The 72,089-nt window shown below is 32.5% G+C and overlaps 2 protein-coding genes and 1 long non-coding RNA gene across 3 annotated transcripts; all 3 read right to left on the bottom strand.

Annotated features, from left to right (window-relative positions):
• Window positions 1-16,871: 16,871 nt before the first annotated feature.
• Window positions 16,872-39,594, bottom strand: LOC127705648 (uncharacterized). Its single transcript, XM_052209975.1, has 6 exons — window positions 39,550-39,594; window positions 38,136-38,371; window positions 37,239-37,340; window positions 36,482-36,541; window positions 35,610-35,941; window positions 16,872-16,876 (listed from the first exon to the last, which is right to left on the bottom strand). Exons 1-6 carry the CDS (start codon window positions 39,592-39,594, stop codon window positions 16,872-16,874), a joined length of 780 nt encoding a protein of 259 aa, XP_052065935.1.
• On the bottom strand, window positions 35,942-37,301 carry LOC127704494 (uncharacterized). The gene is made up of 3 exons (XR_007983305.1): window positions 37,239-37,301; window positions 36,482-36,541; window positions 35,942-35,988 (listed from the first exon to the last, which is right to left on the bottom strand). It is a non-coding gene; the product is annotated as an uncharacterized LOC127704494 (long non-coding RNA).
• Window positions 39,595-41,009: 1,415 nt separating the features above from the next.
• LOC127704475 (uncharacterized) lies at window positions 41,010-42,905 on the bottom strand. Its single transcript, XM_052208578.1, has one exon. It carries the CDS (start codon window positions 42,898-42,900, stop codon window positions 41,209-41,211), a length of 1,692 nt encoding a protein of 563 aa, XP_052064538.1. The 5' UTR covers window positions 42,901-42,905; the 3' UTR covers window positions 41,010-41,208.
• Between the last annotated feature and the right edge of the window lie 29,184 nt (window positions 42,906-72,089).

Raw genomic sequence — 72,089 nt, 5'->3', positions numbered from 1 at the left:
TATCCGAACGTTCAAGTTAGCATTCTCTATATATTGTAAGCTTGAGTAAACAGATTTGTCATATCCACGAGGAACATTTGCAAAAATACCACTTCAGAACACGATATATATGTTCTGTTAATAATGGACGCGCCTAACAAACATGTGTGTTACCAAACTTTTGAAGTTCTAGTACATTTAGCAGTACATGGATAGTTACGGAATTAAACAAAACAATGCAGATTACGTGCATACCGGAAACAATTATCCATTTTCAACATCAAATACCACAGCAATAAAAATGTTCAATTTTTTTTTTTTTTAAAATAACAAAATGAAATAATAATAATAAAAATAATAACCCTACTAATACATGCAAATACACTCAACATAGATACCAGGATTGACATTTGATTTTTGCGCCAGACGCGCGTTTTGTCTACAAAAGACTCACTAGTGACGCTCGAATAAGAAAAAAGTTAAAAAAGTCAAATAAAGTACGAAGTTGAAGAGCATTGAGGACCAAAAAATCCTAAAAGTTTTGCCAAATACAGCTAAGGCAATCTACCATTGAGGTAGAAAAGCCTTAGTATTTTAAAAATGTAAAGTTTTGTAAACAGTTAATTTATAATTATGACCATATCAATGATAATTCATGTCAACACAGAAGTTCTGACTACTGGGCTGGTGATACCCTCATGAAATAAAAACTCTATCAGCAGTGGCATGGACCCAGTGGTTGTAAAAAACTAAATACTGATAAGAAAGAAAAAAAAGGAGAAATATAAATCAATTGTTTTAAAAACAATTGTTAACGGTCTTTCCCCTCCGAAACATGATTGGTTGACTGATTGATTGATTGATTGATTGATTGATTGATTGATTGACTGACTTATTACACACGTGAGATAGGGTCGCTTGAAACAAGCAAACACGAAACAAATGAGATCTTGGACCCGTATTAAACACAAAAGACCGAAACATGCATGTAATGATTGGTTGGTTGGTAGGTAGGTTGGTTGGTTGGTTGGTTGGTTAAACACATGGGGCCGAACCACTCGGACAAGGCGAAAAGGAAATTGAGAGTCTAGTGCCCGTGTTTAAACACTTGGGACCTAGGCTTAAGGAATACGCGAAAAAGGAATTGAGAGCCTAGTGGCCGTGTTTAAACACTTGGGACCTAGGCTTAAGGAATACGCGAAAAGGGAATTGAGAGCCTAGTGGCCGTGTTTAAACACTTGGGACCTAGGCTTAAGGAATACGCGAAAAAGGAATTGAGAGCCTAGTGGCCGTGTTTAAACACTTGGGACCTAGGCTAAAGGAACACGCGAAAAGGGAATTGAGAGCCTAGTGGCCGTGTTTAAACACTTGGGACCTAGGCTTAAGGCATACGCGAAAAAGGAATTGAGAGCCTAGTGGCCGTGTTTAAACACGTGAGACCTAGCCTCTAGGAATACGCGAAAAAGGAATTGAGAGCCTAGTTGCCGTGTTTAAACACTTGGGACCTAGGCTTAAGGAATACGCGAAAAGGGAATTGAGAGCCTAGTGGCCGTGTTTAAACACTTGGGACCTAGGCTTAAGGAATACGCGAAAAAGGAATTCAGAGCCTAGTGGCCGTGTTTAAACACGTGATACCTAGCCTCTAGGAATACGCGAAAAAGGAATTGAGAGCCTAGTGGCCGTGTTTAAACACATGGGACCTAGGCTCTAGGAACCGCGAAAACGGGTCCTTGCAACATGTTTATTTATATTCAAATTATGACATTTGCAGGAACATGCAAGGATTTAAACACACTTACAAAAAGTATCCTTGCATTTTCCTTTATAAATGTTCTTTTTTTTTTATAAGGCTTCCCAGTACTTGTGTGCTATTTACTTATTGTGTGTGCATTGTTTTCAATTTTATAATTAAAGGACATCGGACCTTACCTGCATTGATCCTTTGTATTGAACCCTGTGCGTGTACATTTTAATTCTTTTCTATTTTATTTTAGGTAGCACGCGCCGCACCGGATGGTTGGTGTGATTGTGACGTCACCAAGCTGATTGATATACACAGAAAGACTGTTTTAAAAATTTAGTTGCAGAGGGATTGTCGTCAAGACCAGACCTGTGTATAAAGATTGTCAGCTAACGGATTTAAATTTTCTTTCATTTACAGGTCATTGATGTCGGATCATGCATGCTTTTTTCGTACATATATTTACGGGAACACAGATTTGTTTTTTAATGCATGCTTAGAAATTTAATTCTAGGATTTTATTACTATTTACGAACTTTTGAGGGATTTCTACGCCATTGATTTTAATTTCTCAATCCAGATTGGAACGTCAAGCGGACTGCACGTGATTTATACTGCTAACGGAAAATATATTTTCTCGATTTATTTGACAGGTAAACTATTGTCCGAGCGCTGACCACTGGTCGACTCATTCATTGCATGCACACAAAAATAATGCTGGTGTTATAGTATACTCTAACAAAACGTTTATCGATTAATTTTCAGAAATACATGTACGTGATTTGGAGCAGATTTTATTTTGCAGGAATAGATTTGTATTTCAGAAAGAAATGTATTCCTAAAAAAAAAGAAGGATTATCATTTTTATAATGAAATAGAAATGGAAATGGGATTTCTAATAAAAAAAGGGGGGGGCGGCTAGATGGGTAGTTGTGGGCATTGGATGATTTACAAAGATAAATTGCATGTACGCATCATGAGAGCTGTAAAGTTTGAAGCTATAATTAGTTAATTTATTCATTTTTCCATTTCAGTGGCATGAAAACCCCCAAAATACTACGCGTATCATTTCAACAAATACTCTCGACTTAAATAATGTCGTGACTAACATTTTGCTCACATTTTTTTTAAATTTTACCCCTATCTTTTTTCTGAGTAAAAGCAGTTTGAAGTGAATGTCAAAATTTAGAACATGACCTTGACCTTTGACTTTGATATAATTTTCTAAGTTGGGACCCAAGGACTTTCAATAAAGCGACTCTAGGTGTATACGGCTTACGGTTTATGAGTTTATATGTATATCACTTATATCAAATGCATAAGGGGAAATAACTCTCATATGGAGACTCCGGAGTACTTTGGTGCAAACCGACTCATCATCTTGAAGATATAGCAAGCACTTTGGTAAAATAAATTTGCCGTAATCTTTTACGGTTGCGAAGGAGTAGTGATCACAAGAAAAACAGTGTTCGGGGAGATAACTCTTACAACGTAAAGTGTACGGTTTAACAGGGTCAGTTTCAAAAGCGCAATAACTGTTCGATATCATATGAGAAAAATCTAAGCGACATCTTGCGAAACCACAATACTACGCAAGAACAAAATGTGGCGGAAGAAAAAAATAAAATCTCAGAAGAAAACCAATAGGTCTTTCCACGGAAAAGTGGAAAGACCTAATTAAGATAATAATAAAAATTATTATAGAATAATATTATAATTTTGATATTGAAAAAAAAACTATAATAAGAACAATAATATTAATTATATTATTTTAATGTGTAGAGGAGGAAGAAGAAGAACACTGCGACTATGTCTGTTCATTTGTTGACATTATATTTCTGTGAAATTAACATGTCTAGTTTGCTGATCATAGCGGCAGTTTCTATAAACAACTGTATTAATTTCAAAAGTGTTATTTGTATTATAATTTTTTATCCATGGCATATACATAGTGTTATCAATCGTGCTTTATTATTCTTCATTTAAACCCATTGTAAGCCCGGAAATAATGCTGAACAAGTTAACAGGGTCGATTCCACTGCTGGTTGAGATTTCCTCAGCGATCGTTTCCCCAGACCAGTGGTCAGCAGTTTTGTGTTAAAATGAAATTTCATTGATATGGTCATGAATTGACTTCTTAGGAAACTTAAATTGTTTCGAAATATTAGGAATTTCTACCCTTAAGAATAGACTAACGTGGCAAAACAATTTGGACTTTTTGGGTCATCAATGTTCTTCAACATCGTACTTTATTTCGCCGTGTTAACTTTTTTGTTACGAGCGTCACTGATGGCTCTTTTGTAGACAACAGGAGCGTATGGCGTACAAAGTTTTTAGCCTAATATCTATGATGAGTTTATCCATAAAACAATAAAGTAGTCAATTATTCCCAATCTAGTTGGAAACAAAACATATATCAAATGATTTTTTTATAAAGAAATTTAAATTTCCATATGCACTCGAATGTCACATGAGAACGCTTTTCAAAATGACAGATTTTAGAACAACACATTGACAAGAACCTTTGAGGAAAATTGTGTCATGTGTTTTGCTGTCAAAGTGATTTCTAACATTGAAACAAAATATTGGACTTAATCCTTAAATCACCTCTATCACACTTGCTGGATAAACTTGTTCCAACCTGACTGGGTACGTTCACAAGTAAGTCCAGAGAGGTTGTTATTATCTGGGTTTCAAAATATATATATATAGATATATATATATATAAGTGCCTATAAATAGCAACACACGACATACACATCTATGGGAGTGTAGATTAATCAGTAGCATAGTATTGCTAAATCATAGAAGTCAACAGCGAGTGGGACACCACGGCGAGAAGGAGAAGAGAAAACTGTTGGATCCACCAGCTCCACACTTTAGAACCGGATGGTCTTAACGAAAAAGACGAGAAGAGATACAGGAAAGATAAAGAATAATTTAATACACAGCATCGTCCTTTTTATCCTGTAATATTGGACGTTGCAAACTTCAACCACCAATTTTGTTAATAATCTTGAACTTCATCCAAGTTATGTATTATTTACAAGGCAGCTAAATTCATGTGCAACATGTACATTGAGCTGCAAAAGTTTCTTATCATCTACATCCGATTTTACCTGGATAGATGCACGCTTGATAAAGCTAGTTTGTCTAGCGAAAGATTGCGTTTATTTTTATCGTTTTGTAAATATTTCAAACATTCTAATATTTACATACTAAATAGTGTGTTAAAATTACATTGTTAGGCAATCATTTATATATATATATATATTTATACAAACAAGTGTAAATTGAAAACAACGTTCAAACCTATGATTGCGTTGGATAAAAACTGCAATTTTTATACGTGTGCATGCAAAACAAATTTCTTGTTAGAGGGGTCTGAATACAGCACAAACAACATTTTCCAAAAGACCAAAAAAGTGAAAAAGTATATTTTAACAAAACGCATTTGACTAACAGGTCGAACAACAAATGTTCTTAAACCCTGCTGACTGCCATTGGCGATTGCCAAATAAACGGATCACAAGGTGTAATAAATGGATCTTAACTATAAATTTAATACCAAACAGAAAACAATAAACTTGCGGCAAAGATGGTATACCGCAAACAAAGGTGCAAAGATTTTTTGTACGCTATATCCGGATTTCGACAATTAATGTCTCTTTAGTGATGTTAGGAATCGAAACGGTTATTGGAAGGCCACATAATTTACCTCAATTTAGGATAGACTCTTGAATTTTGAGGAGTCAAAATAGGATGAGCTCATCATATAAACCCGAAGGCAAATATAATACAAGCCCAAACGAAAAAATATAAACAAGTCTAAATTGAAAACAACGTTCAAACTTATGATTGCGTTGGATAAAAACCGCAATTTTTATACGTGTGCATGCAAAACAAATTTTTTGTTAGAGGGGTCTGAATACAGCACAAACAACATTTTCCAAAAGACCAAAAAAGTGAAAAAGTATATTTTAACAAAACGCATTTGACTAACAGGTCGAACAACAAATGTTCTTAAACCCTGCTGACTGCCATTGGCGATTGACAAATAAACGAATCAAAAGGTGTAATAAATGGATCTTAACTATAAATTTAATACCAAACAGAAAACAATAAACTTGCGGCAAAGATGGTATACCGCAAACAAGGGTGCAAAGATTTTTTGTACACCATATCCGGATTTCGACAATTAATGTCTCTTCAGTGATGTAAGGAATCGAAACGGTTATTGGAAGGCCACATAATTTACCTCAATTTAGGATAGACTCTTGAATTTTGAGGAGTCAAAATAGAATAAACGGATCATATAAACCCGAAGGCAAATATAATACAAGCCCAAACGAAAAAATATAAACCAAGTCTAAATTGAAAACAACGTTCAAACCTATGATTGCGTTGGATAAAAACCGCGATTTTTATACGTGTGCATGCAAAACAAATTTCTTGTTAGAGGGGTCTGAATACAGCACAAACAACATTTTCCAAAAGACCAAAAAGTGAAAAAGTATATTTTAACAAAACGCATTTGACTAACAGGTCGAACAACAAATGTTCTTAAACCCTGCTGACTGCCATTGGCGATTGCCAAACAAACGGATCACAAGGTGTAATAAATGAATATTATATGTATATAAGTTAAAGTACAAGCAAACAAACATTGAAATAGAAATAGTCGTAATAGAAAAAAATGAGACCAGATACATCAATAAAGAAAGCATATCCCAATTGGCAGCATATGTCATAGTTTTCCATAGTCACACAATTTCATTGCTAAATTCCTTACCTTCTAGATAAGAAACTCTTATGTGAAATATGACATATATGAATTTTGAAGCAAGTTGCAAAAAAAAAAGAAAAACCAAAAAAAAAGTTGGAATCCGGATTGTCTGGTAAAACATGTCCTCTAAACCAAAATTCAATGTCATCAAATATCATTTATATTTACTTATGAATTAAAAGTTCATTCGAAAAGTTATCTCAAAATTGTATTTGGAAAAAAAAAATATTTGAACAGGATCCGATAAGGTCTTTTTTTTACCTAACTTTTAAACTGAATTTTGAACATTTAATTTAAGTGTTTAGTGTATTGTCAGAAGAGAGGTAAAAGATACAAAAAAGGACATTCAAACTCATATAACGAAAAGAACCTGACAACGCAATGGCAAAAAAGAAAATGATTCAACGACAAACAACAGTATACAGAGAACGACATAGAAAACTAAAGAATGCGCCAAACGAACCCAACTAAAGACTGGGGAGATCTCAGGTGCTCCGGAAGGTAAGAAATCCTGTTTCACACGTGGCTAACGTTGTATTGGTCATGTGAGTACAAATATGACAATAAGTCTAATTCAGTAGGTCACATTCGGGGAAAAGGGGACAGGATTGTGGTCACGACAATTTGAACATATTCGTCGTCATCTATGAAACAGATATTCGAGGACGATCACCAACTCGTGATGGCGTCCGCAAAATTTAAAAAAAGGGGGGATTTCAACTTTACCAGTTGCACTACTTGGATTTACAGCCTTCTTGTGAGCAGCAACCCCCAATCAAGGAAATCATGATAGGAAATGCAAGACCTGCATAAAGTTAATTATCTGGGAAATATTGTTTTATTAATAACGGCATTTCAAATGCAGTGTAGACGTAACGAAAAAGGCTCTGCTTCGTTTTGGCGTGTGCACAGATATTATAAATATTTCCCACTGTAGGAGCAATATAATAACTTCACCTACATATGGAGTACATTTCTCAAACCATACGATTTTTAGAGCTTACAGCAGCTATACACACTATTATCAGGGTTTTGTCAAATAACATATCGCCCTTTTTTTCAAAAAGTGCATAGGACACCAAGACCTTATTGGTAAATATTCAGTGTTTGCTTCTCAAATAAAACAAGATGGTCTTGAGTTATAAATTGTATGTGCTTTAGTTGTGTATCTTTTGTTTTCTTTACAGTTTTCCCTTATTTGTTTGTGTGGTATCAAATTCTTACCAGATGCATAACTCTCGATGTGACTCAATATCTATGCATTCAGCAACTATAATTTTGGCTTTGGTTGTTCCTGACGAAGGTGGGTATTGTACTTTATCGAGAAAGTGTTTATTATATAATATATGGATTATAAACTACAAAACTTTTTTGGTGGAGTTTTGGGTCGATTTATCTGTTTGTTTGTTTGTATTTCTCAAGCAGTTGTGTTGTATACCTGTGATGCACGTTTAAACAGTTTGGCTGCTGGATCCCAACTATTCTCATATAAGCATTATACATGTTATATGTATGCTTGGGATGATTACCAAATTTGGCAATAACACGGAACTTTGAACAACTGTCAACCATACTGTTGGAGGATTTACTAGCTATACATCCATGTGTAAGTCACCATTTTCTTAGGAACATGCCTGTACCAACCCAGGAATATGACAGTTGTTTTCAAGTCGTTCCGTTGGTTAATATAACCTAACGTTTGATCTTGTTGAGGGGCCTGATTGGAAAGGGGGGGGGGGGGGGTCTCATCACGATTCACAAGTTGATTTTTTTGTCAATCACGATTCACAGAAAATATAAATTTCCATGATCACGGATCACGAAAATATAAAAAAAAAAAATCTAAAGAAAAACGGATCACGATAGCGAAAATGCGCCGATCACGAAGAACGAAAATAACCCATCAGGCCCCTCTTTGTTAGTTTGTGTGGATTATAACTTGTTTAATATATCTTGGAGTTCATTATTTTTGCAAATGTTTTTTTTTTTTATTTTTAGTGGAGAAAAACAGATATTTGAATAACTTTACATAGTTTTGGACCCAAAGTATACAGCGCATGTAAGAATTGAACACATAGTTTACCAAAACGTTCGTCTACATAAACAACACCTTTAATATAAATATTTAAATGCATGGGATAAATATTTCCCACTTACAGAATATGACTTAACATTTGTTTCTATATTGTACATGTCTTAGAAAATTTGGAAATTTCGACTATACATCTCCATAAATATTTATTATATTTCAAAAATAATTCAGTGTAAAGTTTGCATATATTTCACAATTATTCCTAAGCTTTACATAGATTTGTGGTACCTCATTTGTGTAGGTAAAAAAAAACCACTTAGCCTATGTAGTTTGAATAGATAAATTGTACCATTTTTGTATTCAAACTTACATTTTTTTTTGTCCATCTCTGAACAAGTTTTTGAGATTGCTTTCCGTTGATCTCATAAAAACGTGTTAACATACCTATTGTATCTTAATATTGATTCAGATTAATAGTTTTTACTAATATTGAACAAACAAGAATAACGAATCATTAAATTGTAAACTTGTCATTAAAAATGTCATCTCGTTTATATAAGAGCAATTTTCAAACTATTGATATTATAGGATAACACATTTTTTTTTTAAATTAACACCAAATTCCCTGAAGGAAGAAATAATTGGACGTTATATTCAATTCACAAAGAAGAGATAGGAAGCGCCTAGTAATTCTTTACCTTATTAGTAATATGATATTCCGGAAAAGTTATTTTCAAGTTACTTCAAGCCAGCACATCATATATCTTTTGAAGCTTAACACCGGTTTTGATCAATACATGATCTTTGTATTCATGTTGTACAATGTTGAGAAACATAAAGCTGTAAGGTTAATAACATTCGAAAAGTTACTTTAAATATTGTTTTAATAATTCAACACGCTATGGAAAAAATGAAACTCTATAACTATGCATGATATGGAAAATACAACTATTATACCTTCTAGACAATGTCTACAATTTATATATGCGGATATTCCATGTGCCACGCATTTCCTTTTACCACAACGGCTGTAGGATAGACACACAAAAAATACCAAATTAAATTTGGTCGATTTAATAACCAAATAAACATAAATATTCCAGTGATTAAATCAAAATACATTATTAAAAGAAAGACACAGATATGTGTACCAATGGTGAATAGAGCCTACATAACATTCCATGCACACGACACAGTCTAAAAAGATTCAGAGATTGGATGAAAACTGAAGATTATGGCGTTACAAAATTGGTCAAAGTCTTCATATTCCATGTCTGTTTTTACAGCCTATGTGACAAATGTGGTTACAGTTCGACGACATTGTATAATGATAAAAATTTTCGTTGTTTCCGTCAATACATATATTTTTCATAGATTTGTTTTCCTAGTTTCGTCTGCCATACATCTTAATTGTATATGTTTCGGACCGTATAAGTATTTGGGCCATACGCGTATGGTCGGACCATATGGATGTATACTCGTTTGTTTATTACCGGACCGGACCATATGAGTATCTAAACCATATCAGTATTTTTCGAATAAATTATTTTTTCTTTCGCAAAAACAAACAGGTCGTTCTTCGAAATAAAATCTGCACAGGTTAATAACGAAAACCTGAATGTTTAATAGTTTGTGTAAACTTTGGTTAATCTATTATTTTACATTCACTAGTGTCAATTAAATGCGCCTTTATACTTGGACATTTCTTTCTTATAAGAAACCACAGGCGTTAAAGGTCTGACGTTTTTTTTTCTATATTTCCTCGGTGTTTAAAGAGTCTTTTTTTCAGATTTTCTTTTGTAGCTTATTCTTACTTTCACTTAATTGATGTGTTCTTGTTCCTCCGCATACGATATTAGAATAACAGGAGTTTATATATGTGATGATCTATACTCCTATTTTCCCATAAGCTGAAGAGAGTGCCAGCACGTATTAACTACTGCTGTTGTAAGATCGTATGATTACCAGTAAGAACACTTTAATGCTTTTTCTTTCTTAAAACACGATTACGCAATAAAATAAAAAGAAAAGAGAGAGGTCAAGGCTCCAAGTGCCTGTGATATATTACTTAAAGTTAATTTTCCGAATCCACATATTGTGTTATGCACAGAACAATCGACAATGACCTTCATGTAAAAATGCTTTTCCTGTAATGTTATCCATTGAGTAAAATTCAATTTATTTCATAAGTCACGTAACAATAATTACCGGATGATGAAATAAGCCTATTTTTTTTAAAACCTCTTAATTTACGACACCTTGAAGTGTAACTTTGCATCGTTCATCGTTTAAATTACCAGGACCATACACATATGCTCGGACTTTATGAGTATATACGCATATGGTCCAAATACTCATATGTTCCGTCAATCCGTTCCAAATGTAATCGATTTTAGTTAGATAATATACCTCCAAAATATTTTCAAATAAAAAGAATTAAAGACAAATATAAGTAACTTGAATAACTTATAGGTATTGATATCAGAATTTTAAATGCAGCGAAAAAAGTGGATCAGTTGTAAATAAAATAAAATATAAAGATAAATAATACAACTTTAATGTGTCCACATGCAGTACCTTTAAATAAAACAAATGTTGATAAATGGTATGCACACTAGTGTCATCTAAGTAATTGTGGTTTTTCATTATAGTTGCAGAGAGTGAATCTGATTGCTTTAATCGAAAGCCTTGGGATTGTGAGAGAAAGTAAAATATCATATAGAAATAAATGGATTTAAAAATGGCCAATTTGTCCACCAAAGTTCAAATGAAAAGGATGTAAGGAATTATAAGCAACCATAAAGCCTATTGTTGTTGCTTGTATTTATAACAATTTGTGTTTATTATACCAAATCACTGATTGTGAATAAACTCATCATAGATACCAGGATTACATTTTGTATTTTCACCAGACGCGCGTTTCGTCTACAAAAGACTCTTCAGTGACGCTGGAATAAAAAAAAGTTAAAGAGGCCAAGTAAAGTACCAAGTTGAAGAGCATTGCGGACCAAAAATTCCTAAAAGTTTTGCCAAAATACAGCTAAGGTAATCTATTCCTGAGGTAGAAAAAATGTTGATATTGTTGAATTCATTCCGTAAACATTTAGTCATGTTTAACTTTATAGATTAATGAACAAATTATTGTCTTTCAAATCTCTTTTTTAATATTTGTAACTGGTACAAAAAGTACGTTCTCAACCGAAAAAGTTAAAAATATCAATATTGAACATACAAAAACATAAGCGTTTTTATACGAGTTTGGTTGCGAAATATCGTGCAAACAAGTTACCTCGCTGCATTCAGCAATTATCCCCATTCTCTGGGACCATATATAACAGTATATTTGGGATTAATTTAGTTTGATATATAATAGAAAATGCGTCAATTTCTAAATTGTCCGCCTCTCGAAAAGTTGTAAATGCAGTAAACAGTTTGGCTTTAACGATTGGGCAACTATTAGATATCCAAAAGATAACGACTTTTCCAATTTGGGACAAGGACGTAGACATGATAATACATTATATATATATATATATCATTTTTGTTGTTGTTTGGGGGGGGGGGGGGGGGGGGGTTCAACTCTCGTTTAAATGTGATTTATAAAATTGTTAAAGGTGCATGAAAGAAGGAGCACTAATAGTAAGTAAATCTATACCACAGAGTCCTTTTAAGAATATTACGCACAAAAAATATTCTAATGGATAAAATTTCAATACTTTTAAACATCGATCAAGACTTCAAAATACACTACTGACACTGTATATATAAAAATAAGACGATGTGGTATGATTGCAAATGAGACAATTATCCACAAGACACCAAATGACACCGACATAAACAACTATAGGTCATCGTACGGGTTCAACTCTCGTTTAAATGTGATTTATAAAATTGTTAAAGGTGCATGAAAGAAGGAGCACTAATAGTAAGTAAATCTATACCACAGAGTCCTTTTAAGAATATTACGCACAAAAAATATTCTAATGGATAAAATTTCAATACTTTTAAACATCGATCAAGACTTCAAAATACACTACTGACACTGTATATATAAAAATAAGACGATGTGGTATGATTGCAAATGAGACAATTATCCACAGACACCAAATGACACCGACATAAACAACTATAGGTCATCGTACGGCCTTCAACAATGAGTAAAACCCATACCGCACCATCGGCTATAAAAGTCTTCGAAAAGACAAATGTAAAACAATTCAAACGAGAAAAACTAACGGCCTGATTTATGTACAAAATAATGAACAAAAAACAATTTGGTAACGTTTTAGAATAGTTTATGTAATGATCGATAAGTTTAGCCGGATCGTATCTAAATTTCTGGGTTCGGTAAACAACATCTCCGTAAAAATTAGGATATCGATGCGCTATTCCTTGAAAAATTAGTTATCTACAGGTACAACCAAACTTCCACACCAAATCTGTATACCTTAGTAATTAGTAAATTTTTAAATTTATTTGTGGTTACGAAATTTCTGATTAATGGTTCATCAGTCATACATAGGTTACGTTCATTGAAGTCCAAAACGTCACAACAGACACGGGATAGTGAACGCGTTGTGAAAAATAAACACCGTAAGATGGCGCCAAAGGAATATCACCGTCCATAAAGGGAAAATTAAGAATAGGGAATGAAAAATCGTCTAAATTTTTAGTGTAGAGATTCCCGTGTAAAACTGAAATATCTAATTCTAGGGTAGGATAGTTATTACCGTTGATGTTTGCTTTATATAAAGTTAATATGTAGTTCCTATTTGGTAAATTTCGGCAGTATATTTAAAAGAAAATCATGATTATTTAACGAAGAAATATCGTTAAGATAACGATAAGTGTTGTTGAATTTATCAATTAAGTTCAATTTAGACGGGTCTCTACTGACTTTTGCCATAAACAGTAATTCGTAACAGTACAAGTCTGCTATTCTCATAGGAATATCTACACCTTGTCGATAAACCTTATTACCGAAACGTACATATATATATCATCAAGGAGTAAATTAACAGCCTCAAGCATCTCATCACACCTCCAGTATGTAGATCTAGCATATTAACCTTTTTCATTAAGCATGTTAAAGCAGAGGGTTTTAAATGAGTTACTGCAAATATATTTCAATTCCGAATAACCAAACGACCATTTAAAGATTGTGTGGAAGTGTAGTGTAAAGAGTTGAAAAGTAAAAACTGTCAACAGAATCAATGGGACCATCAAAAGCAAGTAATTTATCTTAAACATCCAAAGAATTTTTTACACTCCAAAATTAGTTTATTCAAATATTTTCATATGTTTTATTACGAAAGTTAATGATAAGTTATTTGATAGTAGTTAAGGACCTAGTTAAAACACTGAAAGACTAGTTGTAGAACACATACTTGAGGCCAAGATGAAACGACCTTTTACTGGTTTTTTGCATAATTTTCAGAAGAGACCTGAAGCTGTGATGTGGTTATGATATGATTGTTAACTACATGACTCTCTGTGAAGCGCACGGACTTGAATGTTGAAGAACTTAAAATTTCATTCTTACTAACGTCCGTGTAGTATTTACGGCATACCAAAACCACATGTTGGCTGCTTTGTCGGCCGATACAAACAAGAACCGCTTTGTGAGTACTCGAAGTGTGTTTCTTGTTCTAAAAAAGGCGTATTTTGTACTCTTTAAACTATTTCTAAATTATTTTCAAAATGTGATATTGGAATATCCACAACATTCATAATTTTATTCAAATAAGAATCATGAGATTTGTTATAGGATTTTTTTTCCGTTTACACTATATTTTATAATACGATGAAAGAGCGTCTTTTGTGACCCAACGACACTGTTTCCAATCTATTTTACAGTTTATTAAAGAGACGCCATAAAAAGTTTGAGAAAAGCAATGCCAAAATACACAATAGGTATTTGATCATATTCAATCTTAGCAATACTAAGCACCGCCATGTTTGTATAAAAGTAACATAAATTACGGACAACCGCTGTTCGTAGTGAAAATGTAAGTAAACAGATCCAGTAGGATGTATCATCATATATAATTATAACTGTACATACGTAGCAATGTATTTAGCGATGTTTTAATTAAGAATCAATAAAAACATTTAAAGATTTCACTAAGGTGTTGATAACCTTTAGGAATAAGTTTATTCAAAGGATCAATGAGCTCAAATGGATCGTATCTAAAATTAAAATTACACAAACAACATCATGGTATAAATTATGTTCAATTTTATATTGTTAGAAACGAAATTCCTGAATTATTATTATTATTAAGGAACCGAGGAAATATCATCGTCGAAATAGGGAGAATTAAACAATCAGGAAGGAAAACATCGTCGTTTTTGTAAAAAAAAATAATGTGTAAAGTTTCCGTGAGAAACTGAAATATCCAAATCTAGAAAAGGCTAAATACTGCTGTCAGATTTGTTAAAAGTAGATTCTTTTTGATAAATTTCCACAGAAAAAAAATTCTTGATAATAGAAATTAAAAAAAAATCATTAACTTAACTCACGTAAATGTTTTTAAATTTATCAATTAAATCCTATTTGCATACATCTTTATTTATCGAATTTGGCCATAACGTGTGCTCCCTATTAAGATAGGTACAAGTCTTCTTATAAAGAAGCGCAACTGGTACCCACATGAATGCTAACAATCTGTCGACTTACTTTATTGCCGAAACGTACGTTTATGAAGTCAAGGAGAATATTTTTAACTTAATCATATCATCATACATGCCATAGCTCCAGTAAGTATATCCAGCATATATCTCTTTTGTGAAGGTTTTCTTTTTGTGCACTTTACATTAAAATCAATGGATTGAAATCGTTTACGTCTGTTTTCAGTCACACAGTGGTTTTAAAAATCAATTTCTAGAATAATTGAAGAATATATCAACCTCGAATTTACATTGGTTGATATTATAATGAAACAGATAAGTTTCTGGTTTCTGATTATAAGTATCTTCCACTAATCTCAAGACTTTAAGATTGTGATACTATTTTTAGAAGACGGCTGATAACTATCGATTTCGATCTACTCAATTTCACGTCAAGCGTTCACTGCAATAGGTAGCTTACTTTACAACGATTTGAAACATATATTGTAAATAATTTAATTTAATAAAAAAAAAATCGGTTTACACGAAGATAGTGTAATATGAAAGTGAACCTTAAACTGAAAAAAAAACATGTTGCTAATGGGTAACTTTCTATAAAAAATATAGGAGTTTTCATTATGACTCAAAATGTATGGGATATAAAAACAAATAGGAATTGTTCGATGAAATAACTATAAAAACACATAAGTATTTTCAATGTGCACACCTTGTAAAACCTTTCATCATTATGCAACATTAAGGGCTTTTTCTTTTCCAGTTTGAAGTTACACTTATTATATCGTTCCTTTACATCTAACAAGGGCAATGACACCTTTGATATGGCAGCGGATTGCTTTAGACCGAAATAGGCAAATTTTTAACTTATTACCAACCTTTGTCAAAAGTAAAATAGCAAAAATATCGAACTCCAAAAAAAATTCAAAACGAAAAATCTATTATCAAATGGCAAAATTAAAAACTCAAACACATCAAAGGAATGAAAAACAACTGTAATATTCTTGGAACAGACATTTCCTTATGTTTCAAAGGGTGTATTAAATCTGGTTTTATAGCTAGCTTAACCTCTCATTTGTATGGTAGTCGCATAGAATTCCATTATATTGACAACAATGTGTGAGCAAAACAAACATACACAATAGATAAAATTGTCAAAAATTGTGATACCGCAGTCAACATTGTGTAATAATCTTAATCACTTGAAAACAAATAACTATTTCAACAACAATAAAATTTAAAAAAATGGCAAATAGACACTCGATAGACAAAATAATTAAGCAAAAATGAAAGATAAGAACGTAAAAATTACCATAGCACAATCACACAATGGCGGAATGTAAACTTATAGAACCACGTCAAAACTGTATTACCAAAAATGACTAAACAGTTAAGGTTAAGTATACTCAAAAACACTATAACACGTAATGAAGATGATAAACAACGTCAGTAACAGTACTTTTATAAGTATCGTTCATACACGAAAGATCATTTCTGGTATTTAGGGTTCGTGTTAATCAGTCTTTACTTAATGTTTGTCTATTCTCCGTTTCAGTTTTTGCCATTGCGTTGTCAGTTTTTCTTGACTTAATCTTCATCATTATATTAATGAGTCCAAAAAACAGTTAAAACTTGAGACAAGATATGTGTGAGATGTCACAAAATCGCCCGTGGTCAATTCTAAACTTGATTGAAACATTGTAAAGAGTTTAACCTGCAAATAAAAAGAGAATTTTGTCAATAGTGCTGCTTAAGATACTGATGCAACAACAAGAAATATATGGTTTGAATTAATTTAAGGAAATTTTCAGTTTTTAAAACTTCCGAAAAGGGGAAATTTTCTTTATCTCAACCGAAAGAGACAATCGTAGAATATAAGAAACCCACTAGTCTTGTACAGAGTGTTAATATACTTTATGAATTATTAAAGTTGAAGTATATTTTAAAGGGACCCCTCTTCAACTCATCAGTTTAAAATATGTCAGTTCAAAGCTTTTTTCTTATTTAGGAAGCTATTTTCATCCCTACATGTAAACTAGATATGTTTATTTATCACATAAAAGCAGGTTGGAATCATTGCATTCTTCCAGTTCAGCGCAGTATACTAATGATTGATTTAATGAATCTGTATATCTTTAATGAGTATATTTAGATCAGTACATTTAGTACATTTACCTTACGTATACAAATTTATCAAATCTACATTTTTAAGGTACACGTAGTGGGTTAGAAAGGGCCCATAATGGCCCCCTTTTCTGCCTTAAAGATCAAGAAAAGATTTATTGACGATTATAATAATAAATCATACCTGCAGCAAGGAATAAATAATTAATTAGTCTCTTTGTGAAGAACATACGAATTTGCATTCTTTACAAGACGTCATAAATTGCAAAACTATTGATGTTTCTCTAATCTCAATGAAAACATGTCAATTATTACGCAATTACACGTCGACAAACAGGTTCTTTTGACATTATGTTTTTTTTTTAATCAAATTCCATTTCTGAACTGCATACTTGGTGCATCCAACACTGCACTCTTTGTAATTTTGTTATACGGACGAAAAGCTAAACTTTGTTCTAATGTTATAAAAATATGACGGTATACAGTTTAGAGCATCAAAAACAATAAACCTTTGTTTACGTATTATGGTCTTCAGGTTTGTCAATACGAGGGAACAGTTTTTGGTGACAAAAAGCTGTTATACACTTATATTTTATTTTTTAAAACGAAAGTGTATCATCCTAGTCATTATTATGTAAATCACTAATTAGTATATGATCCAGTTTGTATAATGATTGATATCTACCATGTCTACCATTGTTTTTCAATATATGTTAAATATTATCAAGTGTTGAATTACAATAATTCGTTGACTGTCGTGAGGTTTATGATTGGTCTTTTATTAACAGTAGTCGTGATATCAAAAGAAGAGAATTGATATGCATTCACTTGTCTTATGATCTTGTCATTTAGAGCTTTGGGATATGATGTAGCCTACAATTGTCTAATCCAAGACAAATCACAAGTTTGACTGTAATTTTTAAATTGTCTATGTGATTGACCTGGTTGTTTTTGGACGATTTCAAGTGGTTTGAATTCTATGATTTTAACATTGCTTTTTTTTATTTTTCTCATTGTTGTTAAATCAAACTTTTGAATTTCTGAGGTCTGCGGGAGCGGTTGAGATGTTTTCGAGTTAGGTTGAAAAAAAAAACAAAAAAAACAAATGTATTGAATACAACATAATGAATCACATTATGTATGTGAAGTTAGTAATATAAATCCAATTAACTAGATATGAAAAAAAAGGTTGCAATAATTCATTGATAAATGACTTGGTACAAACAAATTTCCTGCTCTTAACTGACATGTTTCAGTGTCAATGAACATGTACAGACCTTCGTTTCGGACGCTCTATTTTGTAGAATTTACTTTTTGGATTCAAAGTTAATTTGTTGTTGTCTTGAATTTGCATGCTATATTTGCAACTATGCGTTAAGTAAACAGTCAAACAATCTTATTCCGAACCTGTGTAGAAACTTAGAAAGAGAGAATTTGTCGACCAACTTTTAACAGCCAAACAGAAAACATTGACTACTTAGCTTAAAAACAAACAGAAAAACCATGACATCTTGTAAAAATATATCAATATTCCTAATAATAGTGCAGTAGTGTATGTTCTAAGTTAACCAAAATTAAAAATAAAAATAAGACTATAAATTGTATGCCTTTGTTGCACGTTCGTAGCGCTTTTCTGGATTTACATATATCAGGAACACTAAAAGTAGCATTTTAGTCAATCTTAGCAACAAAATGAAATGCTTTTACATTGGCATTAATAGTTTAGTGGCAATTAGATCGACTTTTCATCATATTGCAAAGGAAATACCTGAATTGGCAATTAATGTGTCTTATTAAACTTCCGTTTATAGCGATTCGAATAACAAGTGAATATTCTTGTTGTTTAAAATATGTTCCTAACATTTTAAGATGATACATTTCTTATGAGTTTAAAAAACAGTTTTCGTAGCCTTTAATATTCTTATCTTCTCATACATTTCATTAATAAAAAACGACCCATAATTTCCGGCTTATTATTTATTTATTGAATTCATTGAATCATAAACAAAACAACGCTCATCAACACATCCCCATTATCCATGTTATCTATACGTATACTACATCATCGATTCAACCCAAATAGTTACTAATGAAACTATCATAATTCTCAACCACTGTAGCAGAAGAATTCAAAAGTAAACAGCAACCACTGTGCACATCAAAGATTTGTTAGTAATGTAAACAATGGTATACAGACTTACCTAAAGCTTAATTGTAAATTAGCAAAGTTGATGTCTGTTTGAAATGACCCCTTTATAACTCATCAGTTTATAACCGGTCACTTCAAAGCATATTACAGTAACTATGTAAATATGTCTTGTTAACATGAAGGCTGTTTCAGCCCTGATTTAATCAGACATCTTGTTATATTAATGATAATAAAACAAAATCAAGTTGGGTTCAGTGTATTCGTTAAGCTCAACTCAGAACTTCAAAGTCTAATAATGAAAAGAAATTCCCAGTTTTTAAAAACCTAGGTGTGTTTTTAATTAGCATATTTCAAAAAGTAAATCTTATTTTGGTTGATAAAATTTGGATTCTGTATACATACTGATCATATTTCCATCAATTGTGGTAAAATTATTTAAAGTCAACAATATCAAATTGACCGATACTGTCATTTGTTATTTTACCATCATCTGAACACAGTCTGACACAAATAAGAGTAAATCAAGTTAAGAGCTTAAATTAATTTTACATATATGTTCTCTACCCCCATATGGAGTATATTGACCCCATATATATCTTTTTTGTTCACTAGCACAATGTGTAATAAATAACACAAATAACTAAACAGTCTGAACGAAGACAAATCCGATCTTAATTGACTGCAATCCATATGTCTAAATAGTGTTGAATTAACCTCAGTGTATAAGTTTGAACAGTTTAAGTTAAAGACTAGTTAACAAGTGCACAGTTTATAATTGTTATCATTTAAGTAAATGCAAGTAGGAAGTTTTATTCATAAATGTTATCGATGAATTATGATAACATGTCAATAATGTTCAGTAAATGTCATGAAATGGTCAACAGTTGTTTCTTTTCAAAGGGCCAGACTTACAATGCAGAGAGCAAGATGAATGTTTTTAATGACAGGAATGTCACCTGGCTTTAAACAAACATGTGAAATAATACATTTGCTTTGTTACTTCAAGATTCAAACAGCAACGCTTTCGAGGGTTTATTTAATGACAAGTAGGATAGTTAAATACTAAACGTAAATGTACACATAAGTCCATATTTTCTAGTGGGTAGTCCTACAAAACTCCTGATACACCATTATTTCGTGTTAAATTTGGTATTTTCGTAATTTGTCATTGTTTTGAACATGCATGAAATATTTTCCACAAAATTCAGCAACAAGCAATATGTGTCTCAAAATAATTGTATAGATGATGAAAATAAACCTAACTCCCATTTCCATTGATAAGACAATACAATACAGAACACAATACAAAAACAAACAACTAAAATCAACAAATAACAAAACACACTCAATCATACACAAACAAAACAAATAGAATACTTTTAAAACAATACACACAAACAAATGTAATCGATTCATGTATTTCTCACAGGATCATCGTCGAAAAATGTTTCATATGTACAAAAATTCCTTTATATTTGACTGAAAAAAATCAGGAATATGATTTGCTGGCCGTTCTGTTGGTTGCTTAGTCAGAGAATTACTATATATTAAGAGGAACTTCAACAGACCGGCTTAAAATATGTAAAGTGCTATGCCGCGGAATCGTTAAATACCCGTTACTTAACTTAACATCTCATATTAATGCATGGGTTCAATTAAATTTTTAAACGGGATAAATAGAATGATGACCAGTACGCGTTAGCATTTTATTTTGAGTGTTTTCCATTCATTACCTATTTTTTTTAAATCCGATTTAGATACTGTTTTGAAAGGATGTGGAACTATTAATGGGGCATTTCTATGAATGTCCTAAAAACTTTTCTTGGTCGTCCTTAATAATTTCTCGGTTGGTAGCTGTTTTGTATAATTTAGTTTTGAATCTTAGAGGATACATGAATGATTCACTTTTGTTTGAACAGAATAATATTAGGCAAATTGTATAACGCAAAAGTTGAATTTACTTTAATTCCGTAAACGCTTTATTGTCAAACGACTGCCTTTTGCTGTTATAAAAATGTTGTTTCAAAATTTGACAAAAACTGACTAACGGATTCCTGCAGGTGACGTGAGTATTGGTTTACTTTTTAGCAGTAACATATAGACTTTATAAAATTAGAAACCTAGAACATATAAGTAAGTCAATGTGACTTCAAGATTAATTAATTTGTCATTGCAAAGTAAAAATATAGATTAAAATATAAATACCTGTTTAATTGAATTCTTGTAAGTGCTCCTTTTTATAAGATTAATACTGGTATATGCATCCATGAAAAATAACTTTAATACTTTAAATCGTCTATTACATTTCTGATTTTAGTAACTACGCAAGCTTTATAATAAATAAAAAAACCCTATTATTGCAATTACTAGACTCAAAACAATGAATTGTATTTGAAACTAATGAAGGCTTGAACATAGCCCTTCGTGCACAAGCCAATTAATCGATAATGACGAGCGATAATCTTATTACCAATTTTCAAATCTGTTCTCATATATTTCTATTATTCATTTATTTAGTGCAATACCTGTTTCTTTCTATCACATCCTATATTTATTGCAAAGTGTTTGTAGCGTTCAACATTTATACATTTCATTAAAAAACGGATTTATAATTTCCGGTCTATTAACATCGTCCCACAATTTATTCATAATACATCATTTAACGAAATGGTCACTAATGTGAATATCATTGTGCTCAACCATTCCAGCAGAAATGTGTAAAGTAGACAATCACCATTGCACATAGAAAGGATTTGAATGTACTGTAATCAATACAGATATGAACGTATACATGTTATATCGTATTACATTGTTTTATCAGTGGCTGTACTTCGGAATTTTAATCGCAACGTCTAAAAATAGAAATCCAGACAGTATCGAGTGGGAGATTTGATCCTTGGCCTGGTTAAACCAAATAATGGAACATTCAGTTTTACTCCGCTATTCACGCAGCATTGAGGAGTAAGAGCAAAGACTGGTCGGCTTTGTGTCCGAATAATAAGTCTGATTTGTGTCCTAATAATTGGTCTGAATATGGCGATATGTCTTCCTGTGCACTGTTTTCTAACACATTAAAAATCTAACTCAGCGTGTCGTTTAAATACAAAGCCTGGTTAGGATTTATATATGATATGGCATGACGATGTTATTGTCGTGCACATGTATAAAGAAACCTTTGGCTGCCTTTTCCGATATACAAAAGTAGAAGTTGCTAAATTTCAAGTAATTGGAATCGAGGACATGTCCACTTACAATCCGAACAGTACGCTGTCAAAACACAAACACACAAAAATACACAAACACAAAAAGCAGATTCGAGGGGGGGGGGGGGGGGTATTGGGGTTCATTCGTTTGTGGTAAGGGTGAACAGCTGACACATCCAATACCAAAACATGTTCATATATTTTAAATTCCAATATACTAAGAATTGTCTACATAAGGAATATATTACCTTAGCTGTATTTGACAAAACCTTTCGGAATTGTGAGTCCTCAATGCTCTTCAACCTAGTTCTTTTTTTGGGTTTTTTTCTCGAGTGTCACTAAAGAGATGAAACGCGCATCTGTAGTACAATTCTAATCCTGGTATCTATATTGAGTTTATATACTCTTTCAAATATTTGTCGGCCCAAAGATAAACTAGCACCTATATCTTGTTTTCATTGAGAAATATTTAGTTTTTACAAATATCTGATGCATTTACGACTGAAGTTATAATTACATATGAAAAATTTATATCATATACCATGACGATTTAAAACGTGACCTTTTCCAGCTGTTTATTCCTACCACTAATCCCTAACCACTATGAGACACAACCACAGTCATTGTGGTGATAATTACAAACATTTAATTAGACAATATAAATATGCTAGTGGTTTTAAAGGCAACACAGCTAGTGGTCTTTAAGGCTACAAATACTGTTAATTATGATGAACAAAAACTACACATCGACTTATTTATGGAATATAGTTAAACTTGCTATTATCATTATTTTCACAGGATATGTTAGTTGAGGAGGTTACAGTTATTGTTATTTTTCTGTTTCCCAATTAACATGACGTATTGAAATCCCATGTAACGATTGTAATCACGTTATGTGTCTTTTAAATACTCCATCTGGATATCAAATGGAAAAAGTTAGTACATCTGTAATGGTAACAAGAGTATAATATAGGAAAATAACTTCTATATATGGCATTGGTTACAGGGTGTCTGTCTTACGATATCAGAAGTATACGTTTGCATGAAGGTAAGCGATATACATAATACTTATATCAAAACATAACTTTGATTTTATTTCAATATGACTGCAACTTCAGTGTTTGTTTTAATGTTTTCTTATTTTGTTTTGTATTTTGTTAATTTCTTTTTTATTCTGCTATTTTCTTATATTTCCTAGAGATGTGTGTTATTGCCTATTATTTGCTTTGTTCATCATTTATTTGTTATTGTTGTTTTTTCGTCTTATGTGTTCGTTGTATTTTTCTTTTTCTATTGGTTTTTATTTGATATTTTAAGTGGATAGTTAGGATTAATGTGTTTTCTTTGGAATTTGCAACGTTCGATAAAACAATTATCTTAATGCAAATTCACACCTTTTTATTTTTCATGAATTATGAATTCATGATTGGCATCGACTTAAACACATCTTAAAGGATATATATATATATATATATATATATATATATAAGTGCCTATAAATAGCAGCACATGACATACAAATCTATGGGAGTGTGGATTAATCAGTACAGAGATTAATCCAATTACACAAATAAAATTATAGATTGCCTAACAGTGTAATTTTAACACACTATTTAGTATGTGAATATAAGAATGTTTAAAATATTTATAAAATGATGAAAATAAACGCAATATTTCGCTAGACTAACTAGCTTTATCAAGCGTGCATCTATCCAGGTGAAATCGGATGTTGATGATAAGAAACTTTTGCAGCTCAATGTATATGTTGCACTTGAATTTAGCTGCCTTGAAAATAATACATAATTTGGATGAAGTTCAAGATTTTTACAAAATTGGTAGTTGAAGTTAGCAACGTTCATTGGCCAATATTACAGGATAAAAAGGACGATGCTGTGTACTAAATTATTCTTTATCTTTCCTGTATCTTTTCTCATCTTTTTCGTTAAGACCATCCGGTTCTAAAGTGTGGAGTTGGTGGATCCAAACATTTTCTCTTCTCCTTCTCGCCGTGGTGTCCCACTCAGTGTTGACTTCTATGATTTGGAAAGTAACATTATCAAAAGAATGTTTCGTTGAACGAAGATGTCTTGTGAGAGGACAGTTTTTGTTGGTTTTGTACCATGAACGATGGTTATTGAGCCGAATATTAAATTTGTCCATTGTTTCTCCCACATACTGAATGCCACAAGTGTCACATCTTAATATATAAATTGGGTTCTCCGTTTTACAGTTGGAATTTGAGTAGATGGTATAATTTTGTTTAGTAAGCAGTTCTTTCATCTATCATAAAAGAAAGGAACGATTCTTTTAATTGGAAGGTTGATAGGAAGGTTATCCAACGCATTGGAAAATAAATTTATATGATGGAATATTCCCTACTTGCGGCAAACGCGAGTTATCGTCCTTAGAACGAGTTATCGTCCTTCTTATTCGGTATATCGATTTCCTGTCGTATTAAAGTTTCATGGGCGGAAAGTTCAAAACAACATTTATTTATCTGAATTACCTTGCATTACCTTTAAATGAACTCTCTTGACGATTTTAACTCAAGAACAACACTCGAAGATTTTATTACACTGAAAAAAGCTGATTTAATAACTTTTCTTAGGAAATTAAACGCAAAAAATATCAGGAAATTAACCTGAACTTGCGCTGAGGTGTTTTGACCTAAACCAACTGCAACATGGTATCGCAAAAAATATAGACAACGTAAATAAAACATCAAGTGATTTTTCTGCCCATGACAAGAATATACCCCCATCACCGAGCTTAACTCAGGTTGGACAAGCAATGAAGATTTGCTCCCTAAACTGTCCTACAAAGACGTTGAATAGTACCTTTGTGATAGTTCCTATAGAACAGAGGACCGCGATAAAATGCAATGCTATCGCCAGTTTATACGGAGATATAACTTTTATAAAGAAAAGTACATTCATGATATAATGGTTAACACGATAGATGATGGATCAGAACTTTGCTACGTCCGTTCGAAATGCTTCCCCTCAATGAAACAGGGAAAATACATTCAATGGCTCTTGTTTACGAAGGAAAAGCCATTCCACATTTCCCAGGCCAGCTGTACTTGTCCAGCCGGGTAAGTATAACAACTAAGTGTTTGTATATCATTACAGTTCTCTGCCACGTACGTCTAGAGCTCTAAATTTGTCAAAAACATTTTGTTTAATAATCTTAAAAAATATGATTTAAAATAGTAAAATTATCAAATTCCACACGTATATATAACGAATTGCGCCGGACGCGCGTTTCATCCTCAGAGACCCATCATGCAGCAACACACTTATTGTAAATCAATTACAGAAGATGAAAAGTATTTATTCAGGGGTGGATCCAGCCATATTTCAAGTTCAACTGGTATAAGAAAAGGGGTCTGGACAAAATGTCTCCATTCAAATTTTGAAAAATGAGGAGCATATGTACTTCTATCTTCTTACTTATATTAAGACCCACTTACAAAAATCAGTAACAAAACAAAAAACGCACACCAGCAAACAAGTCATAAAACATATATATAACTTCCTAGCAATAAAGGAAGGAAAAACACAGCATATAAGCCTGCAATTTCCTATGGAAAGACAGGCTCTAAAACACACCACCACCAACAACAATGTGCATGTTTGTTTTGGAAATAAATATTTTTTCTCTACATACTAATAAAAAAATTTGACAGCAAAGGATGAGAAAATAAATATCTGATAAAAATTTGCCAACAAAACTAATTCTTATTTGAAAAAAAGGTTATCTCGCTTCAACACACTAAATTAATTCCTTACAAGAAATAAACATTACCCCCCTTTTTCTAGTTTAATAGTCGGTCCGTAAATCTTAGGACGGTACGCACATAAAATGAGGCCATTTGGGGGCAACACTAACAATTTGTAGGCATATTCCACTTTTTTTAAAACATTGTTTTTTCTTCAGATTAGATGAAGGCTGCACTCACATCTCCGGTCTTTGATTTGCCCTTGAAGCTATTGCAAATAAGTTGGACGAAGTCCCGTGTACATCAACGCAGTGCGATTGGAGTAAGGTCGGAAAGAGGAAAAAAGAGCCGAAAGAAGTGACGGAAATCAAGTTTAAAAGACTTAAATTCGGGGTTATTTGAATCCACTTGTCCTCCCTGGTCTTATTTCAATATTTAATTCCATTCAGATCCAACCATTCTAAGTAGTGTCAAATAACATGTATGTAACTGTGACCAAATAATACTATCTACAAGTATACATACTCCTGTATGTAGGAATATATATTCATACATGTACATGTACTCAACAGACTGTCTTGTAATGACAACTCCCATACTTTTTTAAACTGTGAAATCATTTACCTGGTACCATGAGGTCATGCAGGGTGACATCAAAAGATCAATGTAGCTTTATTGTAGGATACAAAATTCCAATGGCCATCTAGTAAACTGAGTAATATATTATAGTTCTATGTGTATGAAACTATTTCTGTGTTGTTACAAAACTAGTTCCATATTTTTGCATAAAATATTCTTTTACATATTTATTTTCAACTTTGTTATATTTTTATGCAATGCTATCGCCAGTTTATACGGAGATATAACTTTTATAAAGAAAAGTACATTCATGATATAATGGTTAACACGATAGATGATGGATCAGAACTTTGCTACGTCCGTTCGAAATGCTTCCCCTCAATGAAACAGGGAAAATACATTCAATGGCTCTTGTTTACGAAGGAAAAGCCATTCCACATTTCCCAGGCCAGCTGTACTTGTCCAGCCGGGTAAGTATAACAACTAAGTGTTTGTATATCATTACAGTTCTCTGCCACGTACGTCTAGAGCTCTAAATTTGTCAAAAACATTTTGTTTAATAATCTTAAAAAATATGATTTAAAATAGTAAAATTATCAAATTCCACACGTATATATAACGAATTGCGCCGGACGCGCGTTTCATCCTCAGAGACCCATCATGCAGCAACACACTTATTGTAAATCAATTACAGAAGATGAAAAGTATTTATTCAGGGGTGGATCCAGCCATATTTCAAGTTCAACTGGTATAAGAAAAGGGGTCTGGACAAAATGTCTCCATTCAAATTTTGAAAAATGAGGAGCATATGTACTTCTATCTTCTTACTTATATTAAGACCCACTTACAAAAATCAGTAACAAAACAAAAAACGCACACCAGCAAACAAGTCATAAAACATATATATAACTTCCTAGCAATAAAGGAAGGAAAAACACAGCATATAAGCCTGCAATTTCCTATGGAAAGACAGGCTCTAAAACACACCACCACCAACAACAATGTGCATGTTTGTTTTGGAAATAAATATTTTTTCTCTACATACTAATAAAAAAATTTGACAGCAAAGGATGAGAAAATAAATATCTGATAAAAATTTGCCAACAAAACTAATTCTTATTTGAAAAAAAGGTTATCTCGCTTCAACACACTAAATTAATTCCTTACAAGAAATAAACATTACCCCCCTTTTTCTAGTTTAATAGTCGGTCCGTAAATCTTAGGACGGTACGCACATAAAATGAGGCCATTTGGGGGCAACACTAACAATTTGTAGGCATATTCCACTTTTTTTAAAACATTGTTTTTTCTTCAGATTAGATGAAGGCTGCACTCACATCTCCGGTCTTTGATTTGCCCTTGAAGCTATTGCAAATAAGTTGGACGAAGTCCCGTGTACATCAACGCAGTGCGATTGGAGTAAGGTCGGAAAGAGGAAAAAAGAGCCGAAAGAAGTGACGGAAATCAAGTTTAAAAGACTTAAATTCGGGGTTATTTGAATCCACTTGTCCTCCCTGGTCTTATTTCAATATTTAATTCCATTCAGATCCAACCATTCTAAGTAGTGTCAAATAACATGTATGTAACTGTGACCAAATAATACTATCTACAAGTATACATACTCCTGTATGTAGGAATATATATTCATACATGTACATGTACTCAACAGACTGTCTTGTAATGACAACTCCCATACTTTTTTAAACTGTGAAATCATTTACCTGGTACCATGAGGTCATGCAGGGTGACATCAAAAGATCAATGTAGCTTTATTGTAGGATACAAAATTCCAATGGCCATCTAGTAAACTGAGTAATATATTATAGTTCTATGTGTATGAAACTATTTCTGTGTTGTTACAAAACTAGTTCCATATTTTTGCATAAAATATTCTTTTACATATTTATTTTCAACTTTGTTATATTTTTATGCAATGCTATCGCCAGTTTATACGGAGATATAACTTTTATAAAGAAAAGTACATTCATGATATAATGGTTAACACGATAGATGATGGATCAGAACTTTGCTACGTCCGTTCGAAATGCTTCCCCTCAATGAAACAGGGAAAATACATTCAATGGCTCTTGTTTACGAAGGAAAAGCCATTCCACATTTCCCAGGCCAGCTGTACTTGTCCAGCCGGGTAAGTATAACAACTAAGTGTTTGTATATCATTACAGTTCTCTGCCACGTACGTCTAGAGCTCTAAATTTGTCAAAAACATTTTGTTTAATAATCTTAAAAAATATGATTTAAAATAGTAAAATTATCAAATTCCACACGTATATATAACGAATTGCGCCGGACGCGCGTTTCATCCTCAGAGACCATTCATGCAGCAACACACTTATTGTAAATCAATTACAGAAGATGAAAAGTATTTATTCAGGGGTGGATCCAGCCACATTTCAAGTTCAACTGGTATAAGAAAAGGGGTCTGGACAAAATGTCTCCATTCAAATTTTGAAAAATGAGGAGCATATGTACTTCTATCTTCTTACTTATATTAAGACCCACTTACAAAAATCAGTAACAAAACAAAAAACGCACACCAGCAAACAAGTCATAAAACATATATATAACTTCCTAGCAATAAAGGAAGGAAAAACACAGCATATAAGCCTGCAATTTCCTATGGAAAGACAGGCTCTAAAACACACCACCACCAACAACAATGTGCATGTTTGTTTTGGAAATAAATATTTTTTCTCTACATACTAATAAAAAAATTTGACAGCAAAGGATGAGAAAATAAATATCTGATAAAAATTTGCCAACAAAACTAATTCTTATTTGAAAAAAAGGTTATCTCGCTTCAACACACTAAATTAATTCCTTACAAGAAATAAACATTACCCCCCTTTTTCTAGTTTAATAGTCGGTCCGTAAATCTTAGGACGGTACGCACATAAAATGAGGCCATTTGGGGGGCAACACTAACAATTTGTAGGCATATTCCACTTTTTTTAAAACATTGTTTTTTCTTCAGATTAGATGAAGGCTGCACTCACATCTCCGGTCTTTGATTTGCCCTTGAAGCTATTGCAAATAAGTTGGACGAAGTCCCGTGTACATCAACGCAGTGCGATTGGAGTAAGGTCGGAAAGAGGAAAAAAGAGCCGAAAGAAGTGACGGAAATCAAGTTTAAAAGACTTAAATTCGGGGTTATTTGAATCCACTTGTCCTCCCTGGTCTTATTTCAATATTTAATTCCATTCAGATCCAACCATTCTAAGTAGTGTCAAATAACATGTATGTAACTGTGACCAAATAATACTATCTACAAGTATACATACTCCTGTATGTAGGAATATATATTCATACATGTACATGTACTCAACAGACTGTCTTGTAATGACAACTCCCATACTTTTTTAAACTGTGAAATCATTTACCTGGTACCATGAGGTCATGCAGGGTGACATCAAAAGATCAATGTAGCTTTATTGTAGGATACAAAATTCCAATGGCCATCTAGTAAACTGAGTAATATATTATAGTTCTATGTGTATGAAACTATTTCTGTGTTGTTACAAAACTAGTTCCATATTTTTGCATAAAATATTCTTTTACATATTTATTTTCAACTTTGTTATATTTTTATGCAATGCTATCGCCAGTTTATACGGAGATATAACTTTTATAAAGAAAAGTACATTCATGATATAATGGTTAACACGATAGATGATGGATCAGAACTTTGCTACGTCCGTTCGAAATGCTTCCCCTCAATGAAACAGGGAAAATACATTCACTGTCTCTTGTTTACGAAGGAAAAGCCATTCCACATTTCCCAGGCCAGCTGTACTTGTCCAGCCGGGTAAGTATAACAACTAAGTGTTTGTATATCATTACAGTTCTCTGCCACGTACGTCTAGAGCTCTAAATTTGTCAAAAACATTTTGTTTAATAATCTTAAAAAATATGATTTAAAATAGTAAAATTATCAAATTCCACACGTATATATAACGAATTGCGCCGGACGCGCGTTTCATCCTCAGAGACCCATCATGCAGCAACACACTTATTGTAAATCAATTACAGAAGATGAAAAGTATTTATTCAGGGGTGGATCCAGCCATATTTCAAGTTCAACTGGTATAAGAAAAGGGGTCTGGACAAAATGTCTCCATTCAAATTTTGAAAAATGAGGAGCATATGTACTTCTATCTTCTTACTTATATTAAGACCCACTTACAAAAATCAGTAACAAAACAAAAAACGCACACCAGCAAACAAGTCATAAAACATATATATAACTTCCTAGCAATAAAGGAAGGAAAAACACAGCATATAAGCCTGCAATTTCCTATGGAAAGACAGGCTCTAAAACACACCACCACCAACAACAATGTGCATGTTTGTTTTGGAAATAAATATTTTTTCTCTACATACTAATAAAAAAATTTGACAGCAAAGGATGAGAAAATAAATATCTGATAAAAATTTGCCAACAAAACTAATTCTTATTTGAAAAAAAGGTTATCTCGCTTCAACACACTAAATTAATTCCTTACAAGAAATAAACATTACCCCCCTTTTTCTAGTTTAATAGTCGGTCCGTAAATCTTAGGACGGTACGCACATAAAATGAGGCCATTTGGGGGCAACACTAACAATTTGTAGGCATATTCCACTTTTTTTAAAACATTGTTTTTTCTTCAGATTAGATGAAGGCTGCACTCACATCTCCGGTCTTTGATTTGCCCTTGAAGCTATTGCAAATAAGTTGGACGAAGTCCCGTGTACATCAACGCAGTGCGATTGGAGTAAGGTCGGAAAGAGGAAAAAAGAGCCGAAAGAAGTGACGGAAATCAAGTTTAAAAGACTTAAATTCGGGGTTATTTGAATCCACTTGTCCTCCCTGGTCTTATTTCAATATTTAATTCCATTCAGATCCAACCATTCTAAGTAGTGTCAAATAACATGTATGTAACTGTGACCAAATAATACTATCTACAAGTATACATACTCCTGTATGTAGGAATATATATTCATACATGTACATGTACTCAACAGACTGTCTTGTAATGACAACTCCCATACTTTTTTAAACTGTGAAATCATTTACCTGGTACCATGAGGTCATGCAGGGTGACATCAAAAGATCAATGTAGCTTTATTGTAGGATACAAAATTCCAATGGCCATCTAGTAAACTGAGTAATATATTATAGTTCTATGTGTATGAAACTATTTCTGTGTTGTTACAAAACTAGTTCCATATTTTTGCATAAAATATTCTTTTACATATTTATTTTCAACTTTGTTATATTTTTATGCAATGCTATCGCCAGTTTATACGGAGATATAACTTTTATAAAGAAAAGTACATTCATGATATAATGGTTAACACGATAGATGATGGATCAGAACTTTGCTACGTCCGTTCGAAATGCTTCCCCTCAATGAAACAGGGAAAATACATTCAATGGCTCTTGTTTACGAAGGAAAAGCCATTCCACATTTCCCAGGCCAGCTGTACTTGTCCAGCCGGGTAAGTATAACAACTAAGTGTTTGTATATCATTACAGTTCTCTGCCACGTACGTCTAGAGCTCTAAATTTGTCAAAAACATTTTGTTTAATAATCTTAAAAAATATGATTTAAAATAGTAAAATTATCAAATTCCACACGTATATATAACGAATTGCGCCGGACGCGCGTTTCATCCTCAGAGACCATTCATGCAGCAACACACTTATTGTAAATCAATTACAGAAGATGAAAAGTATTTATTCAGGGGTGGATCCAGCCACATTTCAAGTTCAACTGGTATAAGAAAAGGGGTCTGGACAAAATGTCTCCATTCAAATTTTGAAAAATGAGGAGCATATGTACTTCTATCTTCTTACTTATATTAAGACCCACTTACAAAAATCAGTAACAAAACAAAAAACGCACACCAGCAAACAAGTCATAAAACATATATATAACTTCCTAGCAATAAAGGAAGGAAAAACACAGCATATAAGCCTGCAATTTCCTATGGAAAGACAGGCTCTAAAACACACCACCACCAACAACAATGTGCATGTTTGTTTTGGAAATAAATATTTTTTCTCTACATACTAATAAAAAAATTTGACAGCAAAGGATGAGAAAATAAATATCTGATAAAAATTTGCCAACAAAACTAATTCTTATTTGAAAAAAAGGTTATCTCGCTTCAACACACTAAATTAATTCCTTACAAGAAATAAACATTACCCCCCTTTTTCTAGTTTAATAGTCGGTCCGTAAATCTTAGGACGGTACGCACATAAAATGAGGCCATTTGGGGGGCAACACTAACAATTTGTAGGCATATTCCACTTTTTTTAAAACATTGTTTTTTCTTCAGATTAGATGAAGGCTGCACTCACATCTCCGGTCTTTGATTTGCCCTTGAAGCTATTGCAAATAAGTTGGACGAAGTCCCGTGTACATCAACGCAGTGCGATTGGAGTAAGGTCGGAAAGAGGAAAAAAGAGCCGAAAGAAGTGACGGAAATCAAGTTTAAAAGACTTAAATTCGGGGAGGATTCCTGTATTCAAAATAAAAAAAAAATCGAAATTAATCAAACCTCTAATGATTTCTTCATCTCATTGATTTCTAAACTCGGGAGCTCTGAAACCGCAAATCCAGTATTGTTAGATTTGATACCCCCGCCTTCTAATAATGTCGATGTGTCGGATGATTTAAATGTTGCAAGATTTGAAGAGGTTTCAACATCGGAATTTATTATAAAGGAATCTGACAAATATATGGATATGGATCTATCGCCAAAAAAAGAAAATCTCCACAAAAATGAGCTAATTGAAAAATTTTCCAATATTCCAAAAGAAACGTTGTAGGTATCGAAACAAGAACAATTGGACAAAATACAAACCCACTTTGGCAATCCGCGCGACATTTCAGAATTACAAATTCGAATTTCCACGCAAACGTAACGAGAAAAAAGAAAATGTTGACAAACTTTTAGAACAGTTTTCAAATAAACGTAAAAGCTTTGATACTCCTGCTTTGGAAAAGGGAAGGAAACGGGAGGCTATTGCTAGGAAAAAATATATCGCCTAAAAAAGTTGAAGTATAACGAAAATGTTAGTGTTCGTGAATGCGGTCTCTTTCTTGATGAATCATGCAGCTATTTGGGAGCAAGTCCAGATGGCATTGTAACCAATAGAACAGATACGTGTCGCCCTTGGGTCTTGGAGATCAAATGCCCGTATAAATGGCGCTTTAAATCAAATCGAGATGCTCGAGAGAATGTGACTTCTTCTGTGAAATCGACGAGGATAGTGAAATTCGGTTAAAAAGGTCACATAAATATTTCGCACAAGTACAAGGCCAAATAGCAATATGTCAGTCAATGAAGTGTAATTTCGTTAATATATATTGTTTGAAAGACTTTCAAATATTAGAGATCGAGTTTGGCAAGACTACTGGTCTAAAAAAAAGCCAATACTGAACAAATTTTACACAACACACATGACAGCTTTCATTATTAAAGCATCTAAAGCTGTCAACTGTGTTTCCTGAATATGAAAAGGTGTAAACACTTGCACAATTCTTAACAGATCGGGGTTATTTGAATCCACTTGTCCTCCCTGGTCTTTTTTCAATATTTAATTCCATTCAGATCCAACCATTCTAAGTAGTGTCAAATAACATGTATGTAACTGTGACCAAATAATACTATCTACAAGTATACATACTCCTGTATGTAGGAATATATATTCATACATGTACATGTACTCAACAGACTGTCTTGTAATGACAACTCCCATACTTTTTTAAACTGTGAAATCATTTACCTGGTACCATGAGGTCATGCAGGGTGACATCAAAAGATCAATGTAGCTTTATTGTAGGATACAAAATTCCAATGGCCATCTAGTAAACTGAGTAATATATTATAGTTCTATGTGTATGAAACTATTTCTGTGTTGTTACAAAACTAGTTCCATATTTTTGCATAAAATATTCTTTTACATATTTATTTTCAACTTTGTTATATTTTTCCCAGAAACTCAGAAACAGGCCACATATTTGTTTTTCGTTCATTATTTGTACATAAATTATGCCGTTAGTTTTCTCGTTTGAATTGTTTTACATTGTCATTTCGGGGCATTTTATAGCTGACTGTGCAGTATGGGATTTGCTCATTGTTGAAGGCCGTACGTTGACCTATTATATAGTTGTCAATTTCTGTGTCATTTGGTCTCTTGTGGAGAGTTGTCTCATTGGCAATCATACCACATCTTCTTTTTTTATACAAACAGAAAAGTATGTGTGTTATTTATCAGTTGTCTTGTTTTGGTCACTGGTGTATCCTTGTCTAAGGGAGCTACCATTTGATTTCTATGGGGGAGGTGGGCTAGGATGAAATTAAAAAAAAAGGGAGGACAGGAGTTTTGAGTAAAAAAAAAAGGCAGGATGAGCTACTTGGCAAAAAAAAAAGGGCAGGATGACAATTTATGTAAAAAAGAAATAGGATAAACCAATAAAAAAAAGTCAGGACCGAATAGAGTGAAAAATAAAAAAGCAGGACAGAGATAACAACTAAAAAAAAATGCAGGACAAAATTTTGCATCTTAGCATTGTTGCTAAAGGTGGCATAAAAACTGTAGATCGTAATCCTTGATCCATGATAGTGATCCAAGAGTTGAAAATTCTAGAAATTCTACCAGCAGAAAACTTGAATCTAAATTCCAAATCATTTAATAGTAAGCCAAGTCTTAGTCTCATGAGAACCATAAGAAACTCATCCACCAGTCTTAGTTTACGATTTGATGGTTTTCGCATTAATGTCCCATTTTCAACATCCATTCGGTCTGCACCAATCTTGAGAAGACTCTCATATAATGCAAAAAATGTATTATAGTTTACAAGACCAGTATAAAACAGGTCTTGATCGGTTGAATCTCTGATGTCCTCTATAGTAATTTCTGGACGGCAAACTTGCATGCTTTCACTAATTGATGTGTGACTGGATAGTTCAGTGTTTTCATGGGGGGGGGGGGGGGGGGGGGTATTGTTACTTGGTCACTGGATGTTGGAGAGTATCTAAAAAAGAGAAAACGAAAATAAACTGTCTGATTTTTTCTCAGTATATCTGGAATTACATTATCTTTTTTATTACAAGGCCGCAAAATTATTTACAAGAACAAAACCGTGTTCTTTCTAAAGTCGTTGGATAATTGACTATTATCCATTCTTCTGACAGTAACTAAGCTAAACAACTTCATCTTAAAATTTTAATGCTTTAAATATACTGTTTTTGTATGAACTTTTTGATGTACTGATATGAGTAATGCTAAAATTTGGTAATCAGTTAACTGTTATATTAAATACTTTTGGGTAATGATCTCATGATGTCATTTCTGTCAGTTTCTATTTTGATGCACTGTTAAAAATACTGTGGAAGCCTGAAAGGCCAAAACAGTGAAACATTTTGGTAATTTTTGGAGGGCTCCTGCTTTATCGATTTTTACTTTGATACTTTTTCATAAAAATGTAAAAGCAGCTCTGTGCAAATATCTAAAACAAAATGCAATACCTTTCTTCAACCATCAAAACATCATTGGATATCCTTCCTCTGTTCTGGTCATTTGAATTACTGAAAAAAAAAACATCAAAAAATTAATTAAAGCATTACATGTGTGTTATATATACAATCAAAACTAAAACCAAAATGGTCTTATTCTTGTCGGGTATTCAGCTATTTGGAACCAGACCTGACATAATGAATGCAGACACTAGTATTAATGTGTGAATAAGGTAGGCAGTTAAAAAAAATACGATGAAACCAGATTAACCTGCCTTAAGGAGGTTATAAAATATTTTGAGTCTTATTATTACAAGGAAATAATTGTTAAATCACATATAATAATTGCAAATATTAATAATGAACAGTGGCTAGGCTTCCTGACTGGTCAAATCAAAGTATACAAAGACATAATATTGCATGAAGGTGTGGACAAGATTTACAGAATAAAGGACAATGGGCACCCAAAAAATGAGGAATATGTAAAATAAAGGGGTGCCAAAAAATTAAATATAAAGTGCTGTCAAAAAATAAAGAAATGGATAAAATTATACTGATTGCAGATAAAAAGAATGTGGAGATACAGAAGTCGAGTAATTACAGAAAAGCTAATCTTTTTAAAGATACAAAATACAGAAATGAAGGATCATCCATATCCTCATAATGTACTTTGAACATGTATTAATGATCACAAAATGATAATTTACGTTGAATGTTATTAACATATGATGAATAATGTTATTTCATATGAAGCCAATTTTCTTCTTACCAATCATTTGATAAATTTTCCTCTTTTCTAAAATCTTTCCCCACTTCAGATATATGTAGTTCTGATGCTGAATCTATATCAGGGACATTCGTCTTGGAATAACTGAAAAGATAAAATACATGTATTATTTGAAATATGCTGTCCTTAAACATGTCAAAAAGAAATATCACACACACACACACACACACCAGAATTTTCAAATAACACCATGGAAATTAACTGTTTTGAAAACAGAGATGGTTTTCAAAAAAAATATAGCACCATGTCCCTATAGATAATAACTATTATAAAATTATCCAAGACAGCACCAGCGGCAGAGTAAAAATAATAGCCCCATGATACCACAGTGATATAAAGCCTTAGGGAGAATGCTGCTCCCCCTGAATCCCCACAAAACTATTAGATATGGCTCTGATGCTCTGGTTCAATGGTGTCTTGCCATTCACATATGATTATTTAAAGTGTATCTACAAGACACAAAAGTTATCCCGGCCTGAAAAAATTGACGAAGTCTAACTAGCCGTCATTAACAGGAAACACATAATATATGGTCTATGCACGATGTAGGCCTCAGCTCCAGATTTATTTGTGTATGCATTTAGTGAGTTAGTGATGTCTTCGTGCAATTAACCCATATATTCTTTTTCATATCTTCTTACTGGTGTTTTCAAACAACAGATTGATTGATTGATTGATTGTTGGTTTATAAAACCCTTTCAACAACAGAGGTCATATCATGACAAAAAGCATTTAATAAATTGAACCAAAATTCAAACAAAAAATTAGAACTGATGCGTTCAGCATTGAGGTCTGTGTTTAAATCAAAATGTATATTCCATATAATCATATTCAAGAACAAGGCATACATTTTGCAGAATTCTTTGGAAAGAAAGACACAATTTAAAATCTTCCGAGTGAATATCATTTTCGAAGATTCCTGGATCTGTGTTTGTGACCTCCATGGTTTCATTCCCATCTTCAATACCAAGACTACTGAACCAAAACCGATCTTTGTTGCTATTAGCGAATTTTCTGTGTTTTGAGTCTGGTGTCATCTTCTGTGGCAGGAACAAAGTTGGAACCTTATGGCACCAAATCTTGCATCTACCACCTGGGAAGTGATCAGAGCAAACCTGCAAACAGAAAACAATAGATATATCACTTGATGAAATAAGAAAACAAGACAATGGCCAAAATACAGTAAAAACAAACTGCATTTAACAAGTCTTGGCACAAACCACACACAATGTTCAAGTATTATAACATCTGTATTATATTATATTACAGTATCTTTTTCGTGCAATGTGCATTTTTTCATAATTTAAGATGATACATGCAAGACCTGTACAACTGTATTCATTGTGATAAAACTGTTTTCAGGCTATTTTATTTTCGTCAACAAAAAAAAATCATACTTCTTGGACCAGTCACCAATTTTGTCTACATCTATTTCTTATCAAGCACATCAAAAAGACCCCTCTCATATGTGAATTCAAAGATCTATATTTCATGAATTTTTCAATTAATGTACAAAACCCATAAATTAATCAATAATTGTTGTGTTCATTAGACATGTTAAATGTGACAATGAGATAAGGTAATTACTGTAATTAAATTGAAGGGTGATCCAATGTACAAGGTTCTCACCAAGGCGAGTCCATGAGTCCTGGACTCATAAAAATCTGTCTGGACTCACCATTTTCAAAAGTGGTGAGTCCAAAGATGCATCAAGATTAAAATATTTTGTATAAACTGAACACACATATCATCATTTTATAGCAAAAGTTTAAAAGAAATCTGAATTTAATGTTATTTCATTGCTCTATTATAATTAGGTCATGAAGACTAAAATGATAATTTATTTTGCAATAAAATAAAATATTTTCTTCCTACTGTTGGACTCACCATGGCCAAAAATGACGAGTTTCTGCCATATAATTGCCTCCTTCACCATGCAATGATGAATATCGTGTAAAGAGCACATAAGAGGCATGATCCATATAAACAGCACATACATACATACATACAGACAATCAAATAGCAGTATAGAATATACAATATAGTCTTACAATAAACAAGTATAATAAAATATTCTACAATGTTTCAAGATATAAAATTTTCATAAACATCTTGTACAGGAATGCGTTCCCATAGTTCACACGAGAGGTCACCAGAGAGCATTCTAACGTTTTGCATGTTTCTTCTGTAATAAATTGACGAACTCGTCTAATGTGGCTGATCTAATCAAAACAGGATTTCAACACGGCACTTATTTGTTTTTCCATTGTCAATTTTTTACCGAAATAAATACCTGGGTTTCTAGTGCACTTATCATCCCTGACAATGTTTCCACCATTATGTGTAATATTTTAGTCATAGCGGTCATCAAAGCTCCTATCACGATCACATTTTGGAAGATGATCTTACATTCATACGATGGTAATGTTTTGGGCCGTCACTACGCTTGGATCTTAAGCTAGCGTTAAATAAACTCATTACATCAACATCACTGCAGACTAAACTTTCCTACACCTTTTATGTTATCAATGCAACCGTATGGCATTGCAGTGCTTTAATTCATTATCCAACAGTTTTCTCTACTCTGTTAAAAGGTGGACCTAAGATAGGGCTATAATTATGGTGGTACATTTTCTCAATGATGCTTACTTTCATGGATAAAGAAGGACCATGGTCTCGTTGATAAAAATGGTTATTAAGAATCCTGAATAGCGGATTTGTTTTGTCAGTACCGGGTTTGTTTTTTTTTTCTTTCACGCAATGTTTGTCGAGTTTCACCAACATAAAGTATCCCCGCCATATTATTGTTGTGCCTATTCAAAGTTTTGAAAATATAATTGAGTGGTTATCGTTTGTTCATGTTTGTCATATGACTATGTAATTTGTTTTCCGATAAATTATGTCGTTTATTATCTCGTTTGAATTTTTTAGTTTTTTTGTCATTTCGGGTTTTTATACGTTATGGGTTTTGATCATTTGTGAAGGCCATGCAGTGACTTATAGTTGTTTACATACTTTTATTTTCACTTGACTTTCACATACACGTATGTGTTACTCGAAAACAGAAAACAGAAACACAAACAATTGAATAGTTACAAGTGTTAGCAAAAAGCTTATTACTAAAACATACCTGACTTATAGGTTTTGTTCAATCAATATGTTGGTTTCTGAGAAATTTCGTCGATATATTTGACAATAAAAGGAACTGCGAATTGCAAAAGTTCAAGCTGAGTTTTACCTAAGCCAATGTGTGAATATGAAGCAATTCAGAAGATAATTCAAAACAATAAAGCAAGTAAAGTGGAAGTGGACAATTAAATACATTTTTATAACTCCATTATAGCAACCGATTAAAAGAGCGGGAATGCTAGAAAAAAGAAACCATGGATAATGACAAGGGTAGTCTCATAGCAATGATCCCAGATAAGCATGTGCCATGTTCGCAACCTCATGCATGGATTATATTCCTCCCTATCACTCACCTTGAAGAACATGTTTATAGTTGCATAGATTTCTGCTGATTCATTTAAAACTAACAAATTACTACCAATATATAATAGATGTCTTCCAACACAAATATGTAGTTCTTTTCAAATGTCAATTTTTAACTAATGCATTTTTTCTTACAATAATGTTTTTGATATTCATAAATGTTAAGTTCAATGTATTGGTGATTATACGTCACACTGGCGGATACGCAGGGTTTATTTATTATTTTTATAAACTATATAAACATAAATCAAAATATGCAATGCAACTTATTGTTTTTCAACACCTTAAGCCGTGATAGTACAAAGTAAAAATATATCATCAAAGGTTTAACATCTTCGTTTAATTTAATATACAATATTGTTTCCAATTCATCTATTTTTTATGTGGTAGGAATCGAATCGTTATAATTAGTTTGTAGGATGACCTCATCGGGACAAGCTTTAATTGTAATTTGAACATTTCAAATAAAATCAAACACATGCGCCTCGTAATCACAGTTAGCAACTAGCAACTGCTTTCTTGATTTACTTATACAAAGTGATGTTGGATTGTTAAGACCATCTTTTGCATCCAATACTACTCTATTTTGTTTTCCATTAGGCGAGATAAATACAACATTCTGAGAGTTCATCCCTGCCACGTACACATTACCATCAGTATCAACAGCAATACCACGAGGATTTTTTAGAACGCTTTTATTTCGGAATGTCCATTGCAGTTTACCTTTTGAATCATAACATGCAACGGCATTTTCATTCTGATTTGAGTGATATATGTTGTCACCAAATGTTGCCGTGTAACAGTCGCTTGGCATTTCATCTCGGACTATGTCGGTAAAAGAGTTGTCCCGTGGATTTAGCATTTGTATGCCTTTGTTTTTACTGGAATATACTAATTTATTTCTTTTAAGTGATATGCCAAAATTAAACGATTCTAGTGGAATTGTTTGCTTAATTTGTTCTTTCTCAAAATCGATAATAGTAATGCACTTTCTCCTTGACGTACCAGATGTGACAGCGAATGTGTTGTCCGCCCTAATATAGACTATATCATATACGTTAGACGGGATCTTTATCTCAAAGACTTTTGATCCTTCGATGTTGAACACTTTAACGGTCTTTTCACAGAAGTAAGTAAACGTCAATCTACCATCCGGTAGTATGCAACACCCACAAATGTTTGTTCCTTGCATGTTTATTTGTTTGCTTATCTGCAGCTTTGCTTTTTCGACAGATCTTGATTCAACGGCTGGTACCAGTATCTGGGCTTGTTTCGTCTTCTTCCTACTAAGAGCAATATCGCACGGTTCAGTTTCTAAATATATTTCTCCAAAACTTTTGATATCGAACGTGACATTTTGAATAGCAGTGTTGATTTTATAGTTTAGAGCATGAAAATTCAAAGCCTTGCCTTGGATAAGTGAATGCAGGATATTGTCTTTGCTCATTACGTTTTTTTCTATTTGCTTAATTGATAGAAACAGCTGTAAGTCAGTTGCATGTTGTTTAATGGTTGCAATGTTTTTCTGATATTTGTCTATTTCTTTTTCTTGCAGTTCTAATGATGACAACAACTGACGAATTTTCGAGTTTTCCTTGTTTTCTAATGCATCATATTGTTTTATGAAATCGTCTTGTAGCTTGTCGAGGTGTTTAATGATTCTTCTTCTGGTCTCTTTCATTTCTTTCTTAAATTCTTTTCTTTTCTCACCCAAAGTCAACAGATTGGCTTGTTGATGTTGACGGATTTTCTGTAAATTTTCGGTTACTTCAATCAATGTTTCCTCAATCTCGTAGAAGCCCTTTGAAGTTTTGACATTTTGAATTACGTCATCCAAATTGTCGATATCATGGCATTTTGTATGGCTTTCAACTATACATTGACTGCAGCATGGAAGTTCGTGCTTTCGGCAATAAAGTATAAATTTGTCTTTGTGTGTGCTGCAGTATCGAGAGATCATAAGTACTTCACTAGGTATTTTATGGTATTCCGTTATTGATATGGTCTTATGGTTTCTGGATCCTTTGGACAAACTATGGTGTTCCAGGCATTCTTCACATAGTCCTTCTTCACATTCTACACACCAGACTATTAATGGTTTGTTGATATATCGGCGATCACATACACCACAACTTTGAGAGGATGAGGCCATATATGACAAAACTACAAGATAATAAATATATGATAAATAATCAAGGGTTTAGAAAACGCACTACCTAAGTTTTTAGGTGATGTTGTTTATTGAACCCGTAAATTAAGATACGGTCCTGGGTAAACTTATTTATTCTTTGAATAATCCTATTCTAATAGGTATTTAATTTAACAAATGAATGTAATTGGATCTTTGTATAGTGTGTTTAACGGAATCAATATTGATTCTGATTTGTACAACGATCAGGTCGTTTGTTTTTATCATTGGAATTGTTGTTCACTTGTCATTCGAGGCTTGTTATAGCGTGCTGTGCGGTATAGGTTTTGCTGATTGTTGAAGGTCGTACGGTGACTTACCGTTGTTAACTTCTACGTCATTTGGTCTCTCGTGAAGAGTTGTCTCATTGGCCATCATATCTCATCTTTTATTAGAGGTATATAGAACATTTCATTTTAGTTTACCTAAGATGGATCCTTTTGAGTTTTATGCTCAACCTATGATGAGTATTTTATATTTTTGTGGTCTGTACGGTTGTCCGTTCGTCCGTCTCATACCAGATTTAAAACTTTTACATTTTTTACCAATTGAGGATTTTGATTCGGGTTTATATTCATCAACTAAACATGGCAATGTGATACTGTGAGGTGACAGAGTTTCATAGGAGCACACTTTGTTTTGTTACAAAAGGTTTACCTGTCCAGGTATGTGTATCTTCAATATTCATTATATATAAAAAATGTGGTATGATTATCAATGAGACAACTCTCCACAAAAGACCAACTGACACAGAAACTAACAAGTATAGGTCACCGTACGGCCTTCAACAATGAGCAAAGCCCATACCACATAGTCAGCTATAAAAGGCCCTGAAATGAAAAATGTAAAACTATTCAAACGAGAAAACTAACGGCCTGATTTATGTACAAAATAATGAAAGAAAAACAAATATGATATACAGCAACAAACGACAACTTCTGAATCACAGGCTCCTAACTTGGGACAGGCACTTACAAAATGTGGCGGGGTTTAACATGTTTGGCGGATGCCAAACCCTGGCCCTAACCTGAGACAGAGGTGCAACAACACAGCACACTAACACACTGTACAAAACACTGAACAAATAACAAATCTGATATACAGAAACGAAAAAAGAAACCACTGAATAACAGGTTCCTTACTCGGAACAGGCACATACAAAATGTGGCGGGGTTAAACATGTTAGTGGGCGCCGAACCCTACCTCTAAACTGGGACAGTGGTGTAACAGTACAACATATGAACAAACTATAAAAAGCAGGAGAAAAGGGCTAATTCATCAGATTGTTACAAAGCAAAAACAAGTAACAAAAACACAGAGTAGATGTGGCAGGGTACTTATACATCCAAACAACAAACAGACGATAAGTACAGATCTGAGAGTACTCGCAGTTGCTGACAGCTAACTGAAAGTCAATAACAACTAATAAAAAAATCATGCATCTAAGACTAAACTATCAATCAGTTCACATCCAAAATCCAGCGGATTTAGTGTAAAGACGTCATAAACAGTCAGAGAAAAGCATGACCTTGTGCATTGCCAAGATACAAGTATCGACAGATTGTAGAGCCATGAATATGCATATGTACACAACAATAATATGCAGTTTGGTTTTAATTTACTGATAACAAAATAAATATTAATACCAATAAAAACAATATTTAAAGATCTAATTACAGTGTTGAATTGGTAACCTTTCAGAATAAATTTATTTAAAGGATCGATAAGTTTACCCGGATCGTACATAAATTTCCGGACTTGGTTAACAACATCACCGTAAAATTTAGGATGTGCTATTCCTGTTGAAATAAGTCTTGTATTGGTACAGCTAAACTTACAAACCAAATCTTTGTATTCATGGAAGAATTTAGTAAAGGTTTTAAGTAATTTGTGTTAACGAAATCCCTGACTTAATAATTTACCAGTAGTACATAGATTACGCTCATTGAAATCCAAAACGTCACTACAGACACTGGCAAAACGAACGAGTTGGGATATATAAACACCGTAAGATGGTGCCAGAGGAACATCACCGTACAAAAAAGGAAAATTAACAATTTGTTGTAAATTTTAGTGTAGAGTTTCCCATGTGAAACCGAATATCTAAATCTAGGAAAGGACAGTTACTACCATTTGTATTTGATTTATTTAGAGTAAGTTCCTTTGGGTAAATTTCGGCAGTATATTTAGAAAATTTATGATTATTAAACGAAAAAATATCATCAAAATAACGGTAAGTGTAATTAATACATTGATTACGCTCATTGAAATCCAAGACGTCACTACAGACACTGGCATAACGAACGAGTTGGAATATATAAACACCGTAAGATGGTGCCAGAGGAACATCACCGTCAAAATAAGGAAAATTAACAAAAGGGAAAGAAAAACCATCCCTATATCTGATGCGGTAAGGGTTTTGCTCATTGTTGAAGGCCGTACACTGACCTATAATTGTTAATTTCTATGTCAATTGGTATGTTTTGGAGAGTTGTCTCATGGGCAATTATACCAAATCTTCTTATTTTTATATTATGGACTTTTTAATTTTTTCATATATAACGGGGGGAGGGGGGCAATTGTTATGCCATATTCACCTCGAATTTATTAAATTCTACATAAACCAAAAAATTCTTGCGCCTTTTTTATATTCCTGTGTCAGAACTTCTGTTATATCAATACGTCTTTATAGTATAAAGATGTATCATTATGATATAGTTATCTGTCAAAATAGCATAGTGAGATGTATGTAAAGGTGGCTCCATATTATATCAAGATGTCTTTGTAGTATAGGACTTTATCGTCTCAAGACAGTAATTTGACAGAATAGTATGAAAAAGTTTGTTCATGTTATATCGAGATGATTGTACAATATCCTGATATCCTTCAACAAAGGCCCCGAAATGACAAATGTAAAACAAATCAGACGAAAAAACTAACGACCTGATTTATGTACAGAACAGAAAACAAAAGACAAATATGATATAGAGCAACAAACAACAACCACTGAAATACAGGCTCCAGTCTTGGGACAGGAACCTTCAAATGTAGCGGGGTTAATCATGTTTGCTGGCGCCAAACCACTCTCTAACCTAGGACAGTCGTGTAACAGTACGACATAAGAACAAACTATACAAATCAACAGAAAATGGCTTAACTTATTAGATCGATAAAAAGTTCATTTAAACCTAATAAAAACACATTAGAGTACAGATCTGTGAGTACTCGTAATTACTGAAAGATAGTACAGAGCCAATAAATGCAAATAGAGTTATTCATGTAACTAAGACTAAAATATCAATCAGTACACATCCAACATCCCCAACGGATTTAGTATAAAGACGTCAATAACAATCAGAGAAAAACATGACATTGTGCAATGCCATAATATAGGTATCGACAGATTGTACAACAATGAATATACATATGTGTATAACAATACAATTTAGTTGGGTTTAATTTCCGATAACAAAATACATATTACTAACGATCAAAACAATATTCAAAGATCTAATTACAGTGTTGAATTGGTAACCTTATAGAATAAGTATATCTATAGGATCGATAAATTTGCCTGGATCGTATCTAAATGTACGGGCTCGGTAAACAACAGGATTGTAAAAATAAGAATGTGGCATATCCCGTTTGAAATATGTTTACTACAGGTATAGCTAAATATGGAACCAAACACTTTGTATCTATGTATGGAAGAATTTAGTAGAAGTTTTAAATAATCTAACGAAATCCTTGACCTAATCATGTACAAGTTATACATAGATTGCATTCATTGAAATCCAAAACGTCACTACAGTCACGGGCATAGCGAACGAATTTTGATAGTTAACACCGTAAGATGGTGTCAAAGGAACACCATCGTCCAAAAAAGGATAATCAACAATAGTAGGAAAAATCGTGCTTTTTTGTTGTTATTTTGGATGGATAGAGTTTCCCGTGTAAAACAAAATATATCTAAATCTAGATAAGGACAGTTATTGCCGTTTAAATTTTATTCTATTTAAAGTAAGTTCTTTTTTGGTAAATTACGGCAGTATATTTAGAAAATGCTTGGTTCTTTAACGAAACTTTATTGTCAAGATTTTAGGTAAGTGTTGTTGAATTTGTCAATTGAATGAAATTTATACGGGTATTTACTGTGTTTGACCATAAACTGTGATTCATAACAGTACACGAACATGTCTGCTGCTGCAATAAGTGTCCATTATAAGAATACCTACTACCTGTCAATGAACTTTATCGCCAACAGTAGAAAACAGCTCCAATCAAAAATGTAAGTAACATGTGTATAAAAGCATCGCTCAATGTTCTCAGAAGAATAAAGTCTTATATCAAAAGGTAAACAAACTTCAAAGTTTCATACTTCTATTTAGAGTACATCTATAATGTGATTTTCAGCTTGGTATTTTTAGACACAAAATGTCTTAAAGATCTTAAAAAACTGGAAAAAAGTACAATTAGATTTATTACGGGATTTGTACTAACATGACGGGTGCCACATGTAGAGCCGGATCTGTTTACCCTATCGGAACATCTGAGATCACCCCCAGTTTTTTGTGGGGTTTTGTTGCTCAGTCTTCAGTTTTCTAAGTTGTGTTTTGTGTACTATTGTTTGTCTGTTGGTCTTTTTCCTTTTTAACCATGTCGTTGTCAGTTTATTTTCGAGTTTGAGTGTCCATTTGGTATCTTTCGCCTCTCTTCTATAAGGAATAGCTCTCTTGTTTGTGTATGGAGACTGTATTTTATCCCTTGAACATCTTTCAACTCTTCGGGAATACGGAAAATGTTTAACATTTTACGTGAGATGCATATGGACAATTTCACTTGGGCCCATAACATCTTGATATATTTGGCTTTCACTATGGTTACAAAATTTGCTTAATATTAAACATTCATAATACTCTTGTAGATACAGTAAAAACTCGTTTGCCTGTCTTTGGAATAACTTACCAGGCAACGTCAGGACAGAACATAGTTGCATACATTTCAGAAGTCTTGTTCAGCCCTGGAAAGTTCTGACTTCAGTTGCACTGCTTACCGGTATTGATTTGTTATGTTTATTACTTAACGATTTTGCCTTTGTTTTTGTCATTTTAGTTTCAATGTCCATTTCACTTTCAAAAAACCAACGGTGTGTGTTGTTCACCAGTTTTAAATTGACAATAATTGTAAAAAAAACTTGACCATCAATTCCTGTGACGAAAAATCAATAACAAGAAACACCAAATGACAGCTCCACCTAATTATAATAGCGTAAATACAAATGTTGACTGTTAAATATTCAACGTTCAGATATCAAACAGCCACATGGAATAAGTATTGTTAACGGTAGGGACGGAATAGGGCCTAAATATCACGAAATCACAGGTATGTTGTTGGATTATCTAAGAATAATCAATTATGCCTATCTACTATTTGGAGTATCACTTTCTTGTTCTAATAAAGTTTTATTTCAAATATCAGTACTGACAAGATCTAGTAATACTGATGAGAATTTAAAGTTTCGTCTCTAATACTTTATTGTCCTGATTAAGCATGAAATATTTGCCACTGGACGGTAATCAAGCATTAACCAACCAATTTGTATTACTTTATACACGGTTGTGTCGGGCATATTTTGTGCCAGATTTTGTCTCTTTTATGATAATGTTTTTGTTGTCTGCATTTTGTTTAGTACCAGGAATCTCGAACATATATTCTAGTATATTAGAAAGCAATGACCAATGGTCTATAATTAACAATTGAGTACTTTATGGATACATGAAAAACAACTCGACGAAAACCTGCTCAATTGTGTGAAAAAAATAATACTATCAATTGAAAGAATGTACTATATGTATTTGTACTGTTTTCAAAAAGTTTATATTATAAATTCATCTAACCTGGACCTAAATTGTATTTGCACCTCATAGTCTTAGTTTTGGGTGGTTCTAATACAAACAGAAAGTCATGAGAATACCCGTAGTTTGATAATTGTTTTGATTGAAAAATTCTTATACACAGCAAATATTGGATCTCATCACTCCAGGACTTAAATTTCATCCTCATTTTGTCACATATAACTGCAAATGTATTCACGCATAAGACACGTGAACAATAAATTCGTAAATCACATATTTGTTGCATTTCAAGTCAGTCTAACGAAAAAAGTCTTACCGATACATGCAGAAATATGGAAATGAACTGTTTCAAGTCTGTTTTTTGTACACGATAGATTGTACCAATTCTCTAATTTCTCTAAATTCTATATATATTTCCTCACGCAGAATGATTTCACAGCTAGAAGTCGCTCTCATGGAGATATTGTAAATATGTATACATTTAAATGTGATGACAATCTGTATGAATCTTTACAGTTATTTACAACACTGTAACAGTTAATTATAAAGTACGAGATATTCAGTTTGAATTAATAATGAGACGCATGTACCCGTATCGTGACATTTAACAAACAAATAATAAAGATCACATTTAGTATTTAAATTAACAATTAATCAATTTGTAAATCTAAACTGTCGAAATGATACCCTAATTACACATATTTATCGGAACTTAAATATTTATACATGTATTCTTTATATACGATTAGTACAATATGCTCATCAAATCCCTTCAGAATAAAAAAAAAAGAAACAAGGATTAACAAGTTCTTTCTCAAAAAGTGCCGAATTTTCCTTGCACTAATCCTTTATTGTACTTTTTCTACTGTAGCCGTCGAGGAACACATAAACACATACAATGAATTCGTTCTCACAGATTACTTATCCGTTATCTCGGTTTTCCAAACCTTAACGTCAAATTTCTAATATGTTATCTTTGTTTCCAAATCCGTTATATCGGTTTGATAATCCGTTACCCCGGAAAACACATCCGTTATCTTTAAAATGGATTCAGACACTCCACCGGTAACTCAGATATATACGGTGATATATTCTGAACCGCCTTATCTATACCTTTCAAGTGCAACTTTTTTTTTGCGGCTTTATCGTAAATTGTTCAACATTAGAATGTTGCATACACCTAAATTCATATGTAAGTTTTCGATGAATAAATTGAAATGTTCAACAAACTCATCATAGATACCAGGCTTAAAATGTGTACGCTAGACGAGTGTTTCGTCCACAAAAAAAAAAACAACTCATCAGTGACGTACGTCCGAATACAAGAAAAATGAAAAGGTCCAAATAAAGAACAATATTCAAGAGCATTGATGACCCAATAATCCGAAAGGATTGATCATTACAGATAAAGTAATATATTAATGCAATAAAAAAATTCGAAAAGTATTTCGAAAAATATCAAAAGTTGTTTTATAAATGTTTGCAATGTTTCTGTATCTTACGGTTAGTCACAAAAATTAATTAGTAGATTTTCATCCAGATTATTGAAACAAATGGGGTGGGTGGGAGGATTTTTTTTTTATTTATTTCCTCCTAAACCCTTTTGTGACGTGTTGTTCATATACAAGGGTAATAATAAAAGGAATTCTGCATTATTTTTCAAATTCTTAAATTAATATTTCTGATTGGCAACCACTGTTCTACATGTATAATATATAGATTGTCGGCCAATTTTTGTCAGTATTTGTCAAAACTCCAAGATTAAAGCAGTTTGTTTTATTAAAAAGGACTTGCAGTTAATCATTTATTTATTTATATTGCAAAACAGGTTGCATTAATAACCAGTGCAGCATTGCAGCTTTTAAAAAATTAAACATGTTAAAAAGTATCATAAATCTAACAATTAATATCAATCAAATGATCATAGACAAAATAATTGTATCTTTAACATTTTATATTAGGACGTCTTATATTTTGTACAAAATAGCAAATCAAAAAAAAACAAAAAAAACATCAAGATAGCCTCATTTTGAAATCTTGTCATCCATTTTTAGGTATGATCAGTAGCTTTACCCCCCAAAATAGCTTGTAACAAAATATATTTAACAAGGATGTAAAATATCTTTTTGGGTAAAGCTTTTGCTTAAACAATGCGCGTGACATCATAGTGACACCAAAAGTGACATGTATGCTGTGAAGTATCCATATTATATCAACCTGTTAATGTATCAATAAAACAAACAGACCTTTGAAAGACTTTTGAAAAGACTTTTGAAAGACTTCGATTATGTATATATGGTAGTCAGTACATGTAATATCGAATTAATTCTTATTGTAAAATGGTTGCAATTGAGATGAAATATCATTACCATGATAGCTCTGTTACTTTCTAAAAAATCGTAATAAAGCACAGCTAGTTCACAAGTGGGATTACAGATGTTCGTGCGAAGGGTCTGTTTCGTTCAAGTTTTGAATGCTTTCGCACATCCGATTTGTGAAATATAATTGATTACAGTCCGCAATGTCACAACTCATGATATACACTTAGGTAGGCAGATATATTTTCCACGATGAAAGAACCAGAATCAGAATAAGTACTGAAGGTATCAGCTATGTAAGCAGATGAGAAAACAATAGATATATCATTGATGGATGTGGCCAAGTTTGGTTGAATTTGGTCCAGTAGTTTTAGAGCAGACAATTTTTGTAAAAGATAACGGACGATGAGAAAAGATCACTTGGCCCTATGGGCCAGATGAGCTAAAATATATGAGATGATCTCCTCAATGACGAATGCGCCATACATAAAACCGTTCAACGATGAATATACCGAACACAAATCAAGATGGTATATGTAAACAAGTCCGTTTTACAAATTGAATGTAGAAACATAAAAGTAACGGCGATAAGCATGATAAGATTGAAGCATCTAACAATATTAGTCTGATCTTCCTGCAAACAAACAAATGGCTGCTGCTTTTTCATCAAGTTAACTAAATGATACCTTTTTTTTAAATTGATTCTTTAATTTCATGAAATAAGCTGAAATATCAACCAACTGCGAACCCCAAAGGTGACTAGAATATATATATGGTCGTTCAAGGTCTTCTGCAGGCCGACTTTAAAACCTCTATCCACAATGGGGCGTCCGTTTTGGTTGTAATAGATGTATAAATTCACAGCCACGTCTGGTCGGATTTGGGATGTAAAAAAACCGATATCCCGTGTAGAGAGAGTACCACGTTTTCTGAACTGTAAGAACCCTTGTTCTAACATTTTGTAGGTGGCCTGCTGCAAAGATTATTTTCTTTTCCTTTCCAATTAACCTTAATTGTTCATTGGAGACCCAAATTTCCCTCCCCTCGACCCTGTCGACCCTTATTACAAAATATACCTATTGTATGTATTGTTAATATGTTTTCGTCCTGCACATTCATGAAATATTTGCCACTGAACGTTAAGCAACCAACAATGAATCAATCAATAAACCCCACTGCATTTGTATTTGCATCTAATTAGTGTGCTTGTATTGATAAACTAACTGATATTAGCTATATATAGTAATAAATAATAGTATCACAAATATATAAACAGCACCACGAAGAGCGCTCTATCCGCCGTGTGCATTGCCATTGTTACATGGATAAATGCATGGAGTATTTAGAGGATATCTAAGGGAGATTTATCTTTGGAAAATGGCACTGTCAGAACCTAACTCAGTCCAAAGTTAGGGGTTACACAGATATTTAATCCGGCTTCCACGCATGACAGTAAAATGACAAAATCAAGCTTAGTGTACTACATGTGTACTTTTTTTTATCTAACAGTTAAAATTCCCTAATTCTCAAACGAGAAATCAGAATAACTTAACAAAAAATATAAAGTTGAGCTTACTATTATTAGTCATATAATGATGTGCATGCTTGAAGAAATAATGCATAACGGAGTTAGTGCATGATATGTATACAAATGATTAAAACTGACAGTTAAGTACCGTAGCCCCGTTAAGACAAAACCAAAATTAAAAACCAAAAACCAAAAATACCGAACTCCAAAGAAATTTCAAAACGGAAATGTCTTTATCAAATGGCAAAATCAAAAGCTCAAACACATCAAACGAATGGAAGACAATTGTCATATTCTTGGCTTGGTACATGCATTTCCTTGTATAGAAAATGATGGATTGAACCCGGTGTTATACTAGCTAAACCTCTATCTTGTATGTCAGTCGCATAAAAAGGAGCTTGGAAATTTTATCACGCATTTAAAAATTCGGTACAAGTTTAATGATATTTGATCAAAGTAATCTCTGGTTCTTATACAACATGTGAACGGACACACAGATAGTATGGCAAATTATAAGAAGTCGCATAGATGACGGTCTTAAAAATGTCCACAACTTCAACAACTGAACCTTTTGATAACATTTACATACCATAGCATGATTATATAAATATTATATGAGTCGACAATTTTAAATTTAAATCATTTATGTTGTAAAATGTAAAACAATCTTTAAATTGTTATTAGTACACGCTAAGTTTAAATGTTGAATGAACGTTCACCGTCTTTTATGACTGCTTATTGATTCTTTATGAATTATCTTCCTTTGTACTAAGTTGTGCCTAGCAGTAGACAACAACAAAAGCACACGACTCATACAAATATGTCATACAATTATTCGTTGTTTGTGTGTTTGAATTTGGTATACACATATCTATTGGTGGACCATAGCTTGTTGGTTATGTGTTTCGTCTGTTTGATGTTTATCCGACGGTTCTTTGTATAAGTAATCTTTCACCGTGCATCTCGCTGATTCGAAAACAGTTGTTTGTAAATGTTCATTAACTATAACGATATGTACTCTTCCTCGTATTTCATATTTTCATACAGTGATCTTTTCCATGAAACTTGACCTACATTTCATGGTCGAGTGACGTTCATGTATGTTATTGTACATTGAATTTTGTCACTAAGTAGAGATCTTATCTGAACAAATTGAGGCAAATACCATGCGAGATCAAGAAAAGAACATCCTTGTGGGAGGGGAGAAGAGTTGCAAAAAAAGACAAGCGGACTGTTTGACAATTTTATGATTGAACAAAAGCATGATGTCTTGCAACTTTTCATATCTGACTGCTCAATAATCGATACTTGTAGATTTTAATAATCATCAGATTTTGATCCCGTTAGAGAAACAAATACAGATAAACTTTGCAAATCATCTTTTGCCAGTCTTTTTTTTTGTTGTAATGCATTTAAAATACAAATAAGGAGATGAGGTATGATTGCCAATGAGACAACTATCCACCAAAGTTCAAAAGAAGTGCATGTAAGCAATTATAGACCAACAATTCCACTCCAAATATAAGTACAAATATTTTTTAGTTGTTATAATGTCGTTTTATTGTTCTCTACTCGACTTATACCCCACATCTTGTTTTATTCTTTTCAGAAGGAGGTGAACTTTATGAACTCAACTCATATTTAACTTCCTTTTTTTCTTTTTATCATAGAAACATAGTTTTTGAAAAACAATTTCTTATCTGTATTCTGTTGATGGTGCATGTTTTATTAGAAAAAATTATTTTGAAATTCATGCCTTGGTCCACATGTAATCTAATGTCTAATTCAAAATCAAATAGAACGTTTCAAAAGGCTAGCTACCTTGTAGCTTGTTCAGAAATTTGATATTTTTAGCCTGATTTCCTTTGCTTTTATATGTCCGTTGTTTAACAAATGTATAACTTAAATAAAAGAAATAGTGTCAACCAATCCAATTATATCTCTTTATTTCATTTGTTTTGCTCATTACTCTCTATTCTGTATTTTATTTTGCTCATTATTCACTATTCTTTATCTATTTTGCTCAGTATTCTCTATTCTTTATATTTTAGCACATCATCATTCTGCATTCTGTATATTTCAGCACCCCAATATTTTTTTTCTTTATATCTAAGCTTCGCATTATTCTCTATTCTTTTTTTAATTGTCCTTTATTTTGCACTTTTTGCCTTTTATTCTCTACTCTGTAATTCCCACCCAGACCATCTATAAGGGGCGCCTGCAACAAAGTATAGTTTTGTTGTTGTCAATTGTTCATGTTTCTAAAAATATTACCAGATCATTTTATATCTAGGAAAAATATATCGATTTATCTAGTCACGTTTTGCAACGAGATAACAAGTTTGAAATTCTTTTTAAATTTCGATTTGTATTGATATTCTGTAAAAAAAAATAGAATAGTGTCATTTTGTTATATCGTCTTTTCAAACCCGGCTTAGTTATATTAATATATTCGATGTACAACAGCCAAACGTAGAGTTATCTAGTAGAAGTCATGCTTTCTCTGTCAACAGAAAACGAATTGACAATACTTTGAGATGATTTAAGGCATGTAAGTGAAATATGTCGTTCGAATATTTAAAAAAAAATAAGAGCAATTATCTTAGTAACTAAAATTTCAAAATTAGTAATATTTGTCGAGTCTTTCAAATAATACATGCATGTTAGTTTGGTAAAATAATAAGTTGATTTAATCTGGACAGTGTTTAAGTGCAGAAATGTCGTCGAATTTCGTCGATCGACATCATATAGGTGTTATTGCCCGTAAATGATGATTTTACAAATTTAATGAAACTATACTTTCTATTAGCTAGAACTGTATCCAGCAAACATTATCAGCAAGACAAGATCTACAAATAAGTCAACAAGGCTCAAATTGTCAGTCGATTTGTTGTAGGGATTATTGCCCTTAAATGATGACGTTTACTTATGTTTGCAACACTATAGAAAATAATGAAAAAACAAGTTTACAAAAGCAAGAGAAGAGCTACAAAAAAAAAAACATAGAAAAAACGTCAGCTGACTTCTACTAGGAGTGTTTGCCTTTATAACGATTTGTTTCTCCTTTTTTTTAGGGGGGGGGGGGGGGGGGGAATTATTGAAGATAGAAACTGCGAACAGAAAAAAAAATCAGTAACAAAAGACCAACAAAAAAAATTGAAATACTTAGTTTTATTCTACAATGTTGAGATATGCTGTTGTTCGAGTTGTACATAGATCCGGGTGATCGACAAAGCCTCTTTAGAGTCTCTATTTTAAGTGTTTACACTTCCGATGAATACTAAGTGATTTTTTTTTACATTTCATGTCACGCTTTTTCTGTTTTAATGAATATTTGTTTAGAATATACCACGAAGACGTATATGTCAGAGTTCTTATATTCTTGATATCCACCGTCCCAAAATTTAAATGCATTGTTTCCGATCAAGTTATTTTATCTGATGGATAGTTATTTTATTGACAATCATTGTCATTTCTAAGATACATGTATATAAAGGTATCAAAATAAATGTCCTCTGCTGAAAGGTAATGTGAATTGATAGCGGTGTGTCAACTGTATGTAACAACACAAGTACAAAATCAAAATTATAGTATGTGTTGCAAAAGTACACATTCTGGCCTGTTGTTTTTATCTTCAGTGGAAAACAGTTTAATTTCACTTTAATTATAGAATGCTTAGTTCAGAATTAATTCATTGGTAAATACGTCACTTTCTATTCATGTTTTTTTTCAGGAATTACATCTAAAGAAAAGACTACGACTTGGGAAGGTATTAACTTTCAAACAAATTATCTCAAGCCTACAGATATTCCGTTCCATTTAAAGTACCCCTTTTGTCGGTTTTCACTCCAGTATGTATACTATATTCGTCTGTGTTAAATAGTTATAGACATTAGGAAAAAAAACACTGAGCTCCTTACATTTTGATGATAGGCTGCTTCGAAGATGTACATGTATTGATCTACAACAATGTATAAATTGTTTACAACATCAACTCCATGCAAAAGTAAAATTTTACACAGGATTCATCCTTTATTTTAATTTTATTATTAATGTAAAATTATCATAATTATAAAGAAAAAAAAAATCCTTTAAATTAGAACCATATTCTCGAAGTCGTCATAATAAATTTATGGAGAAACAATAATATTCTCAGCCGACTGTGTTCGAAAATTAGTTTCCGTTTTTTAAATGGGATATACATTACTTGCTTCAAATGGTTAACACCCGAATTGATCATGTCCATCAAAAGAGAAGATATGGTTTTGACCTATTGAAAAAATCTACCAGATAACAACACCCTTCAGATGTCCATGAATAAAGGCAACAGTAGTATACCGCTGTTCGAAAACTCATAAATCGATAGAGTTAAAAACAAATCCGGGTTACAAACTAAAACTGAGGGAAACGCATCAAATATAAGAGGAGAACAACGAAACAACAAAAACACAACATTAAAATGTAACACACACAGAAACGAACTATAATATAACAATGGCCATTTTCCTGACTTGGTACAGGACATTTTAAGAATAAAATGGTGGGTTGAACCTGGTTTTGTGGCATGCAAAACCTCCCGCTTTTATGGCAACGTCAAACACAACACCAAAACGACAACATCACATGACAGGACAACAATACAAATAAATGGGAGAACATATAGGACAAAGAAACACACGAAAAATAGCTAACAAAAGGTACTAGGCTTAAAATTAAGTACGCCAGACGTGCGTCTCGTCCACACAAGACCAACCAGTGACGCTCAGATAAAAAGGTTTGAAAGCCAAAACATGTACAAAGATGAAGAGCACCGAGGACCAAACCTTCCAAAAAGTTGCGCCTAACACGGCCAGGGTTTGCTGCCTGGGACAAGAACATCCTTATTATTTAGAATAATTTATAATTTTGCAAACAGTAAATTTTATAAAATGACTATATAATAGATATACATGATAAAACCAATGTGGGGACTAACTACAGAATAAAAACGGATACATTACATAAAACAACGTAATCCAACACATAAAAAAATACACAGCCGAGTTAGCAAAAGCCAAAGCCTCAACGCACAAAGTGACGTCACATTTTAAATTCTAAAAAAAACACACAAAGTGACGTCACATTTCAATTTGTACAAATATTTCCCAAAAATAAGACAGTATTCTGTTGGACATCAGTATTTATATTAATGAATTTTGTCTTACATATCATCATATGGGCTTCAATCTTCCAAATTAGGTACACACCGTCTAAAAACGCCAAAATAGTCTCATTTGTCAATAATATTAAGGAACCTATTTGAAAAACACTACCTTCGAATCAAAAGTATTATATGATATTACAGTTTGTAAAGAAAATTGGATTGCAATATTATTGTTTTATACGTATCGTCATTCCTTTGAAATGTTTTGCTTTTTTTTGCAGGTTATCTTGGATGTTTTAGTGATAGAGTAAATAGTATGTTACCATCAAAAACCGTCAGGTGAATTTCAAACCTAACTCTGAAGAAATGCCAACAACATTGTCGTCATGGATTTACATATTTAGGACTTCAGGTAAATTGAATTTGTATTCCCAATAGAAAATTTGTAAACCAATTGAAAACTGTATATTTCAATTTGATAAGTTATTTAACCAATTGAAAACTTAATTTGTATATCCATTGAAAAACATGAATTTTGCATACCAGATGAATACTCATTGGATACTTAAATTTGTATATCGATTTGTTATATACAATTCTACACTAACTGTGTGATTAATTGTATACGCTCATTGAATAAACAATGCCGATTGTCGTCTATCTCAGAACACGGATGTTTGATTCCAAGTTTCTTATAACTGATTATCATTCATATTGACAAGGCTAAACATACAGTTTCTACACTTTTATCTCCACAGTATATATTTATACACTAGAACATATACGCGGTATCGTGGTCCGTGTCTGAATTGAATAATCATGTCTATTTTTACTTTTTGCCTAAACTCGTCCTTGTTTTATTGTATATAGTCCGTGTTTGGGCCAGGAAAAAAAATATTGCATATATTATATATATATTATGAACACAATATTCTTTCATTGCTCAAAAGTAGTCTATATTATTTATGGCAGACTGCAGCATAAAACGAGAATGGCTCATTTATTTGTTTGGTTATGGGGTTTGGTAAAAATTAAAATTAAAATTTTGAAATTAAAGATAGTACATTTGCAGCTTAAAATGTCTATTACAGTTTGCTAACGAGTGTTTTTGTGGAAACAACCTGAACTCTGATCAGTTCAAACCAGTTCACGAAGGTGAATGTAACATGAAATGTAGTGGCGAAAACAGAATGTGTGGGTCAGGCGGTACGCTAGACATAAGGATAGATTGGAAGGGCACACAATACAATAGCAAGGACAGATAATAACGCATTCAAAGTTAGCGTGTTGTTTTCGCAACGTTATTAATGATAATCATACAAAACTCGCGGAAAAAAAATCACTAACGTCATCAAATCGGTTACTTGAATTTTAAAGAATTTGCAATAGAAAACAAACATGTAGTATATTTAGGAACGCAACATCTATTGCGGGGGCGTTGAATTCTGGACTGTTTACTTTTTTCGATCAATAAATTCCTGTACGACAGTAGTTCGTATAGTGTGTTTGGATGTATGACGGGAAAAGCTGCACGACAATGTTGTATTTAGAATATAATTTAGCGGCAACAAAAAAAGGGAAATGGGATCTCTAGCATGTAAAACAAATCTGGGTTTTCTATTTCTGGATAATAAATAAGCACACAGACCCCATTTTTTCCCTTTGAAAACGACTATTTACTACTTAAAGAATGTTATACGAAATTGCATGAAAAAATGAACTATAATTTGTTTTATATGCATTTGTATTAGCTAACAAATTGTCCACGGCTTGTATTACTTATTGTATGGTTTCACAAATATTTCAACGCAATAAACTTTCATGTTCAGTGCTGCCTTAAAGGGCAATAAATTAAGGAACACTTTGAATAAAACCCAGGTGAAAATATCTCTTTCCGTTTGAAAATTGTTATGTTTCAGAAAAGTATTGAAAAATGAAATTTTGTGGTTTCAAATGAAACATGTACATTTTTGGAAAAGTAAGTTGTGGTTCAATGGTTTATTTTTCTTTGCATATTTCTATAGTGCATATTAAAATTGACTGTATGTCAAAATCTTCAGGAACAAATAAACGACGGATTTTTTTTCTATCGTTTACCCTTAAAAACACAAAAGTAACGGATATGCATGATACGCTTAGCTCTATTTAGTACGATACGTAGAATGTTCACAAAATTTATGATTGGTTTTCCTTCAATCAATATACATTGTCGTTCTTGCTGTAAACAGAATATGCATATAAAAGACAAGCTTTTTTTGCCAACCTATAGATATAAGAGGATGTGGTATGTGTGCCAATGAGAGAACTCTCCATCCAAGTCACAATTTGTAAAAGTAAACCATTATATGTCAAAGTACGGCCTTTAAACACGGAGTCGTGGATCACACCGAACATCAAGCTATAAAAGGCTTAGACTATTTTATATTTTCGCTTAACAGACTTATCCAAAAATGATCTATGGTCCTGCGGTCTGAAGAATGTCTGGTAACGAACCTGAAAATAGGTACAACGTATGGTATGATGAACAGATTTACTTTTTAAAATTATGTTTTTGCTATTTTTCAAAAACTACTTTCAAATAGGCCCAATCAAAATTGTTTAAAGTGGTAATCCAATTATTACCAAATATTACAGTAAATTTTTATGTTTAACTACACTTTTCTAGTGGCTTTTTTGCTATCACTTCTGACAAATTTTAAATGCAATTTACACAACGTGGAAGGTTTAATGCATGACTTTTTCATACCAGATATATTATACCGAAATTTCCAACAGCCTTAAACGAATTGGGGTATGAAAGCTAAGTTTTTAACAATTTATTATAGCAATAACAAGTTTAAAATACGAATTAATTGGTCGTAACCTGGGAAATGACAATTTCCAGTTCGAAATAAAAACCAAAAACAAACAATAAAAACTATGTCTAACACTCGCTGCTGTTTTCTCGCGAAATAAAAGTTGTTTTTAGTATTTTCTTGCATACTCAAAATCTGTTTTTGTTTTTGTTTTTTATTTTGCAGTACCATTTTGAAAATATGCTTACGATTAGAAGATCTGAAAGTGACTCGAATGATGCTGCAACTGTGTACTTTAATCGCATTTAACAAATCAATAAAGCATGTTTGTACATATTTTGTGCGTTTAGTTTAAACATATTTTATTGTTCAAAATGACAAATGGATCAGACACAAGTTTTACAAAATAGTAACTTCTTCTCCAAAACACCAAAAGATATACACATTTATTAATGAACACATACAATATTTCCTACTAACAAATACGTTAAGCATAAAGACATGAAAACAAAAGGAAACTTGTGGAAATGAATCAATGGATTTTAATCGAGAGCATCTTTTTATAATATAAATGTAATGCAATGTTCGTTTAGCTGTATCTCTATACTAAGTTAGTTCTGTTTGCTAAAGGCTTTTGTCAATTTCACTTTATTTCTCAGAGATCTTCGACAATATATAAAATTGAGAATGGAAATGGGGAATGTGTCAAAGAGACAACAACCCGACCACAGAACAGACAACAGCAGAAGGCCACCAACAGGTCTTCAATGCAGCGAGAAATTCCCGCACCCGGAGGCGTCCTTCAGCTGGCCCCTAAACAAATATATATACTAGTTCAGTGATAATGAATGTTTGTTAATTAGATTTGTGTTATTTGTCTTTCGTCGCACTGGTGACATTTACCAACCTATCATTTTCGTATGTTTATAACCGTTTAGCTTTTCTTAAAAGAATGAATTGTTTGTATGTCTGCATTGTCTAATATTTTTTTGGTAATTCTGTTATCCCTTTTATGTATTTCTTAATTTCAAAACTTTTTACTTAAGCGCAAATTGAATTTCTAGTCCGTTTATTATCGAAGTTTAGTTTCTCTGTAGAGGTACCTAAGGTATACCTGTTATTGTATGTTCCGCAAAGCCATTTAAAATTTGTATAACTAGGATATCTTTTGAATATATATTTCTGAAATATGAATAAAAATTGAGCTTTTCGATAAATATCAAAACAATACCATTTGCGTTATGAATCAGGTAAATCTGGTATTTCAGAAATTATTATTTTTGATTGAAATGGCTGTCTTAAAATAACATTTAATAGTTGTTTATACACTGGTCACCATATTTTAAATACAATGTACAGTTTTAAGTTGGAAAGAAACAAAACGTGTTCACTGCTTCTCGTCATTTAAGTAAAATGCAAAGAGGGAAATATGTTTGTCCTCTAATTGTTTATTTAATGTTCATGCCATGTTATGTTGATGTAATTCAAAAAGACGTCTTTAAATCTTAATTAATTATAACAATCCAGGTATCATTCCTTGCGTATAACATGCCTACATAAACAGGTCTTCACAAGTTAAGAATGTTTCATATACACACTTCCCGATCATGGTATCATGTAAACTACGTAAAGGTTTGATGTCCACATATCTATTTAGCTTTAAGGTAGCAAATCTGGATATTCTCTGTTAAACGTTTTATTTATATGGCCTTACATTTGATACATTGATTTACACTTGTTCTACTCAGTGATGCACTGAATGAAAAAAAGATCATCCGAAACAAATGTAAAAATTACAATTGTGCATAGACGCTTTAATCTTCAATGCACATCTTTAGTATAATATAGAAAACAAAGTAAAAGTGGCTGTTTCTATAGCATTGGCAGATCTTGTGGTTACTATTGTAGATAAATGAGGTACAGGCTGATGTGGACAATTTACAAACTTCTAACAATATAAGAGTGTCATTACTGCAATCATGAAAGGTAATTTTATGAAAAAATAAATGAACACTTGCGAATCAAAATGTTTTGAATCGTTTTTTTTTTTTTTTTGTCTCATTACTTCACAACTTTTTGAACATTTTGTGTATTCAAAGGCAAACATTACGGTCTAAATAAAGTTCAAAGTGTAATAAACAAAACAACTAGTTTTACAAGAAGACCACAACATTTGTTTTTCATTGAACATTTGTAAACTTGTTATACCATAATCGCCTTGGATATTTACATCGTCAAAATCAATAACAATGTGTATCTTCAATATCAAGAACAATTTGTATCTTCAACATCAAGAACAATGTGTATCTTCAACATCAAGAAGAATTGACCTATAATGTACATGTATGTCTATGTCGTCGAGTCCGAAATGTAAATGTCCATACTTTGAATCCATTGCATTGTAAATTGTTCATGTCATTTTCATGTTCTCATATATGTTTCAGTATGGTATAACAAATGGTAGCTTGGGTCAACTTGATCTACATTGATTTTTAAATTATTGCCGCTCAAAGGCTGTGGCTCTGTTGACATTTTGAATCCACTTTGTGTTCAATACTAAAAAAAAAACTTATATGAACATAAAGACTTATTTACTCATTCAATATGTTAACGAGATGCATTTGGTTTCATTATGATTTATTTACTTTTTTCAGGCCAATAACTTAATCTCAAATATAGAAATCAAGAAGTTGGTGTATTGTTTTATTACAATGCACATTACCAGTTATTGTTTTAAACATATGGGTCATTAAAGAGATTGTACAACAAATTATTTCAGAAGGTGTTACTTGCATTCATAGTTGTAGGAATATGATAGTCTGGACTTCTTATATTCGATGTTTTGGGACAGTGTGGAATGTATAATTACGCAGCCACGTTCTGTAGGCACAATGGCATTATATCTTATTTTCTAGTAAGTGCATTGTCACCCGTTATGCAAGTTAAAGCCCCCTTGCATTTACTCCATGAGTGATCCATATTTGGCCTGTTGAAGGCAATATTTATGTTCATATCCAACATGATAAACCCTCTTATTGTAGTTGCAATGTTAAATGTCCACCTTTTCATACCATTTGATTTATCATTTATCTATAATGCGATATCGACCTAACTATACAGAAATATTTGCCACTGGAATATAGACAAAATAAGCAATTAATCAATATGTGTAGACTTTTGAAATGACGAAATTCATATGACGTACGACTACTTGTTATTTTGCGGTTAGCAGCAGGTGTGTGGCAATTGTGCTATTCTGCTTAAACTTGTAGGTGGGTAAGCGTTAACATTTATGTATAGTTATACTTCAAGTTAAAAGTCCAGATTTTGACTGGTTAATACAAGGGTGACATTTGATTCATTATTATTGTTTGGAAACCGCATTCATTCTGGCATACTAAATTATAAGCCTGGGTAGATGCCACGGCTTTTTGATGTTTCGTTCCGAGGATATCACAAGCCCAGTAGCACATTATTCAGCATTGCTCTGCAACTTCGTCGTTTACTTTGCATTTCAAGAACTGGTTTAATGTATGCGGTAGTTGATGATTCATATGGAGACGTAACGCGCATTTGGCGCTCTGAATGACAAGTTTGGCTTTTAAAATAAATGTATAATGACCATTTCTTGATATTTATTACTAATTTGTTTGCACATTTTACTTCTAGAATATGCGCAGACATTTATTGAATTTCAAAATCATTCAAATAGCAATAGGCTTTTGAACATTGAATATTATAGCTATAATTGATGGAATTAATGAACCTGAAACGTTGATTAGTTTATCAATTGTAAAAAATCAAATGTAACTGATCATTCATGTAAACATATGTAAAACAAGTATTTGCTCCATCTGTGCTTTCTAAATTTCACACTTCTTTTAAACATCCGTTACATTAGTTATACATCGCCATTAAAACAGCATGTTGCGAGTTGTAATATATTTCTAAGAAAGGATGTTTATGCATAGAGAATGTTTCCGTTAAATTTGACTGTTATTTTATACTGTTAATATTAGATGGAAAAAAAACTTCTTCCCAAGCATTGAAAATTGTGGGGTTATATATATTTATATATCTGTAACTATTGGTTAGCAACTCTCTAGTATATGAAATTTCATCACCATATTACTTGTACTAAAAATGAAGCAAAGTTGAAAAGTATAATATGGTTCTATTCAACGCAAGTAATCAAGCGGTAGTATGTATACATACTTAGTAACCATTTCGGATATTTCAAGCACTAACGTGGTCTTGTCCCTTAGATTTTCTCACAATCATGATCACTTACCTAACAAGATTTTTTAAAATGTCATTATATAAATGAACACATGAATGTGTCAATAACTCATCAATTATTGGAACATAACTGCAAGCCAAATGAGCGAGAAAACAATGCGGAAAAGGTATTAACATACAAACATTTTGTATAAGAATCACATTTATTTATCAATATATCAAAACATAATAGTGAGCATGGAAATATATTTATTTTTATACATTTGATAATGAAATATATGTATCCTTTGTTCTTTTTTGGAAATCTTTTAGTTTTCAAGTAAAGCCAATTTCAAATGTTGAATTTCGATAGGAATTTTCTTGTCATCAGTAAAATCAAAGTACGATAAATGTTCAAAATCTATTTCCGACGGGACATCACAATTTTCAAGTAAAATAATCAATAGAAAGTCCGGTCTTCTCTGCAGTGTTTCTGTAATCATTGTCTTCAACGGAGACCACTCTCTCGTGAGGAAGTCGGTGGATAAAACAAGAATGCTCCTCCGACTTTTATTGATACCGTCATTGGTCGTCTCCAATAACGACGAACAGGAGTCGTAGTTCATTGCATCAGAACAACCTAAACAATAATTCAAAATATTTTTGAAGCATTTTGAAAATAAAGTTAACAATTATTCTCGGATTACCTGAACAGTGCGTGACAAGAAAATTCCTATCGAAATTCAACATTTGAAATTGGCTTTACTTGAAAACTAAAAGATTTCCAAAAAAGAACAAAGGATACATATATTTCAATTATTTTCTTTTACAACGCTAAAAATACTGGAGAACGTCTTACTTCCGACAAATTGAGGACAAAATCGAAAGAGATATATATTTGTAAATAATTTGCAAGTGTCCTTTCAGCTCGAACTGACGTGACTCAATATCTATATCTCCCGAGAAGAAGTAATCGTAGTTTCCTGAACTTGTAGAGTTAAAATAAGTGTATAGGTTGGAAAGCATCTAGAGCTATGCAGGCGTGATATGTTCATGTTATTTGTGAGTCAGAACCGACATCGTACAGTCTAGCCATGTTAATATTGTAATGAAATTCCATTGGTATGTTTAAAAACGCTGTTCCTCTTAAATATGTTAATATTGTAATGAAATTCCATTGGTATGTTTAAAAACGCTGTTTCTCTTAAAGATGTAAAGTTTTTATAGGATCAACATACAATACATTTTATATTTTTTATCTGGTTATATAATCAGATCTTGCTGATACATTTACCTTCGATTTGCATGCTTTAATTTACTTTTAAAATTGCAATAATAATACGTCATGTGAGTCTTAAGGTGTTCTATCTCAACTCTTGATAAACAAAAAGTAGTTAAGGAAAGACTGTAATATTTTTTTCTGTCTATGAAGAAATAACCTCAAAAATGTGGTGCAAACTGAATTACCCGCATAGCGGGTTATCTAAAAGTGTGCACCACATTTTTGAGGCTATTTCGAATAGACAGAAAAAAATGTTACAGTTATTTCTTATAATTTAATTCTAAATTCCATATTTTAGGAGTAAATCACGAAACACGTTGATGACGCCACAGTCACATGACAAAATTATGTCTATAGAACTGATAGACAAAAAACGTTCAGCCAATCAAAAGACGTGTTACATCCAAAATTGAATTTTATATATCTAGGTTCAATGAAACATTTCTCTTTAGAACTATAAGATTTTTCTGCGTTCTACGATTTTTTTATTTAGAACGACACTGTTCTTTGTCCACACTGTCCGAAATTCAGAGAAAAAATAGGTGTACAGTGTTGTAATTCCACTATTATTCAGATACTTTTGCACTTAAAGTAATTAGAATTATATAAAAAGTAAAACTATGGTTGAATTGATTCATAATTTGATCGCAATCTGTGAACAAATCCCAACAAATCATGCATTGCACTATTTGAGAATATAACAGAACTACAAAATCCATGGCAAATCTTTCATAGAAACATAGGATGTAATTCCTAAAAAGTATTGTTTATTTTGTTGTAGTTTTCTTTCACCAAAAAAGGCGGTTATTTTACACAGAAGGTGCTTATACATTGTAAAAAGGACACACCAATTTGCTCTGTAACATGTTTAAGTCCATAGATTACAATCCCCCATAAGTCCATATTTCTCAGTCAAGAATTTAGGATCTGATGTTTACAAATCCAACATTTACAAAAAACGGGAGTTAGTACTTTATAATACTAACACGACAAATTATAGTTTTAATTTTAAACGATAACCATAAGAGGGGCAATTTTGTCAAAACGCTGTGATGATCATGTTTGTGTTTCTTTCAATTGCTATATAGATTTATGGCTGGGTATTTCAAGCTTTTCGTCGGCCTGAGGCTGCTGAAACAAATGTACGTTTTTTTAACGAATTATCCATTAACGTTCGCATTAAATCAACAACACTATGCACTATACGGTGCTCTTTTTATTTTGTGCAGTATCTAAAACTATTTTACGATTTTCGACTCGAGTCTGATCTGACGAATACATCAAGTTCAATTTCATCCTGAAAAGGCCGGGACGTATGTCCTTTAATTCTGGTTTCGCCATCTAAATTTCGTCTTCCTATTTCGTCTTGTAATAGCAAGTCTTTACCAAGTAATTATTCTGTAAAAAGATAGGACAAATTTTACTATTACTAACAGCCAGAGACCACCTTATGAATTGTAAGTAAAAACAATATTCATATCAAGAGGTAGACATAGATTGAGATAACTAAAATCAACTAAATTTTGCACAACGAAATACGAAAAGACGTGACAAATAGAAAAATATGAAATTATCTTCGAAAAAAAAGGTTCTTTTACATGCAAGTATATGTATAACTGTTAGTCAAAGGTCTTTCGATACAAGGTTCAGTCCTAGTTGAAGACTTGTGCATTCAAGTACAGTTATAATAAGAATGTATGGTTGGCACGCCTTCAGACTAGTTAAATCCCGCCACATTATGTATGTGCCTGTCCCAAGTCAGGAGCCTGTAATTCAATGGTTGTCGTTTGTTGCTGTATATCACATTTTTTTTCCGATCATTATTTTGTACATAAATCAGACCTTTAATTTTCTCGATTGAGTTGTTTTACATATGTCATTCTTAGGTCTTTTATAGCTGACTATGCGGTGTGGGTTTTACTCGTTGTTGAAGGCCGTGCGGTGACCTATAGCTGTTAATTTCTGTGTCATTTGGTCTCTTGAGAGTTGTGTCATTGACAATCATACCACATCTTCTTATTTTTATATAATGGCTAGTAAGGCCAAAAATCCCGCCCCCCTCCCCCCCCCCCCCAAAAAAAAAAAAAAAAAAAAACAAAAAAAAACCATTCTACAACAGTGAGGTTCAATCGGTGAATATATTGACTACGTTTACAGTAATCTTGTATTATATTTTATTTTTGAACAATTTTGATAACAAATGAAATTGAGTAAAATCAAAATGGTGATTTAACTATCTTATTTAAAAATACACAACAAAATAATATGTTTATACTATTGTACATTATCAGTTGAATACACTCTAGTGTGTTATGATTGTTGTTTGCAACATACTTACTGCGAACGTTTATCAATGTTTGTCTACTTACACGACGAGTTACATTTGCAGATGCAGAATAGTAATTATAAACAATTTCTCTAAGCTTTCGGCAATTTGACGCGTAGCTTTTTATATACCAAATTGGTATTTAAATGTACGTCAATTTTATTTTAATTTGAAAAACATCGGAAGTAGTTCAGAAATGAATTTGAAATGTAACCTATTGGAATTCTTTTTTAATTAAAAAAAGCATATTAAAAAATTCATATTTTGCAATAGATATAAATGAGAGACAATGTTTGTCTACCTATATTGTCAAAGCAAATATCTTAGGGATGACATAAACTTCAAACAAAGCGTATCGGGTGCGTCAAAAGTATGTTCTAATACCGTTGATGTATGAGTGTAACTAGTATATGTTATAAATATATGGTTTATAGCAAATGCTTTACCGGATAATAATAGATGTTAGTAACGTTCTTGAAAAAAAAAACGAGCACACATTCATCATGTTCATGAAACCCAATTTTATTCTCTTTTCTGCTAAATCGTCCTACCACAATCGGAAGTTCAGATGACCAGGACATGATTTGTCGGAAGTTCAGATGACCAGGACATGATTTGTCGGAAGTTCAGATGACCAGGACATTTTTGTCGGTAGTTCAGATTACCAGGACATGATTTGTCGGAAGTTCAGATGACCAGGACATGATTTGTCGGAAGTTCAGATGACCAGGACATGATTTGTCGGAAGTTCAGATTACCAGGACATGGTGTGTTCGATGATATTTAAATGACATTTAACTTCAATCATAGTACTTAACATTGATGCACGATTGAAAACAATACATGTTTTAAATAATGATGAACCGAAAAAACTAGGGATGTCAACTCGGTGAGAAATAAATACTCGAGTACTTGTTGGTTTTACCGAGCGATACTCGAGTACTCGCTCGGTAAAATGTAGATTTGTAAAATTATACAAGTACATATTTTACGATTTGTCAATCGTTGTCTAATGGACGTTAAATCCCCTACTTGATTAGATGAGACAAGCAATTAATAGCTCATTTATTATATGATGTAATTAATTAAACAATTATCTAATAAACAATTTAATAAATACGAATTGAACATCAATTATAACATAGTCACACCTGATCAAACAACAGTTACATTCCGTTATCGTAAAGAAAACATATCTGAAAAAGGTGAGACGATTAGAAGTCACTGATTCATTTTACATTCATTGAGGGTTACTACGGGATACGCATTTGTTCTTATTTAGAAAAAAATGTTTTGTCAACTATTTCTGATGAGAGTCGGTTTCGTAATTTTGTTACAGACAATCCTGCTGATGAAAAAATTTTCTCGGACGGTACCGACTTTTAGCATTAAGTTGTTCATCGGCAGGATGTTTAGCTCTCATAAGATTTAACATGTTTGTTGTTCACCCACAATATGTCAGTGAAACTTCACAAAGTTGACATTTTACGGTTGGCATTTTAAACAGTGAACAGCATACACATGTATATTTACACTTTAAATAGTAATCCGTAATTACTGTTTGATTCTCCGAGGGTTGTTCTCAAGAAAATCAGTTCTATGAAAAGAAGGGGACTATATCCCAGAGGACACCGATTAGTCGAGTATTATTTTGGTATTCGATACTCGGTACTACCGAGCGGTAATCAAATACTCGAGTACTCTTTGACATCTCTACACAAAACCCATGATCGCTCCCCATTCTGTTTGTAAATACGTTTATTAAAAAAAAATCAAATGAAAGGAAAAGAAGGGATGTGGTGTATTGATTCATGACTTAAAAGCACTGTTGAGCAAAGGTTTATATTGCTATTCGTCACCACACGATCACCGTACAAGCATTTTAGCTGGAGCAAAAAAAGTTGCATCTCATTGCAAGTTCAAGACAGTTCTCAGCATACCTTAGAGAGGAATATTAGCTTGATGTCAATAAAACTACAGCATAGGTATACCTTAATGTTTATTTATGAATAAAAGTCTTTTCTAGCCGTGTCGTCCCTCTATCTACAGTAACACTTTAATGCACCGGCGAGGTCTTAGTTCATCAAGATGGTGTTATGATTTATATAAATGTGAGCATTTTGAAGTAATTTAGTTTGCTTTAAATTGTATTATCATTAAAAGTTATGCACACGCATTAGTTTGATTCTTTTTCAAATGAACTGTCTGTGTGCCTGTCACAATTGTATTATTACTGATTGCAAACAATATTAGCAGAGGGAGTATATAGTTAATAATTAATATCATAAATAATTTCTCTTTGTTTTTGTAATTCACATAACACGGTCATTGTAAAACCGTATGTTTGGTATTCCATGACGGATTGCTTTTTAAAAAAATGAGATGAGGTTACCGATATAAATCAAAACTATCACTTATTTCTGTTTTATGAAACACAGTGCTGGAATGGAAAATTGTACATTGCGAAGTAGACATACGATGGAAGCGGACAATTAGTTGGTTCATCAAAAGATCTGTCATGATGAATTACAGAAATCGTTTTTTTCTTTGTTTATCATAATATATAATATACAGGAACATTTTTGTGAAATATGTAACAACATCCAGGTTTCCCATGCATGTCATGTTATTCAAAACATCTTCATTTTTTGACATGATGGCTTATGCAGCGTAAACCGGGTGCCTTTATTTATCCGTTTGTTCATATCATTTAGAGAAAAAATACAAAATCAAAATGTTCTTGTTTAACTTCCAAAAAATTCCTCTTTAGCTAAATCTATAAAAAAACCTTCTGTTTCTGAAACACGTGAAGTGGTAATCTGTGGTCTTGGCTTGATCCCAATCCAGTGTGTATATATGAGTTTTATCACGCTGACAGCTGTTTTATCATTTTCACTTACCGATAAATAGATTAAAGGCAGATCGTGTGTCTTCCTCCATTTTAGATTGTAGATAAGCCTAACACAATCAGTCTAGATCTTTAATAAACTATACAAATTTTGAGAAAGAAATGTAATGTATTTGTAAGACTTTTCATGTGAATGAAGAAAATTATGTGTCTCATCTTATTATTACGACTATGATTCATTTTTTTGTTTAACTTTGCTATATAAGGAAAGATACCTCAGAAAACTTTACTTTTATAAAAGAAAAATGTGTAGGGAATTTACCTATTTTGTTTTGTAGCAAGAAAACGAGTCCCGCGATCCCAATTTTTATTTTCATTTCATGAAAGCACATTTGTAAGAATTATATTCTCATGTTTTATTTTGAAATTCTATCGTTTAGTTTTCTTTTTGCAATGTTGATCAATAGAAAATTTGACAATTTTGCACAACCTGTAGGTTGAAAAAAGCTGCATGACCCATAATTTTATATATATTTTGAAAAACAACATGATATAAACTACATTTTGGCCAATTACAAAAAAAAACCAACATCGATTAAGAATTGGATTTTATTTAGACCCCTGCTTTACCTTAACCTAGCTCTTTTATAATTGTTTTCAGCAGACAGTCAAAACAGTATAGGATCACTTTAAACAGTGCAAGTCTGTATTCTAAGGCAATAAAAAATCTGTGCGCTAAAAGACGACATGAGTTACATTATAACAGTGCCATAATTGCAAACAGAAAATGAAAATCATTTGAAGGAAAATGCAGGTTGATTGTTTTCAATTGCCGAAATT

This window comes from Mytilus californianus, unplaced genomic scaffold (genome assembly GCF_021869535.1).
Source record: "Mytilus californianus isolate M0D057914Y unplaced genomic scaffold, xbMytCali1.0.p SCAF_6, whole genome shotgun sequence".
Taxonomy (NCBI): Eukaryota; Metazoa; Mollusca; class Bivalvia; order Mytilida; family Mytilidae; genus Mytilus; species Mytilus californianus.
Note: the sequence above shows the minus strand (reverse complement) of the source record. Positions and strands in the feature narration are given on the sequence as shown.

Excerpts from the sequence above, each read along its gene's own strand:
- LOC127705648 (XM_052209975.1), bottom strand. The coding sequence starts at position 39,594 with ATGGTGGAAACATTGTCAGGGATGATAAGTGCACTAGAAACCCAG. Across the intron at positions 38,372-39,549 it reads TAAGTGCACTAGAAACCCAG|GTTTGCTCTGATCACTTCCC; the intron begins GTATTTATTTCG and ends TTCTGTTTGCAG. Across the intron at positions 36,542-37,238 it reads GAAAATTTATCAAATGATTG|TAATTCAAATGACCAGAACA; the intron begins GTAAGAAGAAAA and ends TTTTTTTTTCAG.
- LOC127704475 (XM_052208578.1), bottom strand. The coding sequence starts at position 42,900 with ATGGCCTCATCCTCTCAAAGTTGTGGTGTATGTGATCGCCGATATATC.